The sequence below is a fragment of the Manis javanica genome, chromosome 5 (genome assembly GCF_040802235.1).
Source record: "Manis javanica isolate MJ-LG chromosome 5, MJ_LKY, whole genome shotgun sequence".
NCBI lineage: Eukaryota > Metazoa > Chordata > Mammalia > Pholidota > Manidae > Manis > Manis javanica.
In genome coordinates this window covers 1,311,522-1,378,683 of record NC_133160.1, presented here as the reverse complement: position 1 = coordinate 1,378,683, position 67,162 = coordinate 1,311,522, and the positions used below count along the sequence as shown (strand labels likewise).

General features: G+C 61.2%; 3 protein-coding genes across 7 annotated transcripts; 1 reads left to right on the top strand and 2 right to left on the bottom strand.

Annotated features, from left to right (window-relative positions):
- The first annotated feature begins 8,579 nt into the window (after positions 1-8,579).
- On the top strand, positions 8,580-9,727 carry RPS21 (ribosomal protein S21). Of its 3 annotated transcripts, none has more exons than XR_005058067.2 (6): positions 8,580-8,686; positions 8,803-8,865; positions 8,945-9,008; positions 9,121-9,192; positions 9,390-9,575; positions 9,652-9,727. XR_005058067.2 is itself a non-coding variant. In XM_037006444.2 (6 exons), exons 2-6 carry the CDS (start codon positions 8,816-8,818, stop codon positions 9,659-9,661), a joined length of 252 nt encoding a protein of 83 aa, XP_036862339.1. In that variant the 5' UTR covers positions 8,580-8,686; positions 8,803-8,815; the 3' UTR covers positions 9,662-9,727. The 3 variants fall into 3 exon arrangements, 2 of the variants coding, with proteins under 2 accessions (XP_036862339.1, XP_036862338.1); XM_037006444.2 differs by having other exon boundaries at positions 9,520-9,575; XM_037006443.2 differs by having other exon boundaries at positions 9,413-9,575.
- A 1,244-nt stretch (positions 9,728-10,971) lies between these two features.
- CABLES2 (Cdk5 and Abl enzyme substrate 2) lies at positions 10,972-23,769 on the bottom strand. 3 transcript variants are annotated; one of them, XM_037006439.2, is made up of 11 exons: positions 23,310-23,769; positions 16,448-16,519; positions 16,250-16,342; positions 14,956-15,033; positions 14,443-14,551; positions 13,748-13,913; positions 13,268-13,371; positions 12,866-12,972; positions 12,064-12,268; positions 11,813-11,914; positions 10,972-11,366 (listed from the first exon to the last, which is right to left on the bottom strand). In XM_037006439.2, exons 1-11 carry the CDS (start codon positions 23,741-23,743, stop codon positions 11,019-11,021), a joined length of 1,818 nt encoding a protein of 605 aa, XP_036862334.2. In that variant the 5' UTR covers positions 23,744-23,769; the 3' UTR covers positions 10,972-11,018. The 3 variants fall into 3 exon arrangements, with proteins under 3 accessions (XP_036862334.2, XP_036862336.2, XP_036862337.2); XM_037006441.2 differs by having other exon boundaries at positions 11,153-11,914; XM_037006442.2 differs by lacking the exon at positions 10,972-11,366 and having other exon boundaries at positions 11,772-11,919.
- A 1,277-nt stretch (positions 23,770-25,046) lies between these two features.
- Positions 25,047-39,227, bottom strand: RBBP8NL (RBBP8 N-terminal like). Its single transcript, XM_017663757.3, has 14 exons — positions 39,126-39,227; positions 33,741-33,885; positions 32,714-32,756; positions 32,182-32,277; positions 31,764-31,876; positions 31,208-31,280; positions 30,588-30,718; positions 30,411-30,493; positions 30,157-30,323; positions 28,911-29,616; positions 28,541-28,667; positions 28,027-28,097; positions 27,800-27,926; positions 25,047-26,461 (listed from the first exon to the last, which is right to left on the bottom strand). The coding sequence occupies exons 2-14, from the start codon at positions 33,832-33,834 to the stop codon at positions 26,337-26,339; spliced, it is 1,956 nt and encodes a 651-aa protein (XP_017519246.3). The 5' UTR covers positions 33,835-33,885; positions 39,126-39,227; the 3' UTR covers positions 25,047-26,336.
- Positions 39,228-67,162: the final 27,935 nt, after the last annotated feature.

Sequence of the window (67,162 nt, the reverse complement as noted above, 5' to 3'; positions counted from 1 at the left end):
AACATGTGTCCACACACAGCCTTGTCCACGAGCCTTGTGGCCACTCAGTGCATAACAGCCCAAAGGCCCACCAGTGGACAAGCGGATAAATAAGTGCACGCAGTCCAGCCATAAAAAAGGCTCAAGGTCCCCATACCTGCCCTAACACGCCAAGCCTCAGGCGGTGGGCTCTTTGAGCAGGACACCAGGGACCAGGAGCCAGCGTGGGATGGCCTGGCCACTGGCCTCTCCAAGTGTCTGGGAGGCTCAGCTGGGTGGAGACCCCTGGAGGGCAGGGTCTCAGCCACCCAGTGGGCAGTGGAGGTGCGGCTGGGGTGGAATCGGTGCCCACAGGCCTTCAGGTGCAGCAGGTGGAGGCAGAGTTGCCTAGGGTGCCCGTAGACCACCTATATGCCTGAGGTGTGGGCCTGTGTTTAGGGCTGCAGTGAACCCAAGGCCCAGCCCTGAATGGAGACGGACTCAGCCTGGTGTGTGAGACACCTCACGGTCTGTCTGCATTAGCTGGGTTGTGGCCCTTCCCTCCCCCTTCTCAGCAAGTTCCCCACCAGGCCCCTGGTCACAGTAAAGGCTAGCCTGTAGGCTTGTGCCTCAGGGGCCTGAATTTGAATCTGCCTGAGCACAGGGGGCCTGGCTGGGAGCTCCCCTATCCGACACAGGTGACACTGAATCCTATCCTATCTGCTGTCATCCCGATCTCATAAAGGGAGGGCTATGGAATACCAGGGCAGGGAGGCCCGGTGGGAGGGAACATCCTGGCTGCACCCCGTGGGCCCTGGGCCGCGTCCTGCCTGCCCAGGCCTGCTCCCGGTCAGTCCTGGAAGCCACCAGCTCAGTCTGTCTGGCTAGGAGGAAGGTGGTGGGTGGGTAATGAGGTTCCCCTCCAGGATTCCCCCCCTGGGCCCTCCCCGTGCCTGTGGGGAGAGGCTGGTGGCTGGGCTCAGCTTCAGGCTGAAAATTCCAACATTTATAAAACATTTGTCCTGAGGCTCTTCTGGGGAAGTATTTCCTGGGGGAATGTAAACACACCAAGTCCCCCCACCCCAGACCACCAGTGGTGGGGGGAATCTACTGGGAACCCAGTTTCCTTCTTGAAAGGGGTCTGGCGGTCTGTGCCTGGTCTCCCTGGAGCTCCTTCCAAGAAGCCAGGATGGTGTGACAGAGGGAAGGCCAGGGGCCGGCAGCTGCCCCTTGGAGCCTGGCCCTCCTGCTTCCCCAGGCTCCTGGCGCCATCTCGGCTTGCTACGCGCCCTCAGGCCACGGACCCCTGAGCAAATGGGGCTAATGGTGTTTTCTTGCCTTATTTTCACCGTCTGACTCGGGCCCTTTGGCCCCAGCCCCTCAGTGCTGCCCTGCCAAACACCCAGGGGGCCTCAGGGAGCTGCTCTACCTGGTGCCCCTCGCTGGGGGCTGGGCAAGTTCTTAATGTGCGCTGCCTAATTTGATGCCCACAGAAGCCCATTCTTTAGATGGGAAGACGAGGTTCCGAGGCTGTGTGACTGCTGGGTCCTGCTCCTCTGACTGTGGCCCTGTGTGGCTCTGCCCCAGCCGGTCGGGCGGCTGCCAGCTGGCCACCTCGGGCTGGTAAGTCCTGACGGTACCTGCAAGGGGCTCACTCCCCGTCCTGGAAGGCTCACTCCTAGCTGAGTGTCTACATGCTCTCTGAAGGCCCCCCAACCCACGAGCCAGAGGGGCGGAGCCTGCAGGGTGTTATCTGGGTCCCCTGGTGAGGGGAGCTGGTGCAGACTGTCTCCCAGGACTCCCGTATCTCCACCAGGAATGCGCTGAGCCCCCGACCCCTGCCCTACTGGGGAGGAATGTGGCAGAGCTGTGGAGCTGAGGGCCTGGAGGGAGGGATGGTGCTCTGGCCTCTGCCTCTGGACTCCCCTGCCTGCCTCTCCCCATCCCGCTCTCTCTCCTGGCTGCAGGGGCGCTGGGCTGCCCAGTGTGAGGTGAAAGGACCTCTGGGACACCTCCTCACGGGGACCACCCAGCCTACAAGCCCTCAGCGAAGCCACCACCCTTCAAAACCCTACAGCAGGCACCATGGGGTGCTGAGCAGCGTCCCAGCTCTCCCCGGGTTGTGACAGACTGGCACTGTCCCATGTCCTGGGGGGAACTGCCCCTGGGTGAGGCCTGCCCTGGACCCTCCTGAGATGAGATGTGTATTGTTCCCTGTCCCCTGGGGACAGGGACCATCCATGCTGCACCCTGCAGGGCCTAGTGCCCACCTGGGGTCCAGGACAGCCTCTGCCCTGCATAGCCGCCTGCCCACAGCCACCTGCATGAGACCATAGCAGGTGGAGGGCACTCCTGGACATCCTGGGACCTCAGAGTCCCAGAGCAATGCAGAGTCCGGCAGTGGGGGAGAAGCTGCCCGGAGCCGAGAGGAGCTGGGGCCCGGCTGAGCCAGACAAGCCTGGGCCAGGCCTGGGACAGGAATGTGGATCCTGTCACTCTCCCCCTCGGCTTTCAAGGCCAAACAAGGCCTTGCCACTGGGCATGTTTTGGCAGCCGCTGGCATACCCAGTTGGCCTGGTGCTTAGACAACCAGGCTGTGCTGGGAGCAGGGCCTGTCACCACCCATCTCAGGCCCTGTGGGTGTCAGCAGGGTGGGGAGGGGAGACGAGGAACCTCCAAACCAGAGCTTCTGAACATGCCTGTGCCTGAAGCCCACCATCAGCCCACCATCAGCCCTCGGCATGGGGCTCCCCTCCAGCACAAAGGCCTGACCTGGGTGTGCATCTCAGCCCTGCACTCCTGGGTTCTGAAACCCCCCACACCCTCACAGTCTCTGGGGACGGCCTTGCAAACCTGCCCTGTAAAATGGGCTCACACTGGGCCTCCTCACAGGTTGCCATGTGGCCTCCATGGGGCCTTGCCATGCCTGGCCCAGGGTCAGGACCCCCCCCAGAGAGGTGGTGACCCTCAGCAAGACTGCTGAAGACACGTTGGCTGGAGTCACGGCTCCACAGAGCCTGCTGGGCCTCACACACAGATTGGCCCTACAGGGGCATGATGGCGGGGCCCAAAGGCTGCAGAAAAGGGGCGGCCTAAGGGTGCCCTCCTACCCACTGCTGCTGCAGATGCAGTGCGGCCTTTGCACAGCTCTCTGCCCTTCGTGAGGCCCTGTGGGTAAAATGGCAGTATTTCCAGAATCTCTTGCCTGGCCTTAATCCATCTCTGTATCAATAGGTGCTTACAAGGGGTGGGCAGAGGCGAGCGCACGCTGGCCCCAGAGGTTTGGGAGTCTTCCTGGCCGGGAAGGGAGAGAAACGGGCCCGCAGGGGAAGAACCAGGACTCTTGTAAATGGTAAAAGGCCTTCTCCCCATCTAGTTTTTCCTTCGGCTGATTTTGATGTCAGTGGTGATTTATTCGCCCTGGGCCAGAAACACATTTTCCCCCTGAAGTCATAGGCCCTCAGTGGCCCCCGTCCTGTGGGTCCCCACTTCCACCCCCAACCCCCCAGAACTGGGCAGGACATAGTCAACCTCCTGGTGGGTGAATTGAGACTGAGAGGACAAAGCCGGGTGGAGGTCCCTGGCTCTGCCCATTACTTCGCTGCCCCGCCTCCTGGTGGACGGCCCAGGTCAGAGGTCAGCTTGGGGGCCTAACTGGCTCCTGCAGGAGGGCCTGGCCCTGGGGTGGAGGTGGGCCCTACTGCGCCTTCTCCCTGGGAACCTGCAACTCCCCCCTGCCGGCCTGGTGGCGGCTGCAGTGTCAGCTGGGTGAGCAGGGGGACGCTGTGTGCTTGGAAGCGCCTCTTCCTGCCGGCCCAGTCCTCCGCAGACAGCTTCCAGGAGAGGCGGCCAGAAGATGGGCAGACTTGGGTGTTTCTGACCTCACAGTGTCTCTCACTGGGTGGGTCCCGGTAAGAGTCACTGTTGGCCAGCTCTCCAGGTGCACACGCAGCGCCCAGCCAGTCCCCTTGCCGGCTCCAAGTACCCTCACCTATAACCTGGGGAGGGGTCAGTGGGAGCCGGCTGGGAGCCAGGTGGGGAAGGGAACTGGGCCACCCAGACCCTGACCCAACACCAGTGAGTCTCGGATCCCACAAGTAGAGGAACGAGTGGTTACTCGGGGACCCCCTAGGGGTCCTGACATCTGTAGGTGGGGGGGCAGCCACTCGGGCTGGAGCAGCAGGCCGCGCGCCCCCATGGCCTCCTGTGAGCCTCCCTGTGACGGGGGAGGGCTGCTGACCATAGCCCAGGGCATGGCGCTGAGTCACAGCTGGGAGGCAGAGGGCCGGGCCCACAGTGGCTCCTGGAGCCTGCATGCTCCCTGTCCCCCAGGAGTCCCTCTGAAGCAGCACTATGTCCTGAGCCAGGCCTTCTCCTGGAAGAGCGGACGGCGGCTGGGAGGGGCTGGTGGCCGAAGCTCCAGGTCAGGTCTGCTGGGGCAAAGCCTGTCCCTCGGCCCTGACCTGCTGCTCACCCTGGGTCCCCGCCCAGGCCCGGAAGGAGGGTTTCCTGGTTTGGGGCTGGTTCCCTTCCACACACAATGCACTTCGGGCTGGCCTGGCCCTGCCTAGTCCAGAAGCTGCTGCTCTGGGAGGAGGGAGGCTCCCCTCAAAGGCTGCCCTACCACGTGCCTGACATCCTTTTACCTGTTACCCGTCTGTGAGGTGGGCCTGCAGGATGGTGCTGGGGAACGGGCAGGGGCTGCTGCACGCAGACACTGACCAAACACCCTGGCCTCTGTCACCGGCTTGGGCAGCCAGAATGGGGCCCTGGACAAGACTGGTGTGGTTACAGTACAGTTTTCAGACACCAACCCTGGAAATCAAATCAAGCCATTTGACGTGGGGCCACAACATACAAACAACGATGGTGGTGACGGTGATGGTGATAGCTGGCATGCTGAGGGTCTCCCGAGCGCCACGCGTCCCGAGCACTGCACTCGCCCCAGCCCTGCAGTGTGGCTCTATGACCATCGTCCCCGCTTCATACGTGGGAGGAAGAGGCAGCTAAGTAGTTTGTCCGAGGTCATTCATCTAAGAGGCAGAGAGATAGGACACACTGCCTGCAACCCTAACATGAATGATCCTGGCGTTCAAGGTTATCTAGAGCACTTGGGGAGTGGAGTGGGGTCAGGAATAAGCATTATGTGCTGGTGTAGACACAGGGGCACTTGGAGACTATGACTGAGACCAACAGCTGCTTTTCTGGGCCCCTGGATCTGGAAGAATGTCTCAGCTTGACCATGTCTTCAAATGCTAGGTCCTCCTGCCCCGTACCGCCTTCAGCCCACCCTCTCTGGCCTTTTCCCAATCTGGAGCCCCCACAGTAAGCTCAACCAGCAATGTATCCCACAGGTAAGGGGCCAGAGAGCAGGGCCACGGGCAGGGAGCAGACAGGCGAGCCCTGCTTTGGGACCCTCCAAGGGTGGTATGCAGAGCCAGACGCCGCTCTTGGAGCCCCTGTAGTAGCTCCTGGGGACACTGGAGGTGGCACGAAGGGACATCTCTCCCTAGGCTCCAACACCTAGCAGCCTGCCGCTCCAGCCCGAGTGGCTGCACCCCCACCTACAGATGTCAGGACCCCGAGAGGGTCCCCGAGGAACCACTCATTCCTCTACTTGTGGGATCTGAGACTTTGGACAGCATTTCTTGAGGGGCTCATGCAGATTTCATGGGCTCAAGGGGGTGGGGCACCAAGTTCCCATTTGAAGAACTTGGCTTTGGGACCCCACCCTAAGGGAAAGGACCCTGTGATGCCATGTGTGTGTGCCCACGTGCCCTATAAAGAAGTGTTTTTATTGTGACACACATAAAATCTACCATTTTAATCATTTGTAAGTGTACAGTTCAATAGCATTAAATATATTATGTGCCATCACCACCATCCATCTCCAGAACTTTTTCATGTGGTGAAACTGAAACTGCCCCCATTAAAACGCTAGACCCTTCATCCTCTCCCCCGACCCTGGTGACCACCGTTCTACTCTGACCTTAACTGTTCAAAGTACGCCATAGAAGTGGGCTTACACAGTATTTGTCTTTTTGTGACTGGCTTATTTCACTTAAGTCCTTAAAGTTCATCTGTAGGCACGTGAGGTGAATAATACTCCCAATGGATACGCCCCACCTGGCTCATCCATCCACCCACCAGCGGACGCTCGGGTCGCCTCCGCCTGCTGGCTGCTGCCGTGAGCACGGCACACAAATACCCCCGGAGACCCTGCTTTCAGTTCTCTCGGGTTTATACTCAGAGGTGGAATTGCTGGATCACATGGTAACTGTTTTTAATTGTTTGAGGAGTCACTGTACTGTTTTCAACCACAGCTATACCATCTTACATTCCTACCAAAAATGCACAAAGGTTCCTATTACTTCACATCCTCACCATTTATTATTTTGTTTTTACACACACACACACACAGGTATACCTGTATACATGTATTTACAGTAGCCTTCGGACTGGGTGTGAGGTGGCATCTCCCTGACTAGTGATGTGGAGCATCTTGTCACGGGCTTCTTGGCCATCTGTATCTTCTCTGGAGAAATGTCTAGGCAGCCCTCTGCCCCTTTTTGCATTGGGTTCTTTCTTCTTTGTTGAATTTTAGTTCTCCATTCTGTATATTGATCCCTTAGCAGATGTATCATTTGCAAATATTTGCTGCCATTGTGTGGGCTGCCCTTGTACTCTGGTGATAGCGTCTGGTGTACACAATTTAAAAAATTTTCATGAAGCCCAGTTTGTTTTTTCTGTTGTTGTCTGTACCTCTGGTGTCACACCCAAGAAGTCACTGCCAAGTCCAATGTCATAGGGTCTGTGCTCTTATGTTTTCTTCTAAGAGCTTTATAGTTTTAGGCCTTGCATTTAGGTCCTTGATCCATTTAATTTTTGTATATGGTTTTGGGTAAGCATCTAACTTTGTCCTTCTGCACGTGGATATGTAGTTTTTCTAGCACCATTTGTTGAAGACAGTCCTTTGCCCCTTAGATGGTCTTGGTACCCTTGTCAAAAAATCGTCTGACCACATAGGTGCGTCTCTATTTGGGCTCTTGATTCTGCTGTATACTCACAAAAGATGGTCTGCAGACCTACCTCTCTTTGCCACTCTCCCCTTCCTGTTGTTCTGATACTCTAGCTGCTTCTGTCTCCTGCCTTCCAGCTACAGAAAGATCTCTTGGTCATCAGGCCTTGCTGGAGGCAGGCCGGCAGGCCAGCTGTGCAAATCCCCAACCACAAACATAAACAGGTCATGACTGTCCGTGCTGGGGGTCCTGGAGAGAGCACGCACCTCCCAGGGCCTGCACAAACAAGGAATGACCTTCTGGAAGGCTCTGGCCTCAGTAACCTCACTCCTGATGCCTAGCTTCTAGAACCCAGTGGAATCAGTAGCAGACACACTGCCCACTCCAACACTGGTTTCCAGGGATGAGGGGACTTGCAGCTTCAGCTCCAACCAGGCCCCAGGGCTGTTATGAAGTTGACAGTGACTTGAACAGGGCACCATGTGGCCAGACTAACAGGGATTGTTTGCACAGACACTCAACTTTGGGCACTTATGTGCAGTCCCACAGTGTGAGTGGACTGAGCCCTAGGAGAGTCCTTACCTGCGCAGCCTGACGCAGACTTGGGTCAGGAAGTGACGTCGGAGTGTGGACTTGGTGGATGAGGAAGGCTTGCCAGGCAAAGGGGCAGTTGGGTTTCCCAGGCTCCCGTTTCTGAAGGCCCAACTCTGTGCAGCCCCTGTGTAGAAGGCAGGATGTACCTGGTCTCAAGCCCGTGCTCAAAGGGCTGGTGTCTCATCTGGACGAAGTCCAGCCAGACGTTTAAGCTGAGGGCCTGCCTTGCAGTCCAGAAATGTGGGGCAGGGGACTCCAAGACCCTCTGCAGTCAGGGATTTTTGTATTATCTTCAGTAATGGACCCTTGGCACTGAGAATGCGCCTGGCAATGTGGAGGAATGGAGCGGGTGACTGGGAGAGGAAGGGGGAAGAGGCACCTGGGGAGCGGGGGGTGATGCGGGGCAAAGGCTGGGTTTGCCCTGGTTCTGCCGGCTGCCTCGGCCAAGGTCATCCCTGCCCGTGGGCTGGTTTCTGTACCCCAGCGCCGGTGCTGTGGCTCCCCCTGGGGCTCCGCCTTGCCCGCGGGCCTTGGTCTCTGCGCCTCTCCGCTGTGTCCTCGGAGTGGGTCCAGGCCGGGGTCTGCGCCGCAGCGCGGTGGCGGACGCCTCTGCTCGTCCCCAAGGCAGTCTGGGCCCGCACCACGTGGGCCCGCGCCGCTGCCCCGCCGGCGCTCCGAGCCTCTCCCTGGGCCGGAGCGAACGCCTTCCCAGCGCCCGGGGCCGCCCTGCGCCGAGCTGCGGCCTCGCCCCCTCGGCCCTGGGCGGGACCTCACGTTTGCGGGGACGCGAACCCGGGCGCCGCGCGACCAAGTAGCCGCCGGTTCCGGCGCCGCAGCCCCTTCCCCCAAACACCGCCCAAGCCCCGCCCCCGGGCCCCTGCCCACCCGGAGCCCCGCCCCTGCAGCCCCTCCCGGCACCGCTTCCCGGCCCGCGGCCCCGCCGGAAGCGGAAGTGAGTCGGAGGGAGCGGCGCGGGGCGGGAGGGATCCAAACTGACCTGCCGCGGCGCGCCGGGACCCGGAAGCACTCGCGGAGGCCCCGCCCCGCCCGGCAAAATCGCTGCCGGGGGAGGCAGCATTTCCTTTCTGCCCTCGCGCTCGTCGTGGTTTCTCCAGGTGGGTGCGCGGCGGGCGGGTCAGGGGCGCGGGGTCAGGGTGCGGAGGGGACGCGGCGCGCGGTTGGGGAGCGTCGAGGAGGACGCGGCCGTCCTCACGGCCCGTGGGTCCCGCAGGCCCGCCCTCGACATGCAGAACGACGCCGGCGAGTTCGTGGACCTGTACGTGCCGCGGAAATGGTGAGCCCCGCCCCGCCCGCCCCGGCCCCGGCCCCGGCCCCGTTCCCGCGCCCTCCCCGCTCATTGCGCTCCCCCGCAGCTCCGCCAGCAACCGCATCATCGGCGCCAAGGACCACGCGTCCATCCAGATGAACGTGGCCGAGGTGAGCCGGGCGGGAGGGCGCGAGGCCTGGGTTCGCCGGGTGGCGGGTCCCAAAGCCCGGGGGTGGCGCTGAGGGCGCTCGGGCGCTCTGACTCCTCACTCTGGATTCCTAGGTTGACAAAGCGACAGGCAGGTTCAACGGCCAGTTTAAAACCTACGCCATCTGTGGGGCCATTCGCAGGATGGTGAGTGTCCCTGCGCTGTGTCCCCCAGGCGGGTGTTCGAGCGGAGCGGTGCCTGCCCCCCTTGCCTCAGGCCTGCGTGGATCTGTTGGCAGACAAACTGGACTGGACAGTGCTGGCTGCCTACCCCATGGTGGGGGTGAAAAGGGGGTGCTTGGGGGGCCTTTCCCTTGGGGTTGCAGGTGTGTCGGGTCCCATAGGCAGGTGTGAGGCTGTGTTACAGACGTCTGCCCGTGGCCAGCCCACCTCCGCTCAGTTGGGGCTGCCTCGCGGCTGGACCTCTGCCAGTTCGGGGCAGCAGGGAGAGAGCCCCAACGTGATCTTTTCTAGGGTGAGTCAGATGACTCCATCCTTCGATTGGCCAAGGCTGATGGCATCGTCTCAAAGTAAGAGGGCTTGTATTGGGGCAGAGGCCTGGGGCTTCTCTAGAAGTACAGTGTGAACATTGTCCTTTCGTTCTAGGAACTTCTGACGAAAGATGCCCACATATATGGAAGATCTGTCATAAATAAATAAAGCCCACCCGTGTTGGATTGCTCATTGTGTGCCTACAGCATGTTCCTCTGGGATGAGGAAGGTCAGGGCTGACATCTTGCTGTGAGTGGTTGAGAGGGAGGGGCTGGCCCCCCAAAAGGAGGCAAACTGAAGATATTTGTTGCAAAACCACATTTTACTTAAAAGCACACAGTACTGCAGACACATGATATAAACGACTGACATTGAGGTCGGAGTGGCTCACACACATAAATCCACAACTGTGGTACTGAGTGGGTGGCACTGGGCCCTGGATGCCCCTGTTGTCTGGGCCTATTCTAGAGGATGAGGTTTGGCTGAAGTTTGGCTTAAATACTGGCTTTGCTGCAGTGATTGGAGCACCACAGTGGCAGCCTTGACATCTTTTAAAAGAATGTGGGAAGGCTACAAATAAGTTTGGTAAATATGAACTGAACATGCACACTTAAGTCACTATCAGCTGTCCCTCCAACACCTACAGAATTTCCTCAGGAGAGGTGACTTGAAGCTAAGCTGGAAACCAGGATATCCTGGCAGTCAGTCCCTTGCAGTGTTTTTAACGAGAAGAATCTTTGAGATGCTGAGGGGGCAGGACAGGTGGCTTTCAAGAGTTGCCTGGGGCCCTAGCAGCATGTGTTCCACCGCAGACGCACGTGGGGGGGAGGGGCCATCTAGGCGAGGACAGGGAAGTATCCCACGATAAGGTCAGCTCAGCGTGGGCTTTGCCCTCCACCCTGCAGCCCAGGCAGTGTGCTGGTGTGTCGGCTGTGATGAGCAGGACTGGGGGCTCCTTTCTGTGAAGACACCAGTCTGCATGGACAGTACAGGGCGAGGTGGTCCCAGAGCCCTGCAGTGATGTTTGCAGGACAGTGGTAGGGAAGCAGCTTCATGGCCCAGCCAACATGGTCATTTTCAAGATCATCTGACTAACAGGAAAACAGTCCTTGGTGGCTAAGTGTTCTGATGGAGTGACAAGCTGGACAACTGCACAACACAATTCGTGCAGGAAGGACACAAACCTGGGAAAGCTGAGCAAGCCTGATGGGCTGGGCACAGAAGTGATGGCTACAGGCTGTAGTGGCCAGACCGGCTGCCAGCTTCTACTTCCTGCCTAGGAAGAAAAAGGCATGGACACTGAGTCTCCTAGGGAGACGGTTGGTGTGGCGGCTGTGGTCAGTATCCCTGCTTGGGTTAAGTGGTTTCAGGCCACAACTTAAGCAGACCTGATTTGACCAGGTTTTGTACCCTTAAAAAACCCACAGAATCAAATCCCAAATGACAATATGCTGTTTTTCTCCAAGTATTGCTTATAAAGATCAAGAGCAAGCAATCCAGTCACGCTGACAGTCCAGTGCTGCAGGAAGGCAGCTTTCCTGTGGGAGGGGTGGAGGACAGGCCTCTTGGGCAGGCTGGTGCCCTGCCGAGGAGCCTGTTGGTGTGCATGGCGACATCAGGATTTCACAGTGACACAATACACAGTACAGAGGTCCAAGAGCGAAGAGAATCAACCCGGAGTTGATTTGGCTGAACCTGATGCCACTGCCCTGCCTGTGGACGGCCCGTTGGGGTGCTGCGGTGGCAACCCAGGGGTCTGGCTGCGCTGGGAGGGAGCAGGCCAAGGGGCAGGCTGGGGGCATGCATTCCACAGTGCTGAGTTTCTCCATCTGAAAAGCCAAGATTAATGCTTCAGTACGTTCACTTCAGCAGTTTCAGGTGCTCAGTAAGACATGGAACCCGGATCAGTGTCTCAAATTTCACCCAGTGGTTGTGAGGGTTTGGGGAGACAAGGTGAAGCCAGGAGGGAGAGGGAGCTATGTGGTCAGGCTCACCCCTGCATGCGCCGGAGAACGACAACCCCCCGTTCTCTTCACGTTAAGGGTGCAGGAAGGTTCTCAGAAATACTGTGGCGGTGTGTGCGTTGCGGGATGAAAGCAGCGCCCTCCTCGGAAGCAATGTCTAGTGCTGTGCACCTCCGTGCCCGGGAACACCCCCTCGGGCTCACAGACGCGCGTGGGTGCGCAGGGCAGCCTGGCAGCATGGCCCCTGCCCGCCGAGCAGAGGCCAGCCTCGGCTAGAACTGCTGCGTGAGGCGTCTGTAGTGAGGTAGCACCTGGTTCTCAGGAAGGTAGAGTGCAAGCTCCAAGGCCACGAGCACCGTGAACTCGAACCCGATGAGGTCCCGTCTGTTGAACCGAAACCTTTCTTCTAACTTCTGCGCTGAAAAGAGAAGGTAAGTGGCGCTCCGCCCTGCCTCCCATCTGGGATAAGACTGCCACCCCACTGGTGCTGCCGGGCCAAGGCCAGCCTGGGGCCCCAGCCCTGGGGCGGTGTGGGGGCCTCCGGCTGGGACGCAGCACTCACATCGATGAGCTGCTTCACTTCCCCCCTGCGGAGGTCACTGCTGATCTTGGCGGCAAGAAGCACGCAGGCGCCGGCGCACAGCTTGCGGTTCTGCTTGGTGAGCTTGCCCTGGAGGACAAGCTTCTCGAAGTACACGTAGGCCATGGACACCGTCACGGGCTCCAGGCTGCACTCCTCAGACAGGTTCCGCATCTCCCGCTTCAGACTGTGGGTTCACACGGAGGCCTCGTGCTCTGGGGCTGAGCAGCAGGCACCGTTTCCTCCAGACTGGCAGGGCCCAGTGCCTGGGCCTGCACTGGGTGGGCAGGCAGGCTGCTCTTGGCCTCCCTTGCCCGTTGGCTGGGGCCCGTGGCAACCCTCCGACTGTACTGGGTGGTCCCCACTGTCCTCAAGGACAGAGTTCCTGCTCTCCTGTGGCAGTGCCAGGGGACAGTGTGGGCGGACTAAGGTGGTGCCTGGGCTGTCAGCAAAGCCCTGTTGCCACTGGGGGATGGTTAGCAGGACACAGCAGGGCAGGACCCCAGAGCAGGGCAGCGATGGCCAGCCTCCACTGGGCCAGGCTGCCTGGAGTCCCTACTGGGGGCCTGAGCTGGCCGCCTCAGCCCTCCACTTCCTCATCTGTCAGCCAGGGCTGCCCCGTCCATCAGTGGGAGGGGCCCAGTAGGTGTGGTCAGATGGCAGGGGCTGGGAGGGCCTGGATCTGTCTAGCCCAGGAATCACTGGAAATGGGAGAGGAGAAGCCCATGGCCTTGGGGATGACCCATCATGGCAGAGGGACTGGTATACCTGTGGCCCTCCTCACCTCCTGATCTTGCTCAGCGTCAGCTTGATGTGCGGGAGCTTCTCCCGGAAGGTCTCATTCATGTCCTTCTTGAGGTCAGAGGGCTTCACGTACTCTATCACCGTGGTCTGTGAGTCATAAGGCCGCAGGCTGGGAGCCGCCACTGGGGGCAGCTCCACGTTGGCCTAGGCAAAGGTGGGCGCCTGGGGGCTGCCAAGAGGCCCCAGATCTGCCAGGACAGTGTGCCTGAGACACAAGGCTAAGACGGGGGCTGCCAAGCACTGGGCCGAGGGCAGGACTGACCCAGGGCTGTGTGGTTGGGGCCCCAGGGTGGGCATGTCAGTCCTGCCCTGGCAGCTTACCCACAGCCCAACCCTAGACACTTGGTGGGTGGGTGTGGCTGGGGTGGCGGGGCCAGCATACCATGTAGGACGCAAAGATGAGGACCCGCTTGTGCTTGCCGCAGGGCCACTGAGGGTCGTCTAGGAGGTTAGGGTCGTATTCCAGGGCATCTCCCCCGTCACTCCCTGTGGGCAGAGCACAGCCTCGGCTCATCACAAGCCCTGAGCTCCACTCACCTGGTTTTGCTGACCCAAGCCTCAGCCAGAACCCATCCAGCCCCCAGGGGTCATCTCAAAACAAAGGCCCTGGCACCCCTGGGGTCCGGGAGGGGCCCCCAGGGTCATCTGTGGACACAGGTTCTCTCCACCGCCTGCTCAGGTGAGGCACAGGCTGGGGGCTGTCGAGGCCCCCCTTCTCTCCTGAGAGGCTGGCCCCAGCCCTGACGCCGCTCCCGGAGCCCCACTCCACGTGCACTGAGGACCTTGGGCTCGAACGTGACTCTGGTCTGCCTGCCACGTGGTGCCTCTGGACCCCTCCATGTGGTCAGGGTGTGTGGGCTACCTAGCTCTGGGCCGGCTGGTGCTGGCTTCGTGGGGGCAGGTTTGTGTCTTGGCCCTAGCAGAGCCCGGGGGATGCTGGGCCGGGCCTGGGGCGGCAGGCTGTGGCCGTCGGTCTTGTGTGCGACCAGGGCGTTGGTAGGGTACAGGAACTTGGCATAGGACACAACCTGGAGAGGCAAGCACGGGGACCTCAGTCCTGCTCATCCAGGCCCCACGGCCCCTGTGCCAGAACAGGGGCAGAGCAAACTGCTTCACTCCTTGCTGGCGCAGGGCGGCCCCTAGAGGCTCCCCCTACTTGGGCAGGAAGAAGCCACTGCAGCCGGAGCCCCTGTGCACGGACGCCCCTCGCAGCCCCGGGCTGGCACTGCTCACGGAACCTACTGCCCCAGTAACATCATCATTCCGAAACACACCCCTGGTCTGGGATCTCCGGCACAGGAATGTCCTCCCTGCCTCTGAAGCCCTGCCCTGTGACCACCGGGGCAGAGGAGGCCCCTGGGCACCCTCACAGCTCGGGTGGTTCCGTTACCCGGCTGCTGGGAAGTCCGTCAGGCCTGATTTTGCAGGCTGTGTGTCTTCCTCTCATGCACACCTTGCATTTTAGATGACAGTGAAACAACCTCTTGCGCTGCTGCCTCGGTAACCATGAGCTCTGTGCCCACCCCCCGCCCGGCCGCGTACAGCCCGGGCTCTTGCCTTTCCATCAGCTCCCAGCTCCACACCTTCCAGCTCAAAGACCATCTCTGAAGAGACGGAAACGCCACCAGATGGGTGCCTCTGCTTCTGGCTGTCCACCCTCAGGTCACTGCAACAGACACAGTGGTTGGGAGCAGAGCCTCTGGGGCTGGCACCCCCATGCCTGCCCACTTGAGGACACGTGCTCTGCCAGAGGGATGCCCTGGGAGGTTCCTGCCTCAAGCCCATGGCCACGTGCTGGGCCAGCTTGGCTCAGGTCACACTGGGCAGGTTTCCCTCCTGACTTTATGTCCCCACCCTGATGGCCATTCTTATATATAGCTAGGCATGGGGCACAGTTGCCTGGACTGGTCCAGATGCACAGCAGCAATGCCCCAGGAGGACCAACCCAGGTGCCACCACCCCCACCTGAGAACCACGCCCAGGGTCCTCAGAGCTCCCAGCAGCTTCAGTGGGGGTTGGCCTACTGATACCCCCCTCCTCCCCGCCTCTGTGAGCTTGCTAGGTCCGCACCTGACCCGCAGGCCTTCTCCATAGGGCAGGACAGAGAAGGCTGCACACAGGGACCGCTTGGCGCAAATCAGCACAATTCTGCAGAGAGGGTGGGGTCAGAACAGGGCGCAGGCACTCCAGGGCGGATCCCTCCTGCCTGGACTCAGGTGGGAACAGCTCCAGGTGTTCAGGGGACTCTGGGGTTGCAGCCCAGTGGCCGGGTCCTGTTAGCTGGCCACCCCAGCTCTCGCCGGCTCCCCCCAGGTGCCCATAAGGGTGTGCCGTCCTGTTGGTGAGTGTGTCCCCCTGTATGCAATGTGCTGCACACAAAGGTCTCCCCTGGCCCCAGGCAGGCCAGGTGAAGGCCAGCGGTTGGGGTTGTAGGTCACCAGACCGGCTTGGCTTAGAGGACACAGAGGCATGTGCCCAGAGGAACAATCGGGTCAGGGGGCCTGTCCTCTGCCATCCTGGAGAGGTGGGGGCCTCATAGCCTCAAAAGGTGCCCAGTTCTGTGTACTTAGCCTAAGTGGCCCCTGAGGTGCCCCTGCGTGGGAGAATGCTGCAGGGATGGCCTCTCCCCCACCGGACTGGAGCCCTGGTCCAGCAGGAACAGTGGTGGACACCCTTTCTCTGGTGGGGGCCACTGCACAAGCCCCACACTCAGGCCTGCCTGGGGCCTGGTCCCTGGCAGCAGGCAGACCCCTCATGCGAACAGCCGTGCCCGGGCAGTGGGGGTTCTGGGACTGGCTGCTGCTAGGAAGACAGAGCCCCCGAGTAGGGCTGCGGGTAGACTGGAGCACAGCCTCCAGCGGGAAGGGGCCCAGTCTGGGGGTCCTCTGGGTCAGATGCTTCAGGGCCGGCAGGGTGGGCATGGGGGACAGTGGGGGTGGCCCTGCCTTGAGGCCCCCATCCAGCACCTACAGACACAGAGCCTGGGAGGGCACTCCCTGGGGGGCTGCCACATCTCGGCCATTAGTGCAGCCTCTGCCCTGTGCTTCCCAAATAAAACCAAGCCCTTCCCTCCTGGACACCACCCATCACTGCAGCACTCCAGTCAAGGCCAGTGACACCTGGGCTTTTCCGCCAGGTGTCAGGGAGGGACTCGTGCTGGGTGAATATGGGGAAGGTGGGTCCACTTCTGAAGGGACGTGGGATGGGCTGTGGCCCTGAGCTTGGTGTACTGAGAGGGAGAGCCATGGACAAGGGGGAGCCGTGGCCCTGCCAGGTTTGTGGGAGGCCTCAGGGCGCAGGGGTGCGGGCACCGGACCGACCCCAGGCCTCCGGCGGTCGTGTGCTCGCAGCGCCCACCAGCTACCTGCTGCTCCTGGTGTCATACTGCCGCATGTTCCGGATGAAGTGCATCTTCTTCAGGCCCTTGTGTCTTGGGGATCCGGATATGTGTTTAGCTCTGCAAGGCAGAAACAGGCCACTCTTCCCTGCTGGGCCCTTCTGGCCCCCAAGGGGAAGGGTGGCGTGGGAGGGGCACAGGGCCTTTGACCGGCAGGCCCCTTACCTTTGACCCGAGGCACATCCCACCGTGTCTTCCAGAAACTCCAGGGAGCAGCGCTGGGAGGTGACACGCCTCCTGTGAAGGAGACACTGAGGCCTCAGAGCAGACCCAGAGGCACCTGGGAGGGCCCTTGCTCTGAGCCCAGACCGTGGGGCCATGCTTGGACCCACAGCCACACCCCTGGGTTTCTCAGGCAACGTGGTCCTCACTGGCCTTCGGCCAGGTCATCCTTGGGCAGCCACCCAATAGCAGAGTTTGCCAAAACAATCTGAGTGGAGCCCTGGAGCTGGGGGGCGGTGGCTGGTGGCACCCCAGAGCCTGGCCCTGTGGGTCCCGAGCCCTCTCAGGCCCAGGATCAGTGCAGCAGGCTGTGGGCACGATGAGACTTCTGGAAGGTCCCTTGCAGGCTGGAGAGACCTGGTTGGAGCCCCTAGAAGGGGCACGTAGGCCAGACAGGTCCAGTTGTGGCTCTGCAGCTCCTGGGACTGGCCCAAGTCTGCCAACCCCTCCCCGACCCGGCTGTGCTGACAGCTCTGTCCCCGTCCTGCCCACACTGATGGTCGCCACCCCACCTGTGGCAGGAGCAGCTGGGGGTGTGGCCTGGGATGGCCAAGATGGGCAGGGGTGCCCAGCGCACACGGCCTCCTCCTGGCCTGGGCCCTGCTCCCCACTGTGGCCCTCGTGGGGAAACATGTCCCTCCGTCTGAAACACTCTCTCCAGATCTCCCGCGGCAGCCTCCTCCCGACTTCAGGTTCTGTTCCTGGGCTGCCCACACTCCCTCTGGGGCACACACCAGCTGTGATGTGACAGTGCTCGGGGCATGTGTGTACCGCTGTGCATGTGCCTTCCGCCCACTCGTACTCACCTGCCCTCCCACCTCCTGGGCATCAGAGGAGCCGGCGGACCCCCTCCCACCAACAGCCCCGCCTCCGGACTGGCCGGGATGCTCCCCTTGGACTGCTGCTCGTCATGCAGTGACAGGGAGAAAGATGTTCCCTGACTCGTGGCTTATCAGCAAACACTTTTAGTAGGTCTGAATTAGGCATCAGCACTGAGCAGGGTCTCAATAAATGCTCTGCCCAAAGAGGGGTGTTATGGCTGCACAGTCAGGGGTGCGGGAGTCTATGTGGAAGGCCCATGGCTGCGGTGATGGAGTCAGCAGCTCCCTGGGAGGGGCACACATGGCCTCGGCTCAGACCTGGGGGCAGAGCCCAGAAGCCCGAAATGTGCTGACAGCCTGGTGGGTGTGGGTCCTTAGTGCCCACAGAAGGTGACCAAGGACTGGCCATTTGATGACATTAAGGGGTTCCTACTGGTCTTTGGAGGTGTGATCACAGTGCTGTGCTTGTCCTAGAAACAAACTGAATTCAAAGATGAGCTGTTTGGGGCTGATTAGAAACCAGCCCAAGAAGGGCACACCTGAGCCAGCAGCCCTGGGGAGCTCGGGACAGCGGCCTCCCACCCCACGCTGGGGGCTTCTCAAGCCTGAAGGCTTAGAAACCCTGGCGGGCTGCACCCTCGGGTCAAGATCACAAAGCCAGGTGAACGGCACCAAGGCCACCTCTGGTCACTTGTCAGCCTCCTGGTCCTGAGGGCCAACAGTCATGCCTCACTGTGAGGGCTGCTTACGACAGAGTCCTGAGGCCGGGCCCTGCTATCCCCACACTTCCCAGAGGAGGAGGCTCCCAGGGGCCGAGGCCACCTGTGCCAGTGCTGACTGCACACATGTCCCCAAGAGGCTCAGCACCTGCCCAAGCCCCACAGCTGTGGCCGACCCGGGGGCTCCCAAGGCTGGCACCTTGGCGCCCAAGTCCATGCTCTGTTTACGTCTTTTAAATGACAAAAGCAACAAGAACTGGTTGAAAGTACAACTGAACACAGGACTAACTCCAGTGAAATACTGGTGTCCTGCAGTGGCCCCATCTCCCAAGAGGAGCTGTCTGCCCACCCACCACAGCTTGTAATGGGGGGCACAGCTGGGCCAGAGGGGGTACACTTGGAGATGATGGGAGTGGGCAGGTGGGTCAGGTAAGGGGGCCCAGGGAATGGCCAGGATGGTGGTGGTAGAGGCCAAGGGGATGAACAGGGGCCCCTGTCTGCTCAGAGGGCAGCAGGTGGGCATGCTGGGCAGATTCCCTGAGTTCTAAGAGGCCCAGGCCAGAGGCTGGCTGATGCAGCAGGCCTTGCTCTGGGAGGACAGCCAGCTGGAGGTGGCCGTGTACTGCCCCACAGGGCTGGGCTGAGGCCCATGGCAGAACCCCAGTGGCTCGCTCAGGCTCATGTCCTCAGGTGACCTCCCAGGTGATGCCCGATGGCTCCTGCAGGCCTGGCACCTCATCCGCAGGGCCCAGGACATGGCCAAGGCAGCACGCACACTGCCCGGTGGCTCGGCACCCTGCGGCCTGGTCCACTCTCCCCGTTCATTTTGGGCTGCAGAAGAGCGATGCCCTGAGCTTGCTGAGCCTATGACTAGCCGGGCCCTCCACGTGCTTCCCTTCTGCCTGCCCCTCCTCGGTAGATGTTTATGTGTAAAATCGATCCTCACAGCTCCGCAGGAGGGCAGGACAGTCGCCTTCCATTCACAGGTGGCCAAATCGAGGCACAGAGGCGACTCACAGAGCAGGTAGGAGGTGGAGCTGGGGCCTGCAGCGGGTTCTGTTCCCAGCCTCCCTGCTGCCCTCCTGATGTCGGGTGGGCGGGGATCAAGGCCGCCCATGCACTGTTTCCTCAGGCGCTCCTTGTGTCAACGCGACCTCTGTTCCCGGCGATGCCGTCGGGTCTGGGTGCAAAGCCTGTCACGGCGCCAGCACGGCGCCGGAGTTCTGGGCTGCAGGGCCGGCCGGCCCGGGGAGGCGATGCTGCTTTCGGCCCTCCTCCTCTTCCTGCCCGGCGCCCTGCTCGGCCACTCCGGGCACAGCCAGAATCCTAATGCTGACCACGCACCCACCCGGGCCCCCCAGAAATGCATCCAGCAGCTGTACCTGGGACAGCCCCCACTGGAAGGCAAGCGGAGGACACCCCGCTTGCAGCAGCAGGGCCCCCAGCATGCGTACAGCTGCAGAGTGCTCGGGGTGGCTCCCTTCTACCCACTGATGGAGCTGGGAGTCTCAGTGTGGGGTGCTGCCAGAAGGCCTGGGGAGGGGTGTGTGTATCCTGGACTGGTGGCCCCTGGTGTGTGTACCCCGTGAATGCAGTGCACCAGACACTCTGGTTAAACATGCTGGACACAAGTACAAGGAACAAACCGAGCTGTCCATCACCTCAGCTAGTGTCCCCTGCCCCATCTCTGGGTGTCTGGGCAAAGAGTCACCCCTGAGTCCAGGAAGCCTTTGCTGCTGGGCCACGTTCAAGTTGCACGGGATGGCGTCTACTGGCCATTTTGTGCCCCCCGTGTGGCAGCCACTGGCCCAAGGCTGCCTGCATTGGACTCTTTGGGAAGAAAGGGCCAGAGGCCTGGCGTGGCTGTCAAGAGGGCACAGGTGATCCCTGCATTTACTGCTCGCCCCCCTGGCTCCCTCTCAGAACTGCCCCTCTCTGGCACAGCAACCCACTTCCCTCCCCTCCAGAAAAGCTCCTGCAGATAGGAAGAGAAGTTGCTATTTCATGAACATTGTTTCCAGTGTCTGATAGGTTTCCTTCACTTTTTAACTGCAGCATCTCGGAGGAGGAGCTCCTGTCTGAGGTCTGGAGGCCGTCCAAACCAAGTAAGGGGCTGGGTGAAGGGCCTGCCACGCACGGATCAGACGCCCTGAGGGCGGGCCAGCCCCAGCAAGCGGCCTCCTGTCTGTGTCCGCTGGCTGCAGCATGGTGCAATGAGGGTCCCCTCGGGCTGACGTCTGCCCACACTTGAGCAGAGTGCCTGGCACAGGCCTGTCCAATGAGTGCGTGGTCCTAGATTCCCTGCATGCCAAGTCCCTGCCAGGCAAAGCACAACCCCATATTCCAGCCGACTCCTCCGAGAGGCCCTCAGCAACTCCAGTGCTGGGACCCAACGTGTGGTCCCCGGGGACCCAGCCTCGGTCTCAGCAAGGCCTCTGGGCCACGGCTTGGCAATGAACCTCTAGCCACCAACCATCCAACCATCTGCAGCTGCTTCCCACCTGGAAGGCAACAGATCCCCAATCAAGAGCTGTGAACAGATGGCCAGATGCTATGCTGCACTACTTGGTTAACTGGGCCAGGTGCTCAGCGGCTTTAGAACCGTAGGCGGCTCCCGGCCAAGGGTGCAGCTGAAATCCCAGGTTCTTTCTCAGACTGTCCCCACGCAAACTCTCCAGGACTGCACGGGTATCTGCCGGGCCTCCCACGGGCCTTCCAGGAGAGGACAGAGGCACCAAGGTGACGGTGGAGCAGGGCAGCAGCCTGGCAAAGTCCACCAGGCGGAGAAGCTCAGAAACCTGGCCTGCTGGTAAGCATCAAGTGACCACGATGTTGAAATGAAAATAAACACTGTTAGAAGTACCAGAAAAAAAATCAAGATTCCGACAATGAGCTCGTTGGCTAAGCAGAAAAGGCCTCGGCGGACGGAGCCCTGATTCCCGGATGTGGACTGAGCCACGGGCAAGCACTCCGGGCAACTGGGCTGTAGCCAAGAGTCTCTACTCACCCAACCCTGGCCCTTGCTGCCCCTCGTGGGGCCCCCAACTTCCTCTGACCTCAGCCCCTGACAAGAGCCCCTCAGGCAGATAGTGACCAACGCAAACCATTTCACAGAGGAGCAATCCAAGGCTCGAGGGGCCGCGCCACCTGTCACAGAGCTGCTGAGTGACAGAGCTAGGCTACAGCCAGGCCTGTTCTTCGCAAAGCCTGGGTCAGATCACTGCACTCACAATACACACCTGGGCAGAGACCCCATGAATTCTCTCCATTCCTAAAAACAGGCCAAGCAGGGGGGACCCGAGGGCCCGACTCATACGGCATCCTGTCCTGCCCCAGGGCCCTCCCGAGCCCAGGCTGCAGCACACGCACTCCTCAGAAACTGACAGCGGTGGGGCACCCATGTACGCCATGGCCACACAGGGCTCCGGGCAGGGGTCTTCATGGCACCCATGCCCCAGTGCCCCCGCTGGCATGGCTCCGCAGCAGGCTGCCAGCCCGTCTTGCTCATGGGGCCTGGCCCACAGCCGGATGCCCCACTGTCTGCTGAGTGGACGGCCTAAAGGGACGCGCATTCTGCCTAGCGCTCACACGTGCCTGAGGGAGAGGAGGCTGTGTGTGTCAGATGGCTGTCAGCCAAACACAAGCAGGCTTTGGGGCTCTGTTTTTAAAATGGGCTGATTTCCACCCACAGAATTGTTTTTTCTTAATATCAGTCTTTTCTTCTCTAAGCAGTTCCACCTCTCCAGGAGCGTTACGCCTGGCAGCCACATTCTAGGCAGACGGAGCCCTTGGCCCCAATCCACCCACAACCATCTCTGGGGCCTCAGCCAGGCCTGGTTGTGTCCAGGGTCAGGCCCACAGGCCCTCCTGGCCTGACCCACAGTTGGGAGTGTAACAGTGGCCTAATCCTCATGCTGCTCACACCTCTGAACACAGTGTCAAGAGCTCTGGCAACAAAGCGCCATGTTCTAGACTCAGCTCCCCTAACCAGAGACCCCCTGAAGGACCGAGGGCAGGGGTGTGAGGCAACTGCGGCCAGCGCCCCTGAGATGACCTCAGGTAGGAAGAGTCGCCTTTGACACCAGGATGCCTGAGGGGCAGGGCTCTGCATGCAGCCCCTCCCTTCACACCCATCAGGCCTGCCTCTGAGTGAGCCTAGCCCTCGGCTCTGACTGCTCACAAAAGGGCAAGCAGTGGCCTTTGAGAAGGGACCGCAGCAAGCAGCCAGTCCTGGCTCCTGGGCCCAGGAACCCAGTCACTTCTCAGGGTGAAGGGGCGGATGGGGAACAGCCCCAGGGGCCAGAGGAAGGGGCCAAAGAGGCAGTGTCACCTGGCGGCCACTGCTCACGGGCACTGGAAGCTGCAGTTTGGAGGTGGCTGTGAAAGGGCATCAGGGGGGTACCAGTGCCAGCAGCCTTGGTGCGGTGCACTGGGAAGTCTGGCGTGGTGCAGAAGACCCCGTGCCTAGATGTCACACGGGGGAGTCACCCGGCTCAGGGGATACAGGGAGATGTGTAAGGGGTGTGTGCGAGTCCTGTGCCTAGGGGACTGACAGAAGTGGGCTGGGGAGAGGTGTGTCCAGAGCTGACGGGGCTGTCAGGGTTCTCTGAAGGAACCTTGACCCCATATTCAGGGACTGGCAGAATTAAGGAGACCATGATCCCTCTGTCTGGGGACTGGCCAGGCCTGAGGAAACCTTGACATCCCTGTGCAGCGCCCCAGGTGACCCCTCACCCTGACATCTTAGGCTGATGTCCCCTTTCTGGGCTGGCAAGGCCCAGGGCATCCCAACCTTGTGTCTGGGGCTTACAAGGGAGAGGGTCACCTTCTGACCCCCAGGTCTTATGCTGACAGGCCACTCCCACCCCATCCCCTGGGCTGACCCTGGTGTCCCTGATCCCCAAGTCTGTGCAGACGGGGCCCTGACCCACCCTGCCGTCCCCTGGGCTGATGACTCCCAGGTCACCCTGACCCTATGTAGGCCATCCCAACTCCATGTTATGAGCTGACCCGGCCCAGGGACACCTGCCTGCTGTCCATGGCACTGGCGTTCCTAGGTCACCGCGACCCCAGCACGGGCTGTCTGCCCCCCAGGCCACCTTGCCTAGGCTCTGGGCTGCCGTTGCCCAGCCCCCCCACGTCACCCTGACCCCTGGGTCCTGGGCTCTCTTCTCCTCAGGACGCCTTGCCCTGGCCCTGGGCTGACGTCCAGCGTCATCCCGTCCGTGCCCTAACCCGGCCCAGGCCGCCCTCGGCCCCACTCACCTCTGGCGCTGCCCTTCCAGCCCCAGTCCCAGTCCCAGGCTGGCGGGCGCGGGCGCGGGACTGAGCAGGCCCTGGGGCGCCGAGGCCCGGCCAGCGGGCAGCCCCGGCAGGCCGGCCGGGGGCGCGGGCTCGGGCCCCAGGGGCCCCGGCGGCGGCGGCGGCGGCGGCGGCGGCGGCAGCTCACGGGCCTCGGCGGGCGGCGGCGGTGGCGGCGAGGGCTTCTCGCCGCCCAGGCCCAGGCTGGGGGGCCGTCCGTCCAGGGAGATGTTATTGAGAAAGAAGAGCGCGGCCTGGCGGCGCCGCGAGTCTCCGCGCCTCCGCAGCGCCTGCGGCGGGGCCCTGACGGCGGGCCCGGAGCCTGGACTGGCGGGCGGCGGGGCCTTGGTGGGGCCGGGGGCCGGGCCCGGGGCTCCACCCGCCGCGGCCGCGGCCATCCTCCGACTGCGCCCGCCGCCGCCGCCGCCGCCCGCGCACGCGCACGCGCGCACCGCCCATTGGCCGCGGCGCGCCCACCCGCAGAGGCTGCGCCGTCGCGCCCGCCCATTGGCCAGCGCGGCGCTGCGGGTGGGCCTCCGGCTCGCGGACGGCGCCCTGAGTCCTGGGGGAGGTTTGGCCGCGGCCCGGGAGAGCCGCCGCCGTCCGCGCTTTCCCCCGCCAGCCTGGCCGAGGGCTGGCTGGGGCCGAGCGGCGGCGGCGGCGGCGGCGGCGCCCGGGTTCGAGCCGCTGTTCCCCTCGCTGGCCCGCAGCCCCGTCCGACCCGTCTTTGGGCCCCAGCACACTTCCCCTCGGGGTGTGTCTTGCGGGGCTGGGGTGCGGGGGCTGAAGCTGGGTGGCCCTTTGGTTTACAAAGGGCAGTTCGCTCGAGGAGCCCCGGGCTCCCGAAAATGGTCGGCGGGCCACCTGGCCTCCCTCGCTGGCTGAAGAAGGGACGAGGATCTGAGGGGAGAGGGCACCTGCCTGGGATCGCAGGAAGCTTGGGACAGTGCTGGGCTTCAGCTCCAGGCAGAGTCCTGCTCGTCCCTCTGCAGCAAAGTGACCCTGAGCCCGAGTGGGGCCTAGGCCTGTTTCCTCTTCTGTACCCAGGTCCCCCTGACTTCAGAGCTGGTGGCATGAAGCTTAGGTGCCACTTTCTGGAGCCCACCTGTATCTTTGGGGGACAGGGTCCTGCAGCCACCTCTGTGCCACTTGTCTGCTCTCCAGCCTTCTGCCTGGGAACGTGATTTGGACCTCAGGGTACTGTCAGTTTTACACTCACTCAGGAAGGGGACATCACCAGTGCTAGGGGCACTGTGTGCCAGAGACCCGGCACTAGCCGGTCGGCTGCCCACACACTGCTTCGGTGTGTAGCTACTTACTGTTCTCACTCATCCTGCATCTCTTATGTGTAGGGGTGGACAGGGGATGGGGTGGGCACACAGCCCAGGCCTGCAAGCTCCTGCTTAATGGGTATTGACCCAATATGACAATGGGTGAGCGTTTTCCATCGCAAGCGCAGTGAACTGTTGTGGTCAGTTGGGGCTCTCAGCCCCTCACCGTGCTGTCTGCTGTGTGATGACGGAGCTGGTCCTGCAGCTGCTTCTCCTTTGCCAACTAGCACTGTGTCAAGCTCTGTGGGTTCCCCTGGTGAGGACTGTGGTCATCATCCCTGTCTGTGCGCTCCATCATTGGGCTTCTGTCCCACGTGGCTTCCCCACCACCCTTGTTGGAGATGGATGCTCAGGGGCCAAACCTGGCCTGCAAGCCAGATGTGAATGGAGCACACAGCTTTGTTTTATTTGATTTCAGGAAAATGAAAGCAACCTTTAATGATGGGGAGATTTTTCACACACACTCGTGTGCGCATACACACATGCACCCCTGGACTTGCCCTCTTGGGAATTTAGTCCCTCTGGTCTGTTGAGCCAGGGCAGGTGGGCTGTGGGGAGCAAGGTGGGGGCCCTACCCCAGTCTGCCGCAGGCTTCTGCTGGCCCAGTCACTGCCCTGCGCCCTGCGTTTGTTCTGGAGGGCCGATTCTTAAACCTCACGTGCCTAGGAGTTACCATTGGGAGATCCCCAGTCCTACCTGAAGATCCGGATTCAGTGGGCCGGGGTGGGGCCCAGGGACCTGTTTAAGGTCCTCCCATGGAGGCGCTCCTAAAGTGACAGTGGCTGGGGGAGCAGGTCCCTGAGTGCAGAGGGTGGAGTCCGGAGTGAGCTGCCCTGGGGTCTTGCAGATGGCTGGCTGGCTGGTGAGGGCAGATATGGGGCAAGGGACTCAGGAGTGTCAGTGAGGAGGGGGCTGTGTGCCGGCTGGTGCCCATTCTCGGTTCTGTTCCCTGTGGCCCTCCCAGTGTGCCCTGCTCCTTGTAACCCACAGCAAACGGGCCTGGTTTTGTTCCTGCCCTTCTGAAAGAGAGTGACGTCCCCGTTCTTGGATGCATTCAAGAGCCTCTTCAGTCGCCTGGCCAGGCAGGCATAGGCCGCACCTGCTGTCCTTCTGCACACTTCTGTTCTTGGGGACCCTCTCTGAGGGCGCCAGCCCACGAGCCTTCCTCTGCTCTCACCCCTGGCACCTATTCGTGGGACTCCACGAGAGGGCGCCCGAGACCGCCACTGGGGCTCCGTGCCCCATCAGGGAAGGGGTGGCCAGGTGGGCAGGATCCCAGGAGTCGGACACAGGTGGAGTCTGGGATGGTCAGAGGTGGGGACGCTGCGCAGGAGGGGCTTTCTGGGTGCAGCAGGGATCGGGCTGGGCTGGGCTGGGGCCTGAGCAACCCGTGCCCCCAGACCCCTAGTTCTTCCAAGGGAGCAGATGCTGGAGTGAGGATCAGGTGGCAGGGCCAGTGGGCCATTTCTGAGATGGGTGGAGATAGAAGGGTTCGAAAGACCAGCCAAAGACCCTATATCAGCCTTCCCAGGCCCTCTGGACGTGGGCCAGGACCCAGTCCCTTCCTGCCCTGTGCTGCTGCTGGCATGGTTTGTTGTGGCCGTGGGCACTCGGGTGGGGAGCCATGTCTGGGCAGTCTGTTCCCCCTGGGCAGGGCCTGCTAGGTCTCCTCCCAGCTGCTGCTGCTGGGTGAGGGGCTGCTGTCCTCAGGGTCTCCTGGGCTCCCAGGCCCCACCATCGGGGGCTCCCCGGGGCTCCTTCTCCCTTGGGAGAGCTTCTTGGAGGCTGTGGAAAGTGGGCTGTGGTTAGGCTGGGAGGGCGGCTCTGCAGTGGGCTGGGGGTGCTTGTGTGTCCTCCACCTCGGTGACGCTGGGCTCTCACCCAGGGCCTCAAGGGGAGTCTCTGGGCATAGGGAACTGGGCGCTTGAGCACCACACTGGCAAAGTCGGCTTGTTGCTGACAGCAGTGGACGTTGCAGCAGGGGCAGCCCAGCTGGAGGGTGAGCCGTGGGAATTTGACGGAAGGGAGGGCCCTCTCCTCAGCCTGCAGACAGCCTGGCCCTGGCGCCTCCCTCGCTGCAGAGGGCACGGGACATTCTGGATAAACCAGGCTTTTGGGCAGCCACCCTCAGAATCCCCCAGACACTGGTGGTGGGCCTCCCTGGGCCCTGTTCCCACTGGCCTGGCCTGAGTGGGAGGATGGGGATGTGGGGGGCAGGCTTGGTTTAGTTGGGGGGTGGGGTGGACACTGGCACCCTATGGACTGTGCCTACTAGTCACTTTCCAAATATGCCCCAGAGGAAGTGCCTCACAATGAGGCAGGTGTGCTGGCCTCCTCCCCCTTACCCGAGCAAACACAATCCGCGGTCACCTTCCCAGCTACAATGGCATACAGTGGCAGCCACAGCCCAGCCTGCCATGTCGTGGGCCTGCTTGGACAAACACCAGGGTGGCATCCATTATTAGCTCAGGCGTTCAAAGGCTTTTATGGCGCCTGGAGGCCTGGCTGGCTGAGCTGCCATTGTGGCCAGAGCAGGAAATGTGGGGGTCATCCTGATATCCTCAGGCCAGGGCCCGATGCCCTGTGGCCCTACTGGGGGACGACCACAGGCCCTACCCTTGGCAAACAGTTGAGCAGCCCCTAACTGCCCCAGCAGGAGCAAGCACACCCCACACCCCGAGGGCTGCACCCTTTCTGCTGCTCCTCTTTGAAGGTAGACAAGGGGGTCCAGGAGTCCCCGCTCCCTACTCCCTGGTGGGACTGGGAGAGAGGCAGGGGCTTAGGACCACTGGGCCTGGGGCCTGCTTGCAGGCCAGGACATCCCTTGTCCCCCAGGGAGAAGATGGTGACTGCCCAGTCCCATCCCACTGAAATCTGACAGTAGCTCTGTTGTCACCCCCTTTCTTGGGGGAGACCCTGGCTCTGGTTGAAGGGGCTGGCCTGGCTTCACAGAGAGGCTGTAGGGTCAGGGTGCATGCACGCCTGACTCTGGGGTACCCTCTTAAGGGGCCTGTGCCAGGAGAGATTGGAGGGCTGGTTTCTGAGCTCCAAGCAGCCGGAAAGGTGAGGTGGGGGGTGCTGTGCCCCCACCCCACTCCACCCCTGCCTGCCTGGAGGCCTCACCTTTGCCCCTCAGGTCTGAGGCCTGCTTCCTCTTCCGTTGCAGGCCCTGCTCCTTGGCGCAGAAGCACGTGGGCCTGTCCCCTGGTGTGCGCCGAGTGGGCCCTGCCTTCTCCGAGCTCAGGGCCACCTGAGGGGTGTGGGGGTATGGTCAGGGTGAGGACCCTCCCCCCAGGCTGGGGCAGCCCTGGGACAATGGACCCCTCCCAGCGTGTGTGCGTGGGACCCACCTCACTGTCCGGGGTGCCTGGCTCGTCCACCTCGTCTGACTCCTGCTGCTGTGCTTCAACCTTGCTGAGCTCTGCAGGATGCAGGGTGAGGGTGAGGCCAGGTCTGTGGCCCGGGAGTCTAGCAGAAGTCCAGGCCTCCCTGGCCTGCCGGACTAGACAACTCTGCAGATAAGGAGACTGCCAAACGACCTGCCCTACGGTCAAACCCAGGCCCGGGTCTCCAGTGCCCGTATGACCCCACCAGCTGGGATGTTGCTGTGTGACAGGGAACTGGACTCTCTGTCCTCAAGCCCTGACTGCCAGGAAGCTCTTCACTGCCTGCGGTCACAGATGTGCCGCCCTGGGTCCCCACCCCCTTTCTGGGTCTGCAGTGGGGGGACTCAAGACCTAGACCCAGGTTTGGCCAGTCAGGCCCAGGTGGGATAGGTCCCCTGACTGGACACTGACCACTGCACTTCCCTCCCTCTTAGGGCCCTGCTTCCTGCTTCTCGTGACCCCGGGAGCTCACCCTTACCTCGGCGGCCATTGGCATCAGGCCTCTGTGAGCAGGGGTGTGGTTCTGGCCTCCCGCTCACCTCATCTCCCATCCTGCTTGGAGAGGGCAGACTGCGGTAGGGCCCTGGGACAGTGTGCGGGGGGTCCTGGGGAAACAGGTGGCTGGAGTCCATCTGTTGCGTCTGCCTCCTCGCCAACCCAGCCTTGGGTGCAGCCTGGGGGACCCTGGCTGGGGCTGCAGCAGGAGGGTCAGTCATCTCCTCTCTAGTGAGAATCAGGCAGCCAGGCTCTCCCACTGGGGACTGGCTTGGTGGGGCAGAGGGAAAGCTGACCGCTGGCCAGGGGTGGGTGGGGGTACGTGGAGACCAAGAACAGGGCCGGGCCCTTACCAGCAGAGTGAGGGCATCCTCCAGGCCTGGTGCTCTGGCCCCCTTGCTGTCACGGCTGAGTCCCCAGGGTCCAGACTGGTCAGGTGACTCCACTCCCTGGGGAGGCTTGGGGCTGGGGGCATGGGCAGCTGGGGGACTGAGTGACCCTGGCTGGCCAGAGGGCCTGGGGGCATCCCGGCCCCGGCCCCACTCTGAGAGGTCCAGTGGCTTGTCCGGGACACAGTCCTGTGCGGTTGTGGCCTCTGTCCCCTGGGGGCCGCCTGGGCCTGTGGGCCATGGGTGTTGCCCTCCGGTCAAGGCTGCTCGGGTCACCTCAGCCTCAGAGTCCGAGCCGGCTGGTGGGGAGGGTGGTGTCTCCCCCAGGGTGGTTGGGCCCTTCTGCCTCGCACTGCTCGCCCACCCCTGTGCCCGCAGCTGCTGGGCCAGGAGCAGGTGCAGTGCCCCCTCCAGCTGTGGGTCCTGCAGGTCCACCAGGGCACCAGGAAGGCCTAGCAGGCCCGTGGGCTCCACCCAGGGCTCTGTCTCCCTAGCCTTCAGGCCCTGTGGCTGGGGGCTGCCAGGGCCTATGGCAGGGCCCTGTGGGCTGCTATGGGGGCTCCGAAGGTGCAGGGGCAGGCGGCGGTTCAGGAGGCAGAGGTGGTCAGCCTGCAGGGAGCGCTTCAGGGGCTCGCAGGCCATGGCGGAGGGCCGGGAGGCCTGCAGGACGCTGTGGGTGAGGAGAAGCCTAGGACCATGGCTCAAGGGTGGCCCCCATTTCACAGGGGAGGGTCTGGGCCCAGGGAGGTGAGGGAGCAGCCCTAGGGCACAGGGCCAGTGGCAGAGAGGGGTAGGCTCCTTGGCCCTGGGTCTGGAGGCCAAGCCAAGTGAGCAGCCCTGGACCTGCCCAGAGGTGACCTGGGTCTGGGGCTCTGTGGGGACCTGGACACTGAGGCCTGTCTCCCTTCTGGGCATCAGTTACCTGCCCTGTCACCCGCAGTGCCCCAGCCCACCTGTGTACCCGCCTTAAGGCCACCCACACTCTCCCCAGACACTATGGGAGCTTTTGTGGGGTGCCCAGGGGCAGTCCCCATCTCCTACCCCTTACCCCATACTGTCCTGGCCTTCAGGACGTGTCCACAGGGGAACTTGCTCCAGGCAGGGTGCCTGGGGAAGACGGGCTCTGGAAGGCTGATCACAGGGACCCTGGGCTCCTGCCCCACCCCGCAGGGTGGGGCCACTGCAGTGGGGGCTGTGGGGGTCGCCTTACCTGTCCAGGGAGAGGCTGTGTGCGTAGGGCGGGCTGGGTGGGCTGCTCCTGGCTAGTGGCAGTGGGGGTGTCCCACTGGCAGAGCCACGGTCAGTGGAGCAGGCCCGGGACCCTGGCCGCACCACAGCGATGGTCCCATGCAGCTGGTTGGAAATGCGCTGAGGGCTCTGCACAGGGTGGACAGGTCAGTTGCTGCCCTCTGCCCTTGGTCTCCTGACCTCACGGGAGTGGGCTTGGGTCCCTGTAGCCCTCACCATGTCCAGGGCCCGTGACTCAGGCAGGCTGGCTCCTGGGGAGATTTCGGCCACTGGAGGTGCCTTGTACCCTGTTGGCTTTCCTGTGGGGGGAGGAGCAGAGGGCAGGGCAGCCAGCCAGCCCCCGGGCAGAGGGCCCCACGGCGCTGTCCCGCTGCGCTGCCCACGGGCCCCCACCTGGGTGGTCGTCCTCAGGCTCCTCGAGGGCTCCTGGTAGTTTCTCTGTCACAGCCTTCCGGGTGCCCGGGGAGGGGAGCAGCAGGGGCGAGGGTGGGTCTGAGGTGCCCTCTCTGCACTGGGACTTGGGCCTGTCTCCAGGAGGAAGGCAAAGACAGGGAGGATGAGGGAGGGCAGTGCTCCTGGATGACCAGAAAGGCCAGGGCACTCTCCTAGGGGGCAGGCTTCTGTTTGGGGACACCCAGGTGACCAGGAAAAACAGCTTGCTTGACACTGCCTGGGACCCACCGTCAGCAGCCATGCTGCGGGGCTAAGCAGCGCCTGCTTGGTGTCCCCGGGGCAGCCTCAAGTGTCAGCTGCCAGGGTGCTGGGTGGCCAGCTCTGTGTCCAGGGTGTCCGTGGGGGCTCCTGTTCCAAGCTGGGGTAGCTTGCAGACTACGGGAGGTCGGAAGCCTGCTGCGCTGATGGCCTGCAGGAGCCCCACCCCCAGCCCAGGTCCTGCTTGGGGGTCTGCACCCCACCTCTGCACCGTGTGTCCTGGTGCCCTGTGGACGTGTGCTGGGTACCTGCTGTGGGTGGCATCTCATGGACTGGGGTGTTGGGGCTGGTACCCCACTCACCGTAGGCCCCGAAGCCGCTTCACCTCCTCCTTCAAGGCCTCGTTTTCCCCCTGCAGCCGGTTCAGCTCGTTGGCTGCAAGAGGCACTGATTAGTGAAGGCCCGGAGGAGGGGAGGTTGGGCAGGGCAGGGTCTTCACAGCACCAGGTGAGTCCCTCCTGTCCCCAGCTGTGGCTCCAGCACTTGGCCCCAGGCCTGGCCTAAGGCAGGTGCCCACAAATGCTGCATGAGTGGGGGGTGGGCTGCTGTTGAGTAAACAGCACCACCTTGAGACTGTGAAAAGTGAGGGGGCCCCCAATACCAAGCTTGTCCCTGGAGCACCCCCAAGGGATAGGGGCTCATCCTCACTGGCAGGACCGGTGGGCCAGGGCCCTGCAGGGTGGGAAGGCCCCCAGCCTGGGTGAAGAGAGGTGATCCACCGTCAGCTGAGGGCTGGCACCATTTGTCTGTACACAGGGGCCTGGGGTGTCCGCCACAGTGTGGGGCAGGGCTGCCTTCACGCTCTTCCCTGAAAGCCCCCGTTGGCTGAGTGGGCCCCCCACCCACCCCCAGGCTCACTGAGGATGAAGACATGCCGCAGGCTCTGCAGGAGGGAGCTCTCGAACTCTTGCCGCCTCTTCCGGGCCAGCTCCTGGGTGACCATGCAGCGGTCACACAGGCCGGCCCGCAGCCTGTGGGGGTGGGGGCGAGAGGCTGCTCTGGGGGTGGCACACTGGCCTGGACCCCCATTGCCCTGGTTCCAGGATGTGCCCTGCCTTTCCCAAACTGTGTTCCCTGGAGCCCCACTCCTTCCCCTACCCTGTGGACTAAGGTCGGTGTTCTGCTGAGTTTGGGAAGGACACTTGGCAAGGCAGTTTACTTAAGGCTCTGAGAAGTCCTGCAGTGGAGAGACCTTCCTGGTTTAGTTTGCTGCAGAGCTTCCCACGTCCTCCCCAGAACCCACCGCACCTTCCCCTCCCCCGCTGCAGAAGCCCACCTGTTTTCCAGCACACGCACGTTCTCCTTCAGTGACTTCTGCTGCTCCCGGAGCTGATGGTTCTTGGCACAGAGCTCCTCCACCCTCTGGGCGTCCCTATGCAGAGACAGGCCAAGGTAGAGGCACTGCCCCACCTGGGGGGGACTTCCATTCAAAGCAGAGCCTTACAAGGGCAGCGCTTAAGCAGCATGCCCAAGTGCCACAGTCCACAGCACCTTGGTGACTTCTGCTGTGTCTGTGTGCCTTGTGGAGACACAGAACTGCAGCCCCTTCTGTGAAATGGGGACATGGGGAGCCTGCCCTGCAGGGCTTGAGGGCTTCCAAGAGAATGTTCTTATTGATAATCACTGCAGGCACAGCTTGCCCAGCCCCGGAGGGTCCCTGTTTACTCAGGTGGGCTTGAGATGACTCACCCCCGCCCCCTATGCGGAGCACTGTGGGATGGTGGTGGCACCTGTGCCCTGGGCTGCAGGGGAATGGGTTACTGGCTTTCTCTTCTCCTCCCACTGGGCCAGGGCCTGTGGACACTCACCGGCATCTCTCTGAGTTCAGCTCCAGAAGCTTGTTCTGCAGGGCTGGAGGGGCAAAGAGGGGGCAGGGATCAGGCCCGGCCCCACTGCCACCCCTGCGGCAGAGCCCAGGTGCCTCCTGTCTCTGGTTGTCATCGGGGCCCCTGCAGACTCCTGCCACCTGCCCGGGCCACTCGCTGACTCCCCAGAACAGCTCCACCCAGTGGGCGCCCAGCTTCCACCTGGTCTTGAGGCTGCCTGGGACCCCAGGTCTGGGCCCAGTAACGCCTCTCATGGGGTCTCTGGCTCTGGCTTCTCTCTGGACGTTGGAGGGAGCCTGATGCTGGGAGTGACCAGCCACCTGACCAAGTCCTGGAAGGGGTATTTTGGGGGCACAGCCAGTGTTGAAATAAAATGGGCTCTTGGGGAAACTCCAGCGGACTCTCTCCCCTCCATCTTGTCGGGGTGCGGCTTGGCCCACTGGCCCACGTAGTCCCTGTCTCTTTTGGTCACTGGGGAAGCGCCCCAAGCCCTTTGGGCCCTCAGGGGTGTGTGTGAGAACTGTGGGAATGGTCTCAGGAGAGTCGCCGGGCACTGGAGTCAGGGAACTGGGGGATGGAACACGAGGCGGGCCGGGCAGAGCTTGGTCTGGGTGTCTTGGACGGAAGCAGAGGGGTTTCAGTGCACACACCATAATGGCCCAGAACGTTACACATGGGCTTCCGGAACCACGAGCTCCCATTTTTAGAAGTGGACAGCCTTCCTTCTGGGGGATGCTGAGGACCCTGGCCCTGGGTGAGGGACCATCTCTGCCAGAGATTTTTGATGGGCCCAGCTTTTTTTTATTTCTGCTCTGCTGTGGGCTGACCCTTTAGGGCAACAGCCCTCCAGGGCCATGCTCCAGGCCCAGGTCTGAGGCTGGGCACCTGGCCACTTCCCAGCTCTGGGCTCTGGGCCTGGAAGGCAAGGTCCTCAGGTTTGGTGAGAATTGGAGGTAACAGTGGGGGTGCCCGGGCCTAGCCCAGGTGAGGGTGGTGGAGGCCTGCTCACCCCGGACCTCGCTGTCATGAGCATCCTTCAGCCTGTTGAGCGATTCCATGAAGCTCTCCATGGCTCCCAACAGCCCTGGCCCAGGTCTCCCCATGCACGGGGAGCGGGTACCGCCCTCGGCCTCTATTGTGCCTCTGTTACCAGCCTGTGGAGGAGGAGGTGAGGAGAGGGTCTCATTGGTTTAGGGAGGGCCTGCGGGCTGCAGGGTCCCTATGCATACATGCAGACACAGACACACAGAAATACATGCACACCGGCCCCATGTGACCAGGCAAGTAGCCCTATATTGAGAGGCCACAGGGTACCAAAGAGGGGCAGGGGTCCCCCACAGGGATCCTCAGAGACACCTGGTGGGAAAGTACCCACCTCCAGGGCTGTCTCGTGAGGCCAGAATTAAGGAGCCTGGGGCCTGGGCACATTCATCCTCACACCCGTCCAAGACCCTGCTTCCAGATAGGTCCCTGGTAGGTGGCCGCTGGGAGGAGTGAACTCCTTGGGCTGTGGTTCCCCCCTCCCCCACCCCAGCAGCTGCAGATTGGCCCCAGGCCTGGGAGGCTGGGTCACAGGACAGGAGTGGCTAGGGGCACCCATTACACTCTCTGTGAACCCATTAGCTGGTTGCAACATGCAGAGCCCACTGGGGAAGTCTCTATTGCAGGTCTTTCTGGCAGGGGGACATGGCCAGCTGCCCCAGCTCAGACTTCTGCATGGGCTCGAGTTCACTTCACCAGGCTGTGCTCTGTCCCAGGCCAGGCATGTGTGTGTGTGTGTGTGTGTAGGTGGTGTGTGTGTGTGTGTGTGTGTGTGTGTAGGTGGTGTGTGTGTGTGTGTGTGTGTGTGTGTGTGTGTGTGTGTGTGTGTGTGTGTGTGTTGGGCTGCCAAGGCCCAGCCATCCTTCTCCGGGGCCCCACCTCGGGGTGAGCCCCATGATGCTCATTTTGACACTGGCCCGCGTCTGCACCTGCTGAGCCTTGCTGCTCCATCACTGCGGCAGGGCTGGGGTCCCCTGCCAGCTGTATGGACCGAGAGCCCTGTGCCCTGAACATGGGCTCAGCTCCCCGAGCCTCACGAAGAGCAGTGGGTCCCACCCTGGCGCACCCGGGGCCAGAGACTACCTTCTTCCTTTCTGCATCTCACCTCCGGGCCAGGGGTGGTGGCTCCTCCTGGTCCTCAGCCACAGAGCCCTTGGGGTCCACTGGGCCCCACAGACAGGCGGCTGGGCTCTAGGCAGTCCTGATGCTTCTCCTCCTGACATCCCACCCTGATGAATCAGCAGTAACTCTGGCCTTGTCTTCTGCAAACACCCAGAATTCCCTTTTCCCTGCTCTGCTGCACCCAGGCCCACCCCACCCTGGAGCGCTGATGCAGCTCCTGGACCCCTGCATTGGCCTCCCTGCCCCACCCGGCCCCACCAGGATGTGTCTTTGCCCAGCGGCAGTGTGCCCCCCAAACCGCTGCTAGGATCTGCCCAGGGCCCCTTGCCTGAGTCCTCCCCACACCCGAGCGATCATCTGCATTTCAAAGTCTGCCGCTTTACAGTGGAGTCTGGCTCTCAGCGGGTCGTCACACCCAGGGTCAGCTCAGAAGCCTTGACTTCTTGGAGGACAGAGCACTGACCAGTGTCCCTTGTGGCCACAGAGCCTGCTGGGCAGGGTGGCCAGGGTGTGCTGGAGGGCTGGAAGCAGGAAGGTGGAGCTCCCCAAACTCATCTGGAAGACCCGCCTGTGCTAGGGGATGCTCCTGGGCCATCAGGGCAGGGGGTGCCTGTTTGGTGGCTGTGTGTTGGGTGGGTGAGGGCTTTGGGAATGAGGGAGGGTGGGAGGACCCCACCTCGAGGTTGGCAGACAGAGCTTCCCCACCAAGGGATGTCCTTGCAGTTTGGGAGACAAGACTCTGAGTCCAGAATCCGGTGAGGCCAGGGTTGGGCGGGACAGGAATGCTGTCCCAGCCCCATTTCCTGAGCACCGCACTTGTGGTCTCTTTCACGACAGCCCGTCTGACCCCGGCCACACCGCAAGGAGCCACCCTGCAGATGGGGAGGAGAGGCCCCACGGGATCCTGACCCCGGGAAATGGGGGCTGGAGTTCGCCCTAGGCGGACCAGGGACGCGCTCCCTGTGGCCCTGCTGGGCCCCCTGTGCAGGCCAGGGGCCAGGGACGAGAGCTGGGGAGCTGAGGGGGGCCAGGGAGGGGCGGGGCCTCCGCACCCGAGATTCTACCCAGACCCGCCCAACGGGCAGGTCTTGCCCAAAGCCTGTCAAGGAGCTGCCCAAGGGAACCTGCAGGGCCAGTGGGCCGGGAGAGGCCTGTGCTGGCTCTGGGTGCAGTAAGAGGTGGGCATTGCTCCCTATGACATCTCTGAGGTTTGGAGGCACTGTCCCTGCACCCCCAGGATCCTCTCTGCCTCCCAAACCCTATGGCCCCACCTGCCTGATCCTCTCGGGGTCTCTGAAGGACAGGAGGAGACAGCCTGCTACGTGTTGACAAGGGAAGGGGAGCAGCACAGACATGGGCTCTGGGCAGGATGCACCTGTGGCTGGAGGCAGAGCTGGAAGGGGCACTGCCTGCTGGGAGCCCCTTGTTTGCTCGGGAGGCCCAGGGCCGCCCAGCTGTGGGCAACAGTGAGTGGGGACGATGCGACTTCCTGAGTAGGCAAAGGCATCTGCCAAGGTGAAGTGGACAGAGTCAGTTCCCTGGGGTAGCACCCTATCCGGCCTCCATCCTCCTGGAATGTGGGGAGGGTCCAGGGGATGGGTGGGTGAGTCATAAGGTTCCGTGTTTTGGGGAAGAAGTTGGCGGTGGTGGTGGGGACTCATGTATCTGGCCTCCTGCCAGGGGGTCTGCAGCTCAGCCCTCCCTGGGGCTGCTGTTTGCTAGGCTCAGGGAACTTAAGGGTGGCTCTGCCCCAGGCCTGGGTACATCAGGGCACAGATGCCAGGGCCTGGGGTGGAGGCTGTGGCAGGGTGGTGCCCAGGGCAGTGGCCTGAGCTGTCTGCTGGGATAGGTGGAGCCAGAGGCCTGAGTTCTGCTCCTCAGGGCTCCCAGACAGGCCCAGGGGCACCCCACCCTCCCCTCCACATGCCCTGGCTGGAAGGCCTCTGCTGGGACTGAGCCCCTGGAAGAGCAGGTGGGAGGGAAGAGCCAGCCTGGGCAGAGGGCTAACAGCACGGGTGTCCAGGCTGACAGCGTTGGGGGGGGGCCCACGTGGCCTGGGCCGTGGTTTTACCTCTCTGAGCCTCAGTTTCCTCATCTGGGGGTAATACGACCTTCCCCCACCTGCTTGTTGTGAGGCTCCCACCAAGCAACCCCTGTCTAGGTGGTGATTACTGAGCCCCGAGCTTGCAGGTCCAGCTCTCACCTGACTAGATGAGGACCCCTAGTGCACCCCTGCGGACTCCCCCCGGCACCCCCATCAGGTAGCTCCCCGTGGGCAGCGGTGGCATGGGCTCTCGAGCTGTTCCTGGGCCAGTGGGGGCCCTGGGCTGCTCCAGTCTGAGCAGAGCCCCTTGCCCCTGGCCACCCCCCTGTGGGGCCAGCCCTGCTCCAGCAGGCCCCCCGGTTCTGCTCCTCTGCCATCAGTCTGTCTATCCCCCCACATACACGACGACAGCACAGAGTGACAACAGCAGCGGCTGCTCCTTCCCAAGTGTGCTTTGTGTTGGGCACTGCGCCGGGCACTCCACACCTGCAGGGCCCAGTGTTTGCCGGAGGGCTGCTGAAGCGACCCCAGAGCTCCTCTGGGGAAGCGGAGTGTGGAGGCTGCCTGATGTGCCTTCTGTATTCCACCTGTCCCCGCAAGTGACCGCCCCCCACTGCTGCCCAGCCTGTACAGGGCCAGGCACATCACGAGAGCCCATTAAATGTTCTTGGCATGAGTATTTATGGAGCATCTACTATATGCCAGGCTTGGCGTGCACATGTGACTCGAGCTTGTCCCATTCTACAGGTTCAGGCACTGAGGCTAGGAGCAGACCAAGGCTCCGGGGTGCCTGCCTGTCCTCCCGGCAGCCTCTGTGGTGATGCACAGGGCCTCTCCAGGGCAACTTTGGCCAAGTCACTTGCCTGACCGTGCCTGTGTCCCTGTCCACAAAGATGGGCTCCTGAAAGCAGGGGGAAGTCTGTGACCTTGGGCTGTGGGTACTTCTCAAATGTGGTTAGGGCTAGGGTTAGGGTTAGGGTGGGCATTCCAGGGCCTGGCAGGTGGCCAGGGGCCAGCCTGGGGGTCCCCGGGTGGCAGCACTGAGCGAAGCTTCATGGCATGGACTCCCTGGGCCTGGCACTCAGCATGAAGCAGTGACAGCAACCTGGTTTATAGGTGGGGAGCTGAGGCACCTATCCACGGCCACTGGCTTGCGAAGGGCATAGCCTAAGTAGAGAACTAGCCTCCTTACAACCTCCCAGACCAGTTCCGAGTGGCAGGTCTCGCGCAACGAGGTGTCACGGCATGGCACATTGGCCAGACACACAAGCCCATGGCACACATGCACATGTGTGACAGCCACACTCACACATATGGATGCAGCTGGATCCTAACAGTATTCTAACCCGCATTCGTGTGCACCCCAACACACAAAGCTGTGCCCATGTGTGCCTCCTCCAGGTTGCTCCCAGCTGGTACACAGCACTGCCCAGACCCAGGGACAGCTATACATGCACAATCACACATGCCTGTGTGTACACTTGCTTCTAAGGCCCACGTGCACATGCCTGCATGCACAGAGGAAAGGGCAGGGGTGTGCTCCCTCGGTGGGAGGAGGTGTTGTTTTGCTGCTCAGGTAACAGTGGGCCCTGCAACCCGACCCCTTGAGGATGGGTGGCTGCTGACTGCTGGGCCTCTGCAGGCTGCCTCCCTGAGCCCGGGCTGGGGTGCGTTGGGGGGAGCAGGACCTGTGTCCCTCAGGAGCTGCTCATCACTGCCTCCCAGGGGACTTCAAGTTGGGGGTACCGAGGGGTCCCACAGTGCCCAGCACTGAGCTGCAGGTGGCTACCCTGGGCCCTACCCCTCACCCCATGGCTGTACCCCTTCTGCCCTTTGAGGGTCTAGGAAGTGAAGCCAGTCCAGGGTGGGAAGGCCTGGCTGCCAGACTCTCCTGGGGTCCCCAGGCACTCACCAGGCAGCAGGCCTTCCTGGTGCGGGAGTGTCAGAACATGGCCTCGCCGCCTCTCTGCACCCAGTCCCTCTTCCCAGGAAGCCCACGGAGTCCCCTGCCCGGCTGGGCCCTGGACAGATGCCCCAGAACAGGTGGCCATCCCCCCTCTTGCAGCCCTGCCGCCCAGGCCTCCTGCCCAGCGAGCAGGGCCTGGGGTCCCTGCCTCTGCAGTGATGACCCCCATGGCGACCCCAGCCTCGCCCAGGCTGCCCAGCCCCGGGGTCCCAGGTACTCACATGCTTCCTCACCCACACCGCCCTCCGTCCACCTCCATGCCGCGCTGGAATGCTCCCCACCCGAGAGACAGAAGCAAGCAGCGTGTGAACTTGCCCAGACAACAAGACATGTTCGGCCAAACCTGCCTGACGGGTTCTCGATTCTCCCGGCCGGGAGCAGAAAGGAGGCAGAGGCTGCCCAAAGCCACCGGACGGGTTCTGCCGCAGCACAGAAAGTGGCCAAACAGGTCGGATCGGAACCCACATAGAGATGGGATTGTTTCCCGTAGTTACTGCTGGCTGGGCTGTGCCTCTGGCCAGGGGGCCAGCTGATGAGGAGAATCGGGCCTCCAGCACAGGCTGGGAAGGGGCTCCAGCACAAGGGGCTGGGGGGAGGGGGGACTTGCTCCTGCGCCTTGGGGCGGAGGCGGGCGGTGGGGCCCTGGCTCACAGTGTCCTTTCTTGCCTCGTGGCCCTGCTCAGGGAGGGCTGGCCTTTCCAGCCTTGGTTTCCTTGTCCATGAACTGGGGGTTCACGAGCATCGGTCTTCCTTCTTGGGCTCAGTGGGCGGGAACCCTGAGCTGCTTCAGGAAGTGGTCATGTGGGGTCCCAGGGAACCCTGCCCAACACTGCCCACCCCCCACCCCAGAGCGGAGCAGGCAGCGTGGCCAAGGTGGGTGGGCGTCTCTGGGTCCCAGGGCAGGCTGGGGGACCCACTGGGGCTGATCCCAGGGGCCACCCAGGTGCTGGAGGAGACAGGGCACCCCAAGGTGCAGGGCTGCGTTTTCCGTGTCTGTTCTCTGCACAGTGACATTGTGGCTGAGCTCAGGCAAGGAGGAGCTGACCTCTGAGAGCTGTGGCTGCCCACGCACCTGTCCGCTGCCACCCCTGCCCCACACCTTCTCCATGTGCCCCCATCCTGTGCTCCCAGCCACCCCACATCCCCCTCACTGCCTGGAGCACCCCTCCCCAGGCCCCCTTCCCCACATGCCCCTCCTCAGCCGTGAGGCTCCCCCGAGGGCACCTGAGTGAATCCCAGGGAGTGCCCGCGGCTCAGACAAGGACCTGGGCTGCAGGCCACTAGGCCTGGTGAGGTCCCAGCAGGTACTTCCTCCTCCCTGGTGAGGCCCCTGCCAGCGGCCATGGCCTAGCCCTGGGCTCTCAGATGGAGGAAGCAGCCAGCCAGGGTTGTGCCAGGCTCTGCCAGGCCCTGATGCTTTGTGGATGCCTCCTGCATGAGGCCCGCCTTCACCACTGTTTGGACGCGGGTCAGCTCCTGTGTGTTCAAGCGTGTGCTTACTGTGTGCAGCTGGGCGCACTGTGTGCACAGGGTGTCAGGGATGGTGTGTGCACAGCTGTGGTTTTGCACAGAGGTAGGGACAGCTTCAGATCCTCCCTCCATACTGCTGACCCTCAGACTGGCCAGGGTGGGCCAAACTGTGCCCTGCCCCCTGACCTCAGCCAGGTTTGAGTCCTGACTGCCCCTTGAGTGCTGGGCCAGGGCCTCATCTGCACGGTGAGCTTTACGGTGGCAGCTGAGCCGGGTCTGCTGCAGGAGGGCTCAAGGTGCTGGCCAGCTGATAGGCAGCAGCTCTGTGCAGACCACATTGGTGATTGAACAAAAGCTGTAAGCTCCTCACAGGTAGATACGCTTGCCCCATGACCCAGTGGCCCATGAGGCTCACAGCTGCGGTGCTCGCTGTCATCCCGACTGCACCATGAAGACGGGAAGGAGCAGTCGGCGGGCTCGGCACACCAGCATCCAGTACGCCCAGCCGTGCCTGGCAGGCTGGAGCATTCCACTGGGGAGAGCTCTGCGCAGCAGAGGGCACTATCTGGGCCACCGGCAGGAACCCAGAAGGACCCTCTGGCCCTTAGCAGCCAGGGCCAGGTCAGAGGTCAGGACTGGGGCAGGCAAATGGGCAGAGGGACTCTCTGAGCCTGAGGAAAGGTTGTACCTTTGCTGTGGTGGTGGTCATGGGGGAGTGCTTGTTCACAGTGCCCATCAAATGCATACTGAAAACATGAACTTTATTTTATGCAAATCATATCTCCATAAAGTTGTTCTAATTAATAAACTATTTGTTAGAGCAGTTCCAGGTTCACAGTGGCATTGAGAGGGAGGCACGGAGATTCCCATACACCCCCAACACGTGCACAGCCTCCCCACTGTCCACACCCCCACCAGATGGCATGTTCGTCACAGCTGAGCCTCCCCTGGAGCCCATGGATCGCGTTAGGGTCACTCTCAGGGCTGTGCTCTCCGTGGGCGCAGGAAACGCACGATGACACCATCATGGTGACACCCACGAGGTGTCACTGCCCTAAAACCCCCGCGCTCGACCCGCTCACCCCCAACCCCGGCAGCCACCGATGCCTTCACGGTCAGCGTGTCTGGGCCGTTCCCGGGTGTCATGGGTCTGGCACTGCACAGCGCATAGCTTCCCAGGTGGGCTTCCTTCACTCAGTGATGTGTGAGTAAGCTTGCTCCACGTCTCTTCCCGGCCTGACAGCTCATTTCTTTTCAGCCCCAAATAATGCCCCACCGTCTGGGCGGAGCAGTCCATTTATCCATCACCTGCTGGGGACATCTAGGTTGTTTCCAAGTTTGGTCGATTAGGCATAAAGCCACTGTAAACATCCGTGTGCAGGTTTTTGTGTGGGTACAAGTTTTCCTTTGGGTAAAAACCATGGAGAGCGACCACTGGACTACATTCTCGGAGGGTGGTCAGTTTTGCAAGAATATTTTTAAAGGCTAAAATGCTCTCCAGGGTTAGGAGGTGTGACTGCCTGTTGCCCAGGCATCTGCCCCGTGGCGTTGCCCCTTCCCTGGGTGCTGGCCAGCTACAGCCCCAGCCTGGCCTTGGGGCAGGACAGCCAAGCTGCCACTGGCCTTGTTTTCCATTTGCTCTGCCCTGGCCCGATCTCTCCCAGGCCACTCCTGGGTTCTGGTGTGGCCCCGAGGCCGTGGGGTCCCCCTCTGCCTTCAGGAGGCGAGCAGCCAGCCCGGATGCCCCCAACAGGACCCTGTCACCTCCCTCTGGACCAAGTGCTCGCACGGTGGGTGGGTGCTGGAGGACGAGTAGGTGCTTCAGTCTGCACCCAGGGTCCCCTGTTCCAGCTGGTCTCACCAGAGCAATGATAACACTTGACCTTGACCTTGACTGATGCCAGAGGCCCAGTGTTTCCCTGCGCCAGCCCCTTCACCTTCCTCTGGCTTCAGGTGGGGAGAGAAGGCCAGGAGTGAGCTGCCTTCCCAGGGCAGCCCCGAGGGATTTGGGCTGGGGTCTGTCTGAGGGCATCAGCTATGCTCCTGCCATTAGGCGGCCCTCCCAACAGATGGGGAGTCAGGCCCTGCGACTGGGTTGGGGGTGTCCCGTGGTTGGGGTCCCAGGCTCCACCCATCCTGCCTGAAGACCCCGCAAGTCTTTGTCAAACATTCCCTCCCCACCTCTTCTTGTCCAAATCTGGCCAGGAACTCCTGGCCTGGGGTCCGTGATGGGCTATGGGGTGGGGTGGAGGGTATGGGACCCCAGAGTGGGTGAGGGAGTGGGTATGCCTATTGTTCTAGGAGGGGCTGGGAGGCGTTGGGGCTGCTTTGCAAGGCTCTGCTGGTCAGATCAGATCACCTCCCCATATACAGGGGTCCAGCCCCCTTCCAGGGCTCAGGTCCTCCCAACTGACTTGGTCAGTGCCAGCCCTCATGCAGACAGGTATGCAGTTGGCACTCAATAAACTTTGTTTTTCTTGTTGATAAGGTCCCAGGTGCTACCACCTGGCTCAGATGCCCACATGAGCCCCTCTTGGAGGCCTTCCCAGGACAACCTCCCAGCAACCCCACGGTGTCCCTGGCACCCACCCATGTACCCTGCCTGTGGGTCCAAGGTGACGGAGTCCTGGTTCCGCCTGCAGGGAAGACTGTCCTTGGAAGCAGCCAAGACGCCCTCCGGAGCTGGGCTGTGCAACCAGCACTCTCTGCCAGCCCTCCCTGCGGCCTCTCCCAGCCCTGAAGATGGAGGTGACAGCAGTGTCCACCATCAGGGTAGAAGCCTGCAGAGAGCTGCAGAGGGTCTGGCAGGCCACGTGGCTGAGCCGGGAGGCCAGGACTGTCCCCACTGGACAGGAGGTTGGAAATCACAGCCACTGGCCTTGCGCCTCTGGGGAAGTGTCCTTGACCTTGGGCGGGGTCAGGGCTCAGGGTCTGTGGGAGTCATGGGAGGCAGACAGTAAAATTCCGTGGTCCTGCTAGGTGGCAGCCACTTGGGCCTGTCTCTTGGTGCCTCCCAGGGGACCCCACCTGCCTACCCTGCCACCACTGGGCAGAAACAGGCATCCCTGGGGCAGGGGCTACAGGAGGGCTGGGCCTCCTGTGGTTTCCTTCAGGCTCACCCCCTCCACCCAGACATGTACCCCGACTGAACATACGTGTCACTTATGTGTTCATACACATCACATGTTCACCGAGTGCCACGTGGGTCAGGGAGCTGTGGGACCAGCTGTGGTGCAGGTGAGATGGAAAATGCAGCGACCTTCAATCTCACCTGGGCGTGCTCACTGGCAGCTGCTTGCAGGGCATCTCCTGTGGCCGCCCTGCTGGACGGGTCCTCAGGTCAGTGCGATGGGGAAAAGCAAGCGCAGGTTGACCAGCAACAGGGTGAGGGAGCCCGGAGGTGGGGTGCAGGGCAAGTGGCATTCTGAGACCTGAGGGAGGAGGGGTGCGGGATCCGCAAAGGGCTGGGAGGGTGACACAGGGCGCGAGCAGAGGGGGTGAGGTCATGCGGTGGGGAGTGTGTGGGGCCGGGCAGGGCTGGGAGGTCGGAACAGAAACCTGGAGTCAGGGAGAGTCCCACGATCCTGTCTCAAACCCTGGCAGTCAGGGGAGGCTGTGTCCCCCCCAATCAGGCTGAGTGCTGGGAGCCCTGGGTCTCAGTCCAGCTGCCTCTGAACCACAGGGACGGCCTGGCTGAGCCTCAGTTTCTCCAGCCATGTGGCCAGGAAGGCTGGGTCAGCTCAGGGGGCATGAAAGTGCAGCTGCCCACAGGCCCAGAAAGTGCCCCTGGAATGGCACAGCTCATCCGGGCGGCCCCATGCTGTCCGGGGGGTGTCCCTGCAGGCATGCTGCAGTGGGCCCAGCGGGAGAGCTGAGCTGCAGGGACGTGGAGGCCTGCGTGGGTGGGCCCAGCCCCAGCCCCAGCCCCAGCCCCAGCCCCAGCCCCAGCCCCAGCCCCAGCCCCAGCCCAGGTTATGCCCTTGGCTAGCCGAGGACCGGCTGCACCCCTGGGTGTGCGCCCGCTGCCAGGGACAACAGGCCACCCCCTCCCAGAGCTGTCGGGGGGGTGAGGAAATGGAAGGGCCAGTGTAGCTTGCCTCCCTGCCCAGGTGAGGCCTGGGGCGCAGTGCAGGGGGCAGGCCCTCCTGCTTAGGAGATTTTGGCTGTCAGAACTGGGCACACAGAAGACTCTCTCTGAGCTCATTTACTCATCTGTAAACCAGAGAAAAAGGCGTGAGGACTGAGTGAGAGCCTCCTTCGGCATCCATTCATCCGTTCGTGTTTGTTGAAACCCTAGGAGCCAGGTGCTGGGGAGTGCGGTGCACTGACCAGGCAGCGCCACCTCGGATGCCACGTCCTCACAGTAAACACACCGAGGGCACCACAGACCCTCATGCCACCACCCAGCCCACCGGCCAGGCATCAGACCCTGTGGGCGGCTCCGCAGCTCCCCTTCTTCAGCTAGAGGCCAGCCTGGAGCAGGCCCAGAGGCCCGTGGCAGGGCTGCAGGGAGAGGGGCAGCTCTCAGAACCCAGCCCAGGGCTGCTCTGGACCCGGCAGCCCTCCCCCCACACCTGAGGCTCCCTAGGGGGCCCCCAGTCCTCCTTCCTGGGGCAGCAGGAGTGAGGCTGTTCTCTCAGGCTTTTATCCTTGGGCTGGGAGGAGTGGAGATAAGGCTTCAAAGGCCTCTACAAATGCACCTTTAAAAGCCAGGCCTGTCCTGCCCTCTGTTTGTGTTACCAGATTGATAGATGGGGGTGTGGGCTGTGGCCAGGCCAGCCCTGGCCCCCAGATAAATGGATCACCTATTAATGTGGCCCTGTGGAGGGGCCGGCTGGGGCAAAGCTGCCTTGTGTGATGGCGGAGGCCCTTGACCCCACCCTCCCTGCACACTGGCTTCTGATGAACCCCGCTTGGGAGGGCCTTCCTGATGACAGCAGGCTGGGCTCAGCCTGGGGCTAACTGCAGCACAGATGGGAGGGGCCTAGGGATTTCCTGGGGGGTGGGTGAGGCACCCCTTCAATCCTCACTCCCCATGGCCTCCACACTAGAAACCTTATTTTTAAAATTACTTTTTGATGACACACAGACTGTAGGGATGACCCACCTTGCTGTGCACTAAAACATCACAAATAAGGCCAAAGTCCCCTTTTATTGTCACCTAATCCCCTTTCCAGAGTAACTCTGCTTGGGTTGGCGGTCTCCCTCCAGATCTTTCTCTGAGCAACCACCTATCTATGCATCTTAAGGGTCTTAAAGCGACAGTTCAGCAGCATCCGATGCGCTCACAGATCCATGCACGTGGCACAGGTCATTTTCACCCCCAAAGGAAATGTCTTATCCTTATCAGCTCTGGCTCCCCATGGTATCTGGCAACCACTGAACTGCTTCCTGTCTCTATAGGTTTGCCTGTTTGGGACATTTCATATATGTGGAATCTTTAACATGTGATCTTTTGAGTCTGGCTGCGTTCACTGAGCATAACATTTTTGAGGTTCTTCCATATCGTACAATATCAACACTTCATTCCTTTTTTAAAGGCTTAATAACATCCCGCTGAATGGACAGACCACACTGTGTTTATTTATTCACCGGTTGCCGGCCATTCGGGTTGTTTCCACTTTTTGGCTACTGTGAACAGTGCTGCCATGAACAGTTATGTGTGAGTTTCTGTTTGGACATCTACTTTAGTTCTCTAGGGTGTGTCCACCCAGGAGTGGACGTGATGGGTCATACGGTTGCTCTGACTTTCTGAGGAACTGCCAAAGGCTTCAGGAGTTTATAAAACTCTCCAGGTGACGGTTACCCAGCTAACTAGAACCATTGCCCTGCATGCCTGATGGTGGAGTCAGCTGGTGTTATTGAGACCAACAGTTGTGTACCTGTGGTAGAGCGTGAAGGGCAGGTCAAGGAATGACAGGAGACAGGTAGATGGATGGACAGATAGCTGGGTAGATAGATGCATGGACAGATAGGCCTATGGGTAGATGGGTAGGTAGTTCGACAGATGGCTGGATGGATAGCTGGGTGCACTGATTGGTCTCCAGGCCCTGCCCTGGAGACTGGGAATCAGCAGGTCAGAGGTGTAGCCTGGAATCTAGTGCTAGCAGGTTCTCTGATATGTCTTAGAAGCCCCATCCTTTCATTCCCTTGGGACGGCTCCATGGCACCCTTCAAATATGAATATCCTCAGTGCATTTAGCCACTCCCTGCTCATAGATGTTCAGATCGCTTCCCTTTCTGGGTTTGTTTTGTTGTTGGCCTATGACAAAGTGCTGCGAGGCCCCCTTCCTTGAGCAGGAGGACAGCCCATTCTCGCAGAAAGTGGAGCTGTGAAGTGCTGGGGTAGACTCCGCACCAGCGCCCTCCCCAGGGCTGGCAGGGCTGCATGCCCAGCGGAACTGGGCTGTGGGGGGTTCTGAGGCAGAGGAGCCGGCTGGCCTGGAGGGACCTGGGCCACCAGCCTTCTAGGACTTTCCCCTTGTCTCTTTATGACCACACCCCCTCCTTCACCCCGCCTCCCTAAACCCTGGCGGTCACTAATCTGTTCTCCACTTCTAGAATTTATCATTCCGAACATGTTATGTAAATGGGATCACAGCGTATATACGCTCTGGGACTGGTTCTCACTCAGCACAGGGAGCTGAGGAGCCCTAAGCTGCCGCATGTCTGTTCAATAGCTTCTTCTTTCTGTTGCTGAGCAGAGCTCTGTGGCGTGAAGGGACCACTGCGTGTCGAAGGACAGCTGGGCCCAGTGGCTGTGAATCCTCATGCACAGGTCTCCGCGTCAACCCATCTGCATCTCTCTGGGATACATGCTGTGGGTAAAATTGTAGCCTTTCCAGAGTATCTCGCCTGGCTTCGGTTCATTTGCATATTTTCAGGTGGGGAGAGAAGCTCATCTCCATATCAATGGATAATTACCTGGGCAACCGAGGGCGTGTCTGAACCTGAAAAGTTAAGGGGAGGGGCTTGTTTGCTTGCTTGCTTTTTCCGGAGCAGGGGGAGAGAGACGGCACTCGACTGCAGTTTGTAAGCAATAAACGGGTTTTAAACTTTAGTTCTTCCTTTGACTGATCTCGGTTTTTAGAGGTATTTTGCCCTGGGATTTCCTCTCCCCGGACTTACAAATGCCCAGGAGTGTAATTGCACGGCCATATGGTAGCTGCATGGTTAGTTTTTGAAGAAATTGCCCATAATACTTTAATGCAATATTTGAAAAGATCAAAGTCAGTGGAAAAAATCCAGTATGAACAAGATACTGAAGTATTAAATGAAGCCAGGACTAAGGCGAGGGGAGAAAGGCACACCCCCTCAAGCTGTACAAACGCAGGTGGGATCGGCTACGGTGCCCTGTGCTGCCCTGAGCAGCTGCCGGGCTCGGGCCTCTGTTTACTGATCTGTAGAGGGGCTGACCATGCTCCCACTCACCAGATTGCTCTAAAGATTGGTACCTTAGCCCCAAAGCCCTGGGCTGGGCAGGGGTGGATGGTCCCCTCAGTGGGACTTGTGCTGCCCTCTACCTGCTACTGGTGGCTCCAGCCAGTGCCCTCCTCAAAGCCACGGGGTCTGATCCCCTGTGGGCCCGCTGATGCCCATCTGACAGGAGCCCTCTGTAGCCAGCTCTCACCTTTCTTGTAGCCAATTACTAGGCATCCTTGAAGCCTTGCCCCAAGCTTGCATAGTACAGGGCTCGGTGGTGACTGCTTTTGATTATCCGGTAACTTCAGAATGCCATCTCCTAGTCCTGCCACCTGGCATGGGGTGGGCACTCCAGAGGAGATTCCAACCCCAGCAGATTTTGTCCAAATAGAAGAAATATGAAAATTTCCCTAAATGGAAGGGTATACATGTCTGCAAGGAAAGGATGCCTGAGGGTCCAGAGCAGTGGAATGGGCAAAGCCCCATGTCTGGGCATCTTGGGACAACATTTCCAAGCACCGGGAATCAAGTCCACTTCTGGAAGCTTCTGGGAAGAAAGGAAGAAGTCCGAGGCGGGGGTGAGGACTCAGCATGCCTTCAGACTTGGCCTCAGTGACTCTGGAGGCTGGCGGGCGGTGGACGAGTCTGTATCCTCAAGACCGTGATTTCCAACCTAGAATTATCTGCCCAGCAGCTCACTCGTCAGGCACTGGGATGGGGTCAAGTGCTCATGCGCGACTCAGCCTTCCTAGACAGGCTGCAGGGTCTGTGTTCCAGCAAACGGGGCAGTCAGGGCGCAGGGAGGGCAGGGCTGGCCTCCAGAACAGGGGGGTCCTCGCCAAGGACGGAAGTGGGCTTGGGAAGATGACACCCAGGTGTGGGAGCCACAGGTGCAGGGGTGGGGCAGTCAGGTGGCCTAGGAGGAGGTCCCTGAGAAGGAGCTGGACGGATGAGGAGAGAGGTAGACAACTGTTGGCAGGTTTGGGAGTTATTTGCTGATAAGAAGATACAATTAAAAAAAGACAACCATTAATTCCAGGTATTCAAATAGTTGTACAAGAAAGGAAAAAACATCTAGTATATTAATTACATAGCTCACTTCTGAACAGAGCTGTTTTCTTTTTTTAATAAAGACGATTTCTACAAGTTTCAGGTTTACAAAAAAATTGAGAAGGTAGAGATTTCCCAGATACCCCTGCCCCCCGTGCATAGTTTCCCTTATTATCAACCTCACTTACCAGATGTCACATTTTTTATCAAGGATGAGCTGACACTGACACACTGTCGTCAAAGTCCATTAGGCTCAGTCAAAGTTCACATTAGGCTCACGGTGTTGCACATTCCATGGGCCTGGACAAATGCACAATGGCGTGCGTCCACTGTGGACTCACTCAGGGAGGGTTCACTGCCCTAAATCCTCTGTGCCCTGCCTGTTTGTCTCCCCTGCCTTGCCCTCTGCAATCACGGATCTTTACGTTGTCTCCACAGTCCTGTTCCCGGGTGTCGTGGGGTTGGCATCGCACAGCGCGTGGCTTCCCAGGTGGGCTTCCTTCACTCAGTGATGTGTGCGTAAGCTTCCTCTCCGTCTCTTCCTGGCCTGACGGCTCATTTCTTTTCAGCCCTGAGTAATGCCCCACCGTCTGGGCAGAGCAGTCCGTTTATCCGTCACCTGCTGGGGACATCTAGGTTGTTTCCAAGTTTGGTCGATTATGAGTAAAGTTGCTGTAAACGTCCGTGTGCAGGTTTTTGTGTGGATGGAAGTTTTCAGATCCTTTGGGTAAAAACCAAGGGGTGTGATTGCTGGATCACATGGTGAGAGGCTGTCAGTTTTGTAAGAAACCGCCGACCTGCCTTCCAGTGTGGCCGTGCCTCTTGCACTGGCCCAGCCCGGATGAGAGCTCCTGCCACCTCACGTCCTCGCCCGCATGTGGTGTCGTCAGGGTCCCGGATTTTGGCCAGGCTGATAGCGTGCAGTGTGTCCCTGCTGTTTGCTTTGCGTTTCCCTGGTGACAGGACGTGGAGCGTGTTTTCACCTGCTCGTTTGTCACCTGTCTGTCTTCTCTGGTGAGGCGTCTGTTAAAATCTTTGGCCCATTTTAAGTCAGGTTGTTTACTTTCTTGTTGGGTTTTAGGAACTCTGTGTATTTTGGATAATGGTCCTTTATGAGATGTGTGTTTGCAAATATTTTCTCGCAGTCTGAGGCCTGTCTTCCTGTTCTCTTGACAGTGTCTTCCGCAGAGCAGACGTCTTTGATTCACCGAAGCGCAGCTTGTCAGTTCTGCCCTTCGGGGATCACACCTTTGCTGCTGAATCTGAAAAGTCATCACCATATCCAGGACATCTAGGTTTCTCTGTGTTACCGTCTAGTTTTATTGTTTAGCGTCTCACATTTAGGTCTGTGGCCCGCTTAAGTTAACTCTGCGCAGGGTGCAGGGTCTGTGTCTGGGCTCGTTCTCTCCGCATCCAGCGGCTGGAGCACTGTTGGCGGAAGAGACCGTCTTTGCCCCATTAGTTGCCTTTGCTCTTTGTCAAAGGTCAGTTGACTGTGTCTATGCAACGGCCCTCTCTTCCGTTCCACTGACGAGTGTGTCCCTTCTTTCTCCAACACCCGCTGCCCTGGTTCCTGTAGCTTCAGAGCGAGTCTGGAGGTTCGGGTACTGTCAGTCCTCCGGCTTTGTTCTTCTGCTTCCGTGTTCTGGGTCTTTGCCTCCTCTCCACACACACTTCAAAATCAATAGTTTGTCATATTCACAAAATAACTTATGGGGTTTTTATTGGTTCCACACCCTCCCCAAGCAGCCTTCACTGGCCATGGGGTAGGGACTGTGGGGAGGTGGGCAGAGGGGCCTGGGGCAAACCCCTTGGGCCATTTCCCACCGCTGGTGCCTGAGCTGCTCTGGGGGACTGGGGTGGCAGCTGTCTCCTGGTTGGTGTACTTGGATGGGAGAAGTACTGCGGGGGATGTCCGGCCAGTGCCCGGACCACCCCAGCCTCCTGATTGTGCGGTCTTGAGACTGTTTTCCCTTGCCATTTTGGGGGCCAGTGGCTGGGGAGGGCCCAGACCCCTCAGCTGTCGGCCAGGGGGCTGAGGGTCTCAGAAGGGCTGTGTTGCCCCTGGGCATGATGCCCTGATCACCCCGAGGGGGACGCTCCCCTCGAGGCCCTGCCTGGAGCCGGCCCAGCGGTTCTCAGCCTCCTTGCCGGACTCCAGGAAGCTGGAAACTTGTTTTTCTGCATCCTTGTTCCTGGACGTGACAGCACTCCAGGCCCCGAGGGTCTGTGAAGGACGGCCTCCGCCTCCTCCTGCCGTGGGACTTACATGGGCCTGTGGGGGACTGTAAATCACTGCTGGTCAGGATGATTTGATCCAGGATTTTAGGAGAGGACGAGGGGCGTGGAGGTGTCCCTGATGGGAGTGAGCCCAGCCCTGAGCTGGGCTGTCTGCTGGCACATCACAGCTAATAAAACCACGTCTTCCTGTAGTGTAAGGGGGAGACTGTGTGCAGCCGAGATGTTGCAACCGATGCCTCGTGGCCAGGAGTGTGATGTCAGAAAGCCACGGTCCATGCACCACGGATCCTGCACACATCATAAAGATACAGTAATGGTACATGTGTCTTTAAAGAAATACTAATATTGTTGTTTTATGAGAAACAAGAGTTGAAAATATTAAAGGCCAGAATTTTACGGCCCCCCCAAAAAAAGTTAAATGAGGACGTGGGAAGGGAGATGAAGAAAACCTGTCACAGTCGGCCTTGGGGTCCCGGAGACAAGGTGGGGAGGTGGCCACTAGTCTCCGATGAACTTGGCCGGCCTCTGGCAGCCCCTCTGTGACCTGCAGGCCAGCTAGGAGCCTCCTCCTCGGGGAAGTTTGGAAGGAAGATTCCAGGCAGAGGGGAGCTGGGAATGTTCAAGCAGCTGCAGGCTCCGGAAGGGGAACCTCACAGCACGTCCTGGGTGGGGTCCCAGCAGCCGCCACCAGGCCCCACAAGGGTGGCCCCCCAGCTCCAGGCACGGCCAGCAAGTTCTGAGGACTGGTTTTCAGCACAGAAATTTCCAGAAGGAAATCCTGGCTACCATGTGCTCCTTGTCAATTGGTAATGAACCATAGTGTTGGATGGATTGTACATCTTTAAATTGTATTTAAAGGTATTTCAACCTTTATTTTATGGATCAGCATGAATGACCCACAGCAAAGGAGACAACTGAGGGGACATAGAAGGTCCTCCAGATGGTGGGGACCCCAGGGTGCTGCCTGCAGTGGGGGCTGAACTCTTGAGGACAAACGAAGGGGACTGTCTGACCACCCTGTGTCCCTCCTGAGGCTTTGCTGCACACAGGATGCCAGGGACAGTCGTGAGCTCTGCTCACAGCTCCAGGCCAGGGTGGGGAGGCTGCCCGGGTGCCCTGGGACACCCCACCCAGGGTTAGGATCTTCCAAAACTCTGCTCAGGCTTTGTTTTTTTTTTTTAGGGAGAAATTTCCATGATCTAAAATAAACCATTTAAAGAAGTACAATTCAGTGAAGATTAAAACACTCACGAATCTGTGCAGCTACCTCGCCCGTGTTATTCACTAACATCATCTCCTGAAGGAGACCCGCCCCCATGAGCAGAACTCCCCCTCCCCTCATCGCCCCCTGTCAGCCCCCTGTCTGCTTGCTGCCTCCAGGGAGCTGCCCCTTCTGGGCGCTTCCTGTGAATGGGTTCCAGAGCATGCAGGCTTCGTGTCTGGCTCTCCCACTGAGCATCGTGTTTGCAAGGCTCCCCGTGTGGGGACGTGTCAGCGCTTTGCTCCGTTTCATGGCTGATGCGTGTTCCCTCCCGTGGATGGACCACAGCTTGCTTATCCTTTGGGGCTGCTGTGGACCAGTGGCTTTCCCTGAGCACCCAGGTGTTTCCCTAGGCAGTTCACATCACAGCACGCTTAGTCCGAGGCTGTCAGTTCTGAAGAATGTGGACAGCAATGTGACCTCCAGACCCCAGTAGAGGATCTCCTCCCACCCCGGACACTGAGCAAACAGCTAGAGGTTGCAAGTACTCCCCTGAAGAGCTCTTCCTGCAGAGTCCCTTCTAAAGGAGCCACACCATGTGCAGCTTCTCCTGCTCAGAGCAATGCGGTCAGAGGTCCACCCACACAGCTGTTTTCCTGGCAGCCATTCCTTCTGGCTGAGCAGAATTCCCTCCTACAGGTAGACATTACCTGTCGTCCACTCACCTGGCTGAATCCTTCTTGGGAGCAATGCATCTTGGCCCTATGGCCGCCTTGGCATTTGTGCAGTGAATAACACCTTTGAAATGACAGCAAGTGGCTTTTGACAAGGTCCCATCCTGCTGAAAAGGATGACCCAGGAGGGCAGAAACCATGGCTGTCTTGTCACCCTGGAGACCTTGCCTGGGTCACACCTGACACCTGGCTGGGGGGCCTGGCAGCAGCATGGAAGCAGAAGTGCCTGAGCAGCCTCTTGGGTGTACCAGCTAGGCTGTCTGCCCTCCAGGTCTGAACCCACCCTCCAGGGACACCCCACCTGGCTTCATCACCCGTTCAGAGTACCAGGGAGGAAGCCAGGCGTCCACTTCCAAAGAAAGGCACATTCAAGGGGATTGTAAATGGACACTTCAGAATCCGGGACACAAGCAGGACAGCATAGCTGCCCCAATACTGAGGTGGGGACAGCCCAGAGGGAGACCCTCTGAAGCTTTGTAAGGTCCTTCTCCTCAGGGAGGAAGGGACCCTCCCTGGCCTTTTGCTTTAGAGGCAGAGGTGGTAGGCTCCTCCTTCCCCTGAACCTGACACTGGGGAGTCTGCAGGTGGCCCAGGGGACAGTTCCCTGACCTCGAGAGGTGGTGAGAGCCCCCAGAGCAGGGTGGGCCATCTGCCCCCTGGCAGGCCAGGGGAGGCCGGCTCCAGCTCCTGTGCCCCCCTCTCCAGGGGAGGCGCGGTCCTGGGGCTGAGGCCGGAGGCCTGTGTGGTCTGTTACGGCCTATGTTGCTTTCTCAAACACGCACAGTTACATAAACCATGATAACACTTCATAAACATTTTTCTAACATGCAGAATGTTTGACATGAATTTCAGCTATTTTAGAACTAATAAACAATTGTCAATGTCATGGCTGGCATGGAGCAGAAGCGGAGGCACTTTATGGAAGATGAAAGGCACCCTTTTCAGAGAGCAGAGAGGCTGGGAAAGAAGCCCTTCCTACAGGAGGGGCTCAGGCAGCCGGGGCCTCTCAGTCCAGGGCCGCCGGGCCTCTTCCCACAGCGCCTGCTCCTCCAGCCCCGTGGGAAGGGTTCTTGGCCCAGAGATTCCAGGGAGTCACCCCCTGACCGCTCTTGGGCTCAGGACTCTGCCTCCGGGCGCCCCAATCACAGCTGCAGTGGCCCTTGGGAACAGTGCGTCCCCCCAGGCCACGTCCTTCCACAGGCCTTCCAGGGGCGGTGGTAGGGACAGGGCCCTGCCACTCCCTTGTGCCCCGCCGGCCATGCTGCGGCCCGTCCCCTCCGCAGGCAGCACTGCCCTGCTGCTGGATGACCCCTCCTCCAAGATGGGGTTGCCTCCACAGCGCCAGCTGGACTGGAGCCTGTTGTGGGGTGACCTGTCCTCCCACAAAAGTTGAAGTGCTAAACCCCGGAACCTGGCTGAGTGATTTCACTTGGAGGTAGGGTCTTTGCAGATGTGAGGTGAGATCACCAGGGCGGGCCCGGGTCCAGTGGCGGTGCCCCATGAGGAGGCCTCTGATGGCACAGAGTCAAGAAGGCCCGTGGTCTTGGAGGCACATGCTGCATGGACGCCCACAAGCCCAGGGCTGCGGGATCGCTGGCGGCACCAGAGGTTGGGTGGGCTGGGAAGGGCTGGCCCTGGAGCCTCCAGAGGGAGTCTGGCCTGCCCTTGCCCTGATTTCTGGAGAGAATAAATTTCTGCTGTCCTAAGCCTTAAGGTACTTTCTTACAGCAGCCCTGGGAAACAAGCATAGCACGTAATAGGCATTTAATAAAGGCTCTGAGTGAAGGAACAGCTGAGGACACGCAGCATCCGTTTAACTGCTGTCAGCAGCCACAGCAAGGCTGGCTGGCCGGGGAGCCTGGCTTCCCAGTCTGGTCTCCTTGGGCTGGCCTGGTGGGATCTGGCCCGCGCACCCCAGCCCACAGAATCCCTGGGGGCTCCCTGGGGCAGCCAAGCCTTCCCCTGCTGCACAGCCTCACACCCAGGACCCTCCTCCCCCACGACGAGGTGTCTGCTGCACCCCTTGAACCTGGGTCAGGGGAACCAAGGGGTATGTGGGGGGAGGGGAGGAGCTGGCCCAGCCTATTTCAGGGTCCAGGGCCTGGGGCTGATGACTGGAGCCTCACACCCGGCTTCTGTACTTGGGGAGAGCCACAAAACCCAGCTGGCTTGGGGTTTCAGAGAGAACGTTCTAGTTAATGTGGCCCCTTCTTTGTTCTCCCAGCCTCTGGGGAGGACCCCTGCTGGTGGTTGCTGGCCACAGGAGCCCAGGCCTGCTGCTGGCGGGTGGGGCCTGCTCCTTGGTGCCCTGGGCTCTGCCTGGCTGTCCAGGGGCAGGGTAACACTGCCGATCGAGCCTGCCATGTGCGTGCGCCTTCCTGGAGTGAGTGGGGCTCGAGGCAGGGTGAACCCTGCAGGCGACAGGTAGGGGCATCCTGTGCCGGGGCGTGGGCACATCCCCTGAGCCTTGGGATCTCTGCCTGTTGAACCACGTGGCCTCTGGGAAGGTGTTCAGGCACCGTGGTCCCAACACAGCTGTGACGTGACCTATGGCCTCACTGCCATCCTCAACTGCATCCTGCCAGGGCCTCCTCTGCACGTCTGCCCTGCACCATGAGAAGTGGTGCTTGGTCAGAGGCCCCATCCAGCAGCTCCGTGTTTTGCATGAATCGGCCCCCTTGGCTGTGCTTGCTGAACAGGCCCCTGCTGATAGCCCTGGGGGCTTCTGATCTCTGAGGTAATAAGCAGGAGACACAGAGAGGTTAAGTGACTTGCCCAAGGCCACACAGCTAGGACTGCAGAGCTGGGGTGTGGCCCGTACCTGCCCCTCTCTGATGGCATGTTATATGGGGTGTGGGGTCCACCCATCCAAGGCTCCCCCTGGTTGTGCAGAGGATGCTGGTTGTTTGGGGCCAGGGCCAGCTGTCCGTGCTCACCACTGTCCAGCTGCTGGCCTCTGGTGAGGCCCATGCCGAATTTGCTGCCTCAATGTGCGGCCAGAGCAGGTGTTCCCTGGGGGCACTGCGTGTCTCCACCTGCTCCTTCCTTCAAACCTCACTCACGTTCTCTGTTTGGACTCGTGCATGTGGGTGGCAAGAACCGCTCCCAGGGCTGCCTTCCTGGTGCTGGAGCTGGCCAGGGCCCCAAGGAGGCTGCCCACCAAAGGACTCAGACCCTCGTTAAGCTGGCTGCCAGCCGGGACACCCCCGGGCATGCCCTCCCTCTTCCCTCCCGCCATGGCTGCAGCTGACCACCACTCACGGCGGCAGGCCCCCCTTGTCAGCCAGGCCCTTGGCAGCTCTGGGTATGGGACTCTCATCAGAAAATGTGAGTCTCCCCTCACCTTCCTGCTGGCGCCCCTTCCAGGCCCCTTCATTGCCCAGGGACATCAGCAGACACCTCTGCCTGGCAGCAGGGACTGGCATGACCCCCACCCCACCTGGATGGCCAGACTTCTCTAGGGTGTCCTCCAGGAAACCGCATGGAAAACCCACCCCATCCATCACTGCCAGGGCGCAGTGCCTACGGGCCTGGAGTTCTGTCCTCGGAGGCCTTACCTCCAGATGCTGGCTTGGCCTTCTTCATGGCGGACACCAACTGCGGGAGGCTGGCTGGCTGGGTCCAGATCAGCAAGGCTGCACTCCCCGCTCCTCCCAGCTGTCACGGAGAGGACTGAGGAGGCCCAGGCTCTCCCCCCGTCTCTTCCTCTCCCACGCCTCCCAGGGCTAGCTCCCTTTCCCTGCACCCAGACCCTGTCCCAGGTCTTGTCCCACCTTGAAGCAGGTATGTGCTATTTGCCCACAAACCACACCCTGCCTCCTGCCCTCTCCTGGGCACAGACCACGGCCAGCTTGGGCCACTGCACATTCATCCACGTGGCCACTCACTCAGTCAGCAAACACGTCAGCCTCACCCTTGGCTTGGTTTGGGGATGAAGATGGGGAACGAGGGTGACGGGGCCCTCCTGTCTCCAGCCACTCTGTGCAGCTTGGTGGCCCCAGTCACGTGGGCTGGTCCCAGCTGAGCGGCGCGGTCGGTGTGGAGCACCCACGGGGCCGCAAAGCCCCAGCATGAGCACAGGGACACGGGGATTGCGTTAGCACTTCCTGCAGTGATGTCTGAAATGATAATACTTGGATACGGGGGTTAAAAATCATGTTAAAGTGTCTTGTGTGTTCCTTTTTCCTTTCTCATATGGCCACTAGTATGCTGAAATCACATGTGTGGTGTGAATCACATTTGCACGGGGTAGTGCCGGCTGGGCCAGCAGGCAGACATGTCACAAGGATGTTTCAGGTGGCAGGAACTGCCAGATGGAATGACAGTGACCCACTGGGAGTGCGTGCAGGGCTCCAGCCTTGTTTCTCTCCGATGCAGAGCAGAGCCCCACCCTCCCTGGACTGGGGTGGGCAGAGCCCCGGGGGCAGTCACTGACGCACCCTGGCCTGTGTTTGGGACCCCGCCTTCCCGTCTCTGGGCCTGTTTCCTCATCTGTGAGTTGGGGGCAGGCACTGTCTGACCACCTCCCCAGGCTGCAAGCACTGCCCCATCTGTGTGTCTGTCCTCACACAACCCATGTGTCTGTGTCCCAGTGTCCCCCTCCTACAAGGACACTGGTCTTGCAGATCAGAGCCTACCCCGATGACCTCACCTTCATGAATTCCATCTGCAACCACCCTCTTTCCAAATAGAGTCGTGTCCTGAGATAGGGGTTAGGGCTTCAATGGGAGTGCTGTGGGGACACGATTCAGCCCATCACCTGGTGTTGGGGAGGGGATTGGGAGCCAGCTCTAAACCTAGTGTGCAGGGTTCCCAAATCCCGCTCATGCTTGAGGCTGGTAAAGCTCGGGGCTGGGAGCCCAGGCCAGGAGGCATCTGTGCTGGGGACACCGAGTCCTGAGTGGGCTTTTGTGTCCCTGGGTCCTACGGGCTTCGTTTCACCTTCCTGGGGGCCCACCAGGTCAGGCTCCCTGGACGCAGAGCCGGGGACAGTGGCTACTGTTCGAGAGGCCCCTGGGAGGGGTCCTCAGGAGAAGGGTTGCTGGACGCGGGGTGGGACAGGGAAAGCTAAGCAAGCAGGGGTCCCAGCTGCACACCAGCCTCAGCCTGGTCCTGGGGGTGAAGGGGGCTTCGGGGGCAGGAAATGCTCGGTCAGTTGCACACACTAACAAGCGCGGCCCAGGGAGCCTCCGGTGACGTGGGCCGTGCTGCCCTGCGGAGGGCGTTGTCTGTCTCCAGGCTGTCCTGGTGGGCCAGGTCCCGGCTCCCGTCAGCCAGGTCTGCTCTCCGGAGAGGAGGCAGCTGAGGGCCGCCAGCCACGTCTGCCAGAGGCCCACTGCCGCCCTCCCAGCACACTCTCCGGCCCCATGCGGGACATGGAGGGTCCCCCTGTAATTCCATGCCCACTGACTGTGCATGGGCCATCCAGGAGAGGGGCCCGGAGACGAAGCAGACGCAGAATCATTGCCTGGGTCTCGTGCCTTCCACCCTGCTCTGGGGTCCCTCCTGGACCCCCACAAAGGTCAGCATCCCCAGCAGGTGTGGGGTTACCCTCTTACTCCTTTATCGTAGCCTTCATCCATCCCAGCGTCTCTCGCTGGTTCCTGCCTGCCTGAGGCCCGTGGGTGGCTTTGGAAGCTTCCAGCACCCGCCGTTCTCCTTCCACTGGGCCCTGACTGTGGCCTGCCCCTCCTTTCAGTGGAACACTGCCTTTGGTTTATGGCTATTTTACTTTGTTCCGGGGCCTTTGTGCTGGGATCCCCATGCACCCCACCTGTGGCAGACATCCCCAGGACCATTAACCCCCGGCTGCCTGCCCAGGGTGCAAGGGGTGGGCCACCTGCTCTTGACCTCCGGCAGCTCTTAGCAGACCCACCCAGAGACCAGGGCCTGGATCTCAGAGTGAGGCCAAGCCCACGCATGGGGACTGTTTCTCTCTGTGAATGGTGTGAGCTGGGATGGTGGGGACCAGCCTGTGGGTGGCTACTGCCTGGGCCCCGGACTGCAGCGTGTCCTGGTGGCCGAGGCCAGCCTGCTCTGGAGGGAGGGCTGGGCCTGTGTGAACCCTGCAGCCCCTGGCTCCCCTGGCGGCCCCTGCCGACCTCAGTCCCTGACCAGTCGTCTGAAGGAGGCCTGGAGTGTGCCTGTGGGGTGCAAGGGTGGCCCCGTTGGGGGCCTGCAGAGGTCCAGGGGGGACAGTCTGAGGAGGAGCAGGGTGCCCACTGCCTGCTGGAGACCCTGTGTACAACCACCTTCGTGTTCCAGGCTGTGAACCCCGACCTGACCGGCCTACACAGGATCCCCTGCCCCCGGCCCTCTGCAAGGCCTTCATTCTGAGAAGAGCCATGGACCCAAACTCCATCAGGGGCTTAAGGGGACGGACCATCTGGCAGGGGCCAGTGGCCCCAAGGTCAGGCCTGAGCCCAACTGGCTTGGCACAGTGAACTCCTTCCAAATCAGAGGTCACTGGAGGGCCCCGTGGGTCTGTGGCCTCCCTGGGTTGACCTCCCTGGGGCTGGGGCTGAAGCTAGTCCCTGCCCCTGCTTGGGAAGGAGCTGGGACCCCTCAGCACTTTCATGGTCTCTGAGGCTGAGGTGATGCCGTGAAGACCTGTCTGCCGCCTACCACCCCACCCTCCACCCCACCCACCCCGCAGGCGTGTCGGGCAGAGGGTGCTCAAGGCCCTGCTCTTTCCACCTGGGACCCAGTATGAGGACGTTCTGGGCACTGATGTCTGTGGGAACCCATCTGGCCAGCACCAGCCTGGGCAGGGGCCACCCGGGACACTCTGGTGGAATTGGGGGGTGTCTCTCTGGGACCATGGGGCCTGGGTGGTGATCATCTGCACAGGGGCAGATAGGGGACTGGAGGACTCTCCCAGCCCACAAGCCCTCACAGCGTCCTTGAAGGATGCAGCCGGGCCTCAGCCTCCCCAGCCTGCAGAGAGAACTCTGGGAGACGTGTCTGGGGAAGGGGGCTCCCCTGTGCCAGACCCCATGATGCTGGGCCTGCTGTGGAGCACAGAGACAGAGAGAGAGGAAGAGAGACAGAGACAGGACAGGGAGGGAGGGAGGAGAGGAGGTCCCTGGCACACCCTCCGGGGAGCTGGAGTGCAGACCGCTGTGGCCTCAGGCCACCCTGGCCGCCCCAGCGGGGAAGCAGAGGGCTCCTAACCCAGCACGTTTCGGGGACTCAGCCTCCCCGTGCGCCCCGTGCCCCTGGCAGCCCGAAAGCCCTCCGCCCAGCCCCTCTCTGACGCCCTCGCTGTGCTGGCAGCCCCTCTGGGGCTCCATCCAATTCTGTCCTTACCACTGCCCTCTGGGGGCTGGCCTCCTACCTCCACTTTCCAAAGAAGGAGACAGGCTCAGAGAGGTGACGCAGCACAGCCCGGCAGAGCAGGACATGGGCTCGGCAGGGCAGAGTCTGCACCCCAGCACCCCAGGTCGCCTGGCTGGGATACCCACCGTCCTTGACTGGGGCCTCTCGCTCTGGTCCCTGGAACAGAGGGCCCTGGGGCGGCCATGGAGCCATTCTTCAAGGCCAGGGGGCCTCTGGGCGTCAGTCAGTGTCAGGGAGAGCCCACCCTGCCCTCCTGGGCCAGCTGGGCAGGAAGGCCCAGTGGCTGCATCTTCCTGGCAGATGCCCTCCTGAGCACCTGGCGCACGCCCTGGCCATGGCGTCCGGCAGGGCCCACCCAGGGCCCATCTTCTCAGAGTCAGGGCTCGGGCAGTCACAAACTACGTGACACACATAACCAGGTAGCTGTGAGCGAAGCCGGCTCTGGAGAGACACGGGGGATGCTGATGCAAGACAGGCCACCCACAGGCCTGGAAGGGACCCATGGGGTGAGGGGGGGCACAAACCAGGCGGGAGATGGGCAGGGGCAGAGAGGAGCCCCCTGGGGAGCATGAGGGCAGGGAGGTGGGAGATGAGGCCCTGGGTGGGGAGGTTTGATGAGACCCTGGGGGCCACAGGGCCTTGATGCCCGGGACAGTTGGGGAGGAAGACGGGAGGAGGCTACGTGGCTACAGGGACAGAGCCCTGCGTGGGAACTGGGGCCCCACTGAAGAGGCCGGCCCAGCTGACTGAGGGCCCGGGGGAGCCCCGGGCAGGCCTGCTGCTGCGATGGGGCTGCTGATGGGAGCGGGGGCAGGGGCAATGTGTGGCCCTGACCGTCCCTGGGCACCCCGCTCTCACTGGCTCTGGGGGGGACCTGCTTTTTCCCTTTTCCATTTTTTTTGCCTGTGGCTGTATTTAACTGTACATACAGAGCAATAAATTACAAATCTGGAAAAACATCCCTTGTCCCCACAAAGGACTGGCTGTCCCCAGATGACTAACAGCTCTGAATTAACATTATTCAGTATTTATGACTTCCGAGGGACAGAACTTACAGGGACCTGGGAAATCCTGCCTGCCTCGGGGTATTTTTAGAGCCTATTGTCTGTCCTGACATGGGAGCTGGTGAGATGGCCTGGGTCTCTGGGGGCCTGGGGTGCGGAGCCCTCCTGCCACAGGACTGAGGGCCCTGAGCCCTGTGGAATTGGCGCTTAGCTCATCCAAGTCCCTCACTGACTGGCCTCTACTGAGTACCTACTGTGGTGCCATCCCTGAGCTGGGGGCTGGGGGAGCTGCTGGGGGCGCCCGCCTTGTCAGGGCAGCAAGCCCGGTGTACGGGAGGGCTCTGGGGATGGCCAGGGCAGCAGCCGGGGGGCCCGGTGTACGGGAGGGCTCTGGGGATGGCCAGGGCAGCAGCCGGGGGGCCTGGAGCGGGCGCTCAGGGGGGGCGTGTGTGGTGAGGGCCGAGGTCTCCCAAGGACCTGTCTACAGTCTCCTGGGTCCCCAGGAGCTACACCTTCCTCGGGGTCCCCAGGGAGGACCCAGGAAAGACTCCAGCTGTTGCGGCCCGCTGGCTGCAGCAGGCGTTCCGTGGTGCGGAAGCTGGGGAGGAGGCTGTGCGGTTGGCCTTGTGTATTCTCTGGTGGCGGAAACACATTGTGGCCCTGTGAGGTCCTCAAGGGCACGGAGAGGATAAAGGGGACAGGAGGGTGGCACGAGCAGGCTACCATGTGTGGCCGCAGCCAGCACGCAGGCTTTCTGCAGATGGCAGACTGGCACAGAGTGTCCAGTGCCCACCTGCTGTCCTGTTCCGAGGCAGCTGGGACTTGGGCGGGCCTGAGAGGTGCCAGGACTGAAGAGGAAAGTCATGAAGCCCTGGGCTCTGCCCGCCCGGTTGACGTGGGTCCGTTTGCCTGCCCTGGACCTCCCCCCACCCCCCATCCCCCCGTCACTGGCCAGCATGTGGCCCTGAGGTGTGGGTCTGGGGGCTCCCTGGTGGCAGCCCCTCCAGGCCTGGCTGTGAAGTGCTAAGGCCCCCCGCAATGGGGCTGGTGCTCCTAAGTGTCTCTTGGCCTCGGAGTGCGTGGATGAACTTTATTTGAGTGGTTCATGTCCCTTCCCGTTTGTAACATAAACAAGGGGGATTTTATCTGCAAGTGGCTGTGAACTCTCGCTGGCTGGCGGTCTGCTGAGCCTGGGACCAGTGCAGTGGCCCTGAGGCTTGAGGGAGTGGGGGGGGTCTGCTGCCAGGGGAGGGCAGCAGGAAGCAGATGGACCTAATATTTTAGTTAGGAAGGTTAACAGGGCTGGGCCCGAGTGTCTTAAATCTTTCACCAGGAAGTCCTGGAGGAGCTTCGGAGGCGAGCAGCCATCCGTCAGCTCAGCGGCGGCACACGCACACTCAGGGCTGTTGATTTAAGGCAGCCGAGGATTAAGGATTTTCTGCATTTAGTTTAAAAGCTGCAGAAAACTCATTACGCTCTCGCTAACCACGGGCAGCAGTTTCGGCACGTGGCAACTCCAAGCTCTGGGCCCAGCACTGAGGGACCCAGGGGAGCTCACGGGGTGTGACTGTCCCCGTCCCCAGTCCTCTGGGGCCCAGGCAGAGGGCCACTGAGGGAAGGGGCCCCAGAGTTGCTCGTCTCAGTTATGCTGCTCCCATGGGACTGGCTGGAATGGAATTCCAGCCTCGGCCAAGGAAATCACGCTGCCCGCTGCCCCAGAGCTGGGATCGGGCTGTTGCCCCAGGCCCCCTTGTGCCCCCCCCTGCCCTGCCCTTGCCACCAAGGATGGGAGTCCCGTTCAAGCTGAGGACCATTGCCTGCTCCCCTTGGGGATGCTGCCCCCAAATAAGCCAAGCCCAGGCCCCAGGATTTCCTAGGCAGGTCAGGGCGGTGCTCAGATCTGGGGGCTGGCAGGACACATTTTGCCAGCCTCAAACTGACCACTGTCCTTGGGTGACCTCTGAGCTGTGCCTGGATGGGGTCAGGGGACGCCTCCCGCACCCCAGGGTGATCCATAATCAGGGACACTCCCCAGAGGAGAGGTTGGAGAGCTCCAGGCTGGCTGCTCCAGCGGGGTTGGGGGTTCCCTCCAGACCCCTCCCACCGCCAGGCCCCCCTTTGGAACTGCCCATAGGACACCTCTGTGTGAGGAGGGATGTGGCTGGTGCTGTCCTCGGCCTTTCTGTATTTCCTTCAAAACCTTTGGGACAGCCTCTCACCTGTTCTTCCTGCCCTGGAGCCGCCTGCTGCTATGTCTTCCATGGGGAGGTGCTAACCAAGGCCCCCACGTGCCCAGCTGTGCATCCGGATGGGCAGGAGCTCCTCATCCTCTCTGCCCCCAGCGTCAGCCCTGGTCGTCTGGTGGGCACCATGGGTGGGGAGGGACACAAGCCGCAGGACAAGCCACTGAGAAAGGGTCCTGGGTCATCAGAGCACAGGGAGCGGGGCTCAGGGTCCGGGTGCCACTCTGTCCTCTGTGTCTCTGCCCGCCTGACCCATCCCCCTGGTCTTCATCCCCACAGCACGGCTCCGTGCACACAGCCTACTGTGGGTCCCAAAGATCTGCTCCCTCTCCTGGCCACCAGGGCCTCTTGGGGCCAAGATCAAGAGGCCCCAACCTCAACTGTGTTCTGAGGTCCTCTGTATATTACAAAACAAAGAAATACCAGAGCAGGGCTTGGATATCATGTAATCTCTAAAACATTCACGTTTAACAACTTGGCACACTTTCCACATGGGAGACCTGACAAACCAGTGAGTTCAGAGGTCAGATGTGATGCCCTTGGAGCATGTGAGGGCCTCCTGCCCGCTCCCTGCCCTGAACCATTTCCAAATTTCTGGGAACGAGATGCCAGCAGACTCAGCCTGGCCAATGTCCCTGGGCCTGGTGGGGAGCCTGCCTGCCGTGTGGCCATCCTGCGCGTACCGCTCTGAGGCCCCCCCAGGGCTCCTCCTTTCCCAGGCACCATGCATGGTTGCCTGGGGCCCCTCCAGCCCCACCTCGCCCCAACTGGGACAGGCCTGGGGAACTCAGCTGTCCCAGCTGCCTGGCACTGGAGGTGAAGTTCAAGGAGTGAAGGTGTGACTCTGGCTCACAGTGTGGAAATGGGGGTCTGGGCAGGGGTGGGGGTGGCAGTGGGCACATGGGAGGGCTGTCACCCCCAGGGCAGGCAGACCCTGGGCTGGGGTTCCAGGAGCCCCTCTCCCACGTGCACAGGGCCACACTGGTTGGAGAGTGGAAGCCAACATCCACACCTCGGCCAGGGCAGCCTCGGAGCCCACCTGATCCCTGAACTCCCGCGGCATCCGCTGGGGCTGGCCGCTGCCTAACACCAGCTGGTCCCTCTCCAGCCATGCAGCACAACCTTCAGGACTGCCTGCACAAATCCTCCCAGGGGACACCACTGCACCCCCTTGGCCCCGTCCCCGGCTGTCCTCAGCAGGACTAAGAACACTGCAGGAGGGCTGAGGCAGACAGAAGCCCAGCACCCCATGGTGGATGGACAGACTGCAGGGGTAGATGGTCCCGTGTCAGCACCCCCCGCAAGTCTGCACATGGCTCATGCACACATTTATTCCACCATCACCCAGTGCTGGCCAGGGCTTGGGGTGGAGGGGCTGGACAGGGCCCTGCCCTCAGCGAAGCTGTTCTCTGGTGGCAGAGACCGAGGACAGGGGACATTCAAATCTGTGGCTACAGAAGAGACAAGTGCCAGAGGCCGACAGGTGCCCAGGGGAGAGCAGCATGTGGGCAGGGCCTGCTGGGTCACGAGAGCCATGGGACCTCCCTGCAGAGGTGGCCTTCAGGCTGAGGCTGGACAGATGTGCAGTGACTGGCCTGGAAAGAGGCGTCACTGCTGGGGGAGGTGCTGGCAGCCTGTGGGGGTGGGCTTGGCTGGGACTGGGGTGGGGGGTGGGGGTGGGCCCTAGGTGGGCTCTGGCCTGGTCTCCGAGATGCCCCCTCCAGGGTCCCCATCTGTCCTGGACTCCTCCGCCCATGCAGCGTCTTGCCAGCCCCCCTTGAGGCACCCCCGGCAGGAAGAGGCAATGACACTGGACTGGGCTGGCTGTGGAGACCCCGTGGAAGCCACTTTTGTCTTTCATGGTTAAAGATTGCTGACTTGGAGAAGATTTAGAGAAACAAATTTAGAATAAGCTGTAATTTTTAAATGCCCCAAGGTGCCCTGATCTTGAAAATCTCACTACACACATGTTCTTGGTCGTTTGATCAATCCCCTCTTCTTGGGAATCTAAGTTGTTTCCATCATGCCTGGGTGGCCACGGCAGCTCTGCCTGGCAAGACCTGCCGATTGCTGCCTCCAAGCACTGCCGAGAAAGAGTCTGTAGGAGGCTGCACCAGCGGGCCCGAGCCCTGGGCACCCAGCACTGGTTAGGCCCCAGGAGGAAGCGGGAACAGCGCCTACTGGGCGTTGATGCATGTGGCAAGCATCCCTGTACCTGAGAGCGGTCACAGGTGCTGAGGAGCCCTGCGGGGCTGTCCGGACTGTGGCCAGCTGTGCAGCTGCTAGGGCGGTACCTGGGCTGGAGAGTTTGGAAGCAGAGGAGAAACAGGCTGATTTGCATCATGGAAAGTCCACGCTCTGGGCCAAGTGGAGGGGTTGGGGATGGGCTGTGGCAGTGACTGGGTGGAAGGTGGCGGATGGAGAGGAGGGTCCCAATGGGGTTTTTCCAGGGACCATGGCAGAGCAGCACCTGATGGCAAGGGGGTGCTGGTCTCAGGGGTCTGACACCCAGGCAGGGAGCCTGGGGGCCCCTCGGTGACTGGGCTGAACTTCTCCTTAGCCAGCTGGCTACGTGGGAAGGCCATTGGCCAGGGAAGGAAAAGTGCCGCCTCCTAAGTGCATCCTGCCTCAAGTCCAGTGTGGAGGCCTGCTTTGGCCTCCGTCCCCCTGACCGTCCTCCTCCCTCCCCCAGGCCTCAGCGCAGCCAGACGCCGTCCACCAGTGGTGCCGAGAGCCCTTTATCAGATAATAAATAAGGCGGCTGGAGCCGTCCGTGTCAACATCTTGGCGGGCTTCGAAGGGCATTGCAGGGGGGGCTGCTCACCGTGTCCTCCAAGTGGCCGTCGAGGGCCAGCCACCCCCACTCAGGCTCCAGTGGGACTGCCGGGCTCAGCCAGCCTCCACCTTTTGGGGCTGATTAAGCCCCCACAGAGGTGTGTAGCGGGGTGGGGGGGGTGGGGAGGACGGGGCACACGGGTCCTGCAGACTCACAGCCAGGGGCATCTGGCCTCTGGCCTCTTGTCTGCTGGACGGGTCCACTGGGGGTCAGGACCTGGAGCCTTGCCATCTTTCTGTGTGCAGTACACACACCCCGCACTGCCCGCCCCGTCCACAGGCTTGCAGCAAAGCAGAGAGTGAGGAGAGTCGCCGTCCCCTCCCCACCGTGCACTCTGGCGTGTGGAGGCCTAAGGGCCTGGTCTTGATGGTGGTGATGGAGCAACTGTTCTTTGCTGAGAAATGTCTTTTGGTCATATGAAAGTTGGTGCCTGCGATGCTCCCCCAGAGAACAATTTTCCCTTAATAAGCTTGTCATGTTTTTCAGACAAGCACCTCGGAGAATCCACACCTGGTTTTCCAGGGGCCTCTGTGGTAGCAAAGGGGAAACTAACCCCAAGCCCGTGGAAGTAGGGCTGCCCTGCCTGGTTCAGCTGGTGGAGGCGGCTCACAGAGGTGCGGCGATGCTCCGCTGAAAGGGCCCATGGGGACAGCCTGTGCCTGGAGCATGCAGCCACCATGCCCTTGACTAACTGCAGCCAAGACTCAGAAAAGCAGGGT

Excerpts from the sequence above, each read along its gene's own strand:
- RBBP8NL (XM_017663757.3), bottom strand. The coding sequence starts at position 33,834 with ATGGGGAGACCTGGGCCAGGGCTGTTGGGAGCCATGGAGAGCTTCATG. Across the intron at positions 27,927-28,026 it reads CAGGCACCCCGGACAGTGAG|GTGGCCCTGAGCTCGGAGAA; the intron begins GTGGGTCCCACG and ends CACACCCCTCAG. Across the intron at positions 26,462-27,799 it reads CTCAGACCTGAGGGGCAAAG|CCTCCAAGAAGCTCTCCCAA; the intron begins GTGAGGCCTCCA and ends CACTTTCCACAG.
- RPS21 (XM_037006443.2), top strand. The coding sequence starts at position 8,816 with ATGCAGAACGACGCCGGCGAGTTCGTGGACCTGTACGTGCCGCGGAAA. Across the intron at positions 9,009-9,120 it reads TCCAGATGAACGTGGCCGAG|GTTGACAAAGCGACAGGCAG; the intron begins GTGAGCCGGGCG and ends CTGGATTCCTAG. Across the intron at positions 9,576-9,651 it reads GCTGATGGCATCGTCTCAAA|GAACTTCTGACGAAAGATGC; the intron begins GTAAGAGGGCTT and ends CTTTCGTTCTAG.
- CABLES2 (XM_037006439.2), bottom strand. The coding sequence starts at position 23,743 with ATGGCCGCGGCCGCGGCGGGTGGAGCCCCGGGCCCGGCCCCCGGCCCC. Across the intron at positions 16,520-23,309 it reads CTGGAAGGGCAGCGCCAGAG|GAGGCGTGTCACCTCCCAGC; the intron begins GTGAGTGGGGCC and ends TCTCCTTCACAG. Across the intron at positions 13,372-13,747 it reads ACCAGCCGGCCCAGAGCTAG|GGAGTGACGGGGGAGATGCC; the intron begins GTAGCCCACACA and ends CTCTGCCCACAG.